We start from the raw sequence: 72,089 nt of genomic DNA, 5'->3' as shown, positions 1-72,089 counted from the left end.
AGAAGAATCATACCTCAGGATCCTAAAAGCCATATACAAAAGACCCAGTACTGGTAATCATCCTCAGTGGGGAAGAACTAAGAGCTTTCCCCCTACGGTCATGAACACGACAAGGACATCCAGTCTTGCCAGTGTTATTCAACAGAGTATTGGAAGTCCTAGCCTCAGCAATCAACAAAAATAGAAGGCACCCTATTTGGCAAGGAGGAAGTCAAATTTTCACTCTTCACAGATGACATGATACTCTATATAGAAAACCCAAAAGATTCCACCAAAAAACTGCTAGAACTGATCCATGAATTTAGCAAAGTGGCAGGATATAAAAATCAATGCACAGACTCATATGCATTTCTATACACCAATAATGAAGCAGTAGAAAGAGAGATCAAGGAATTGATCCCATTTACAATTACACCTAAAACCATAAAATACCTAGGAATAAATCTAACCAAAGAGATGAAAAATCTATACACTGAAAACTACTGAAAGAAATTGAAAAGACACAAAAAATGGAAAAATATTCCATGCTCCTGGGATTAGAAGAGTATTATCAAAATGTTGATACTTCCAAAAGCAATCTACATATTCAATGCAATCCCTATCAAAATAACACAAGCATTCTTCACAGAGCTAAAACAAACAATCCTAAAATTTGTATGGAACCAAAAAAGACCCCAAATAGCCAAAGCAACCCTGAAAGAGAAAATCAAAGCTAGAGACATCACAATTCCAAACTTCAAGACATATTACAAAGCTATAATCATTAAGACAGATGGTAATGGCACAAAAACAAACACATAGATCAATGGAACAGAATAGAGAACCCAGAAATGGACCCACAAGTGTATGGCCATCTAATCTTTGATAAAGCAGAAAAGAAAATCCAAAGGAAAAAAGACAGTCTCTTCAGCAAAAAGTGTTGGGAAAACTGGACAGTGACATGCAGAAGGAATCTGGACCACTTTCTTACACAATGCACAAAAATAGCCTCAAAATGGATGAAAGACCTAAACATAAGACAGGAAGCTATCAAAATCCTAGAGAAGAAAGCAGGCAAAAACTTCTTTGACCTCGGCCACAGCAACTTCTTACTCAACATGTCTCCAGAGGGAAGGGAAACAAAAGCAAAAATCAACTACTGGCACCTCATCAAGATAAAAAGCTTCTGTAAGGCGAAGAAACAATCAGCAAAACTAAAAAGCAAACGATAGAATGGGAGAAAATATTTACAGATGACATATCAGAAAAAGGGTTGGTATCCAAAACCTATAAAGAACTTAACAAACTCAACACCCAAAAAACAAATAATTCAGTGAAGAAATGGGCAAAAAACATGAAAAGACACTTCCAAATAAGACATCCAGATAGCTAACAGACACATGAAAAAAATGTTCAGTATTCTAATCATCAGGGAAATACAAAGCAAAACCACAATGAGGGGTGGCCTGGGTAGCTCAGTCGGTTAAGCGTATGACTTCGGTTCAGGTCATGATCTCACAGCTCATGAGTCTGAGCCCCACATCAGGCTCTGAGAAGGCTAGGTGCTGACGGCTCAGAGACTGGAGCCTGCTTTGGATTCTGGGTCTCTGTCTCTCTCTCTGCCCCTCCTCCACTCACAGTCTGTCTCTCTCTCTCCTTCAAAAATAAACAAACATTAAAAAAATTATTTTTAAACCATAATGAGATACCACCTCTCCCCAGACAGAATGGCTAAAATTAAGAACTCGGTCAATGACAGGTGTCGGCGAGGATGCAAAGTAAAAGAACCCTTTTGCACTGCTGGTTGGAATGCAAACTGGTGCAACTACTCTAGAAAACAGTAAGGAGGTTCCTCAAAGATCAAAAACAGAACTACCCTACCACCTAGCAATTGCACCACTAGGTATTTATCCAAAAGATACAGGTGTACTATTTCAAAGGGGCACATGTACCCCAATGTTTATAGTAGCACTATTAACAATAGCCAAAGTATGACTGATGAATGGATGAAAAAGATGTGGTATATATACATAATGGAATATTACTCGAAGATCAAAAAGAATGAAATCTTGCCATCTGCAACAATGTGGATGAGTAGAGGATATTATGCTAAGTGAAATCAGAGAAAGACAAATGTATGACTTCATTCATATGTGGATTTTAAGATACAAACAAATGAACATAAGCAAAGAGAAACAAAAATAACATAAAAACAGGGATGGGGACAAAACAGAAGAGATTCTTAAATATAGAGAACAAACTGAGGGTGGCTGGAGGGATTGTGGGTAGGGTTAAGGGTTCAATGGGGAAGGGGCATCAAGAGGGATACTTGTTGGGATGAGCACTGGATGTTCTACGCAGGGGATGAATCACTGGATTTACTCCTGAAATCATTATTGCACTACATATAGCTAACTAACTTGGATGTAAATCTAATAAACAAGAATACAAATATATTTTTAAAAAGGCAAATGCCTCATCTTCACGGTTGTGACCCCATTTTCTTAGTGCCAGTGGCTTTGCCCACATCTGTTCCATACAGTGCTATTTAGGATATAACTTGCAAAACTGGGAAGTTTATTTGAAATAAGATGTTCCTATGGCTGTTCATCAAGATTACCTCTCCTCCTTCACTTCTTTATTTTTCTCCCTAGCACTTATCATTCAACATGCCATATAGAAAGCTCATTTGTGCATTTGTGACTATACTGACATATAACAATGGCCATGAGGCTCCCTCCCCCTTGATGCAGTATCAACAGTATAGGCTGCACAATCTGGAATGTTATATAAATAATAACGATGACATCATAGATCCAAGGCAAGGGATAGGACATTTACTATGAATGAATCATTATTCTTAGAAGGTCTTATTTGAATTCTTTTCTTCTCTTTTCACCTTGGGGTGAAAGGTGTGGGGCAGTGTATATCATCTTATCTATCTTATTGTTCACATACCTTCTGCTGCTCAATTCACTTTTCTTCCCCTCAGGTAAACTGAACACAACAAAAGCAAAGACCCAGGTTATGTCAGGACAATTCTGAATATCAAGAGCCACACAAGAAAGTGACTCCATATATGTTTTGCGGAAACCAAACTCATAGCCTAATGTCCCTCCCTACTGCCTTCAGTGCGCACATCAAGTCATCTCCGAAAAAGAATGCAGGTTTGAAATGAATAAACAAACAAAAAGCAAAATCAGACCCATAAATACAGAAAACCGATGATTGCCAGAGGGAAGGGGATGGGCAAAATGGGGATGGGCTTCCAATTATAAAATGAATGTCATAGGGAAAAAGGACACAGCATAGGGAGTAAAGTCAATATTGTAACAGTATTGTATGGTGAGCACAGCAATAACATACAGAGTTGAATCACTAAGTTGTACACCTGAAACTCATGTAACATTGTGCGTCAATTACACTCAAAAACTTTTTAATAAAATTTATTGTCAAGTTAACTAACATATATTGTGCTCTTGGTTTTGGGGGTAGATTCCCGTGATTCATCACTTACAACAACACCCAGTGCTCATCCCAACAAGTGCCTCCCTTAATGCCCATCACCCATTTTCCCCTCTTCCCCACCCCACTCCCATCTACCCTCAGTTTGTTCTCTGTATTTAAGAGTCTCTTATGGGTTTGCCTCCCTCTCTGCTTGAAACTGTTTTTTCCCCTTCCCTTCTCCCATGGTCTTCTGTTAAGTTTCTCAAGTTCCACATGTGACACTCAAATTAAAAAAAAAAAAAAAAATTTAATAACACAGGTTTGTTTAGCATGTTCTGCCTTAGATAAGTTAATTAACTACCTCCAAACCAAGCTCTAATATCATGGTGGAGTACAGAAGCCATGAATTTCCTTCCCACATGAGCAGATGGCCCAGTAGCCTGGAGTAAATCCCTAAATTCTCAGTCTCCACTACTCACCTGTATAATGAACATTCTCTAGTAGATTTATAAGCTTCCTTCCAGCTAGAATGTCCTATAATTTTAGTAATTAGATGGAATGACCATTCTCAAATGATATAAAACATGCCTGGAATTCAAAGGTACAAAGGACTGTAACCTAATCCAGAAACAGGTTATTTTTTCCAGGTGGTATCTTGAGGTCCAGTCCACACCTACTTTCAAGAACAAAGTGAATGGCTGATGAGGAAAGTCCTATTTCAAACTATAATTCATTCTATAGATAAAAGGAAGATCTGAGAGCAAACTGTCAGTGCTCCTTCCCGTACAGCCTCAGGAATGAATAATTAACTCACTTCAACCATCATTTGTGGAACTCCAACCATGTGCCATAATGTGCTGGTTGGTATAACCATCATGACAAATAAGAAAACAGCTCTAATAATATTAATCTGATCAGGATAATTGAAAAATTTTCTAAATACTATCCGTGATATGATATGATAAGGGTGATAATTAATAAGGGCTGGCATAAATAGAGTTAGGATCAACTCTATTTCAACACAATGCCTGCATGACCAAGGAAATGGTATCTATGTACTAAAACCATGCAGTGAGAGAAGATAAAATCAACTGCCTCTGAAAAGCTGACGTAGAAACAGGACCCCAGCTTTTGTGCCAAATAAAGATATCAATTTGTCCACTCTTCACACGTATGGTAAAATCAGGCTGGAATGTAAAGGGAAATAAAAGGTAATGATTTTGGAACAAAGCTGCAGGATGCAAGTACTCCATTGGGAATAAAGAGACAAGGAGCAAGTTAGAGGGTTCTGTGCGATGAAGGTCAGTTTCCAGTCCATCCGGCAGAATCAATACAGTGCTTTGGACCAGCAATAGGTCTCATAAGTCATAGATTGACTGGGCCATGTATCAACCTCCACCCTGCATAGCTTTCAACGCCTCTCATTGACAAGCATTGCTGAGTAAAAATCTGTGATCAGAATCTGCAATTGGAGTGGAATACTGCCCACACATAGACTGGCAGAGAAACCAAGCAGATAACCAACAGCAAAAAGTACCATCACTTTCAGGAGACTATGTGTCAATTCTGGAATTGATTTCCAAAGTCAAAATTGAAACTGCCATCAGAGGCTTCCTCTGAAATTCGAGCTCATAAAGGAGGTTTGTTTCAATGAAAACATATGTTCTGCACAAGTCAGAAAGGTCCAGAGAATCATATTAATGTCCAACCTTCTCTTTGATATGGTTTTCTCCTGGGAAAATACTTGACAGAATAGAATAAGAAACAGAGAAAGGGAATAATAAACACCAGGGAACATTATTCATTCCTCCAGGCACTCCTCCTAGAACTTATATTCCACCAAGAGGAGACAGAAAATAAACAAAAAAATAAGCATGTCATATATAGTACATGAGAGAGTGATAATGCATAATGGAGAAAAACAGAGCAGTCAAGGCAGGGAGGTAATCTGGGGGGAGACAGGGCCGCATGAGACAAACTCATATTGCAATCAGCTATAAAGTATGACATTAAAGCACAATTTTCTGATGCCACCACTCCAAATAACACCATCACTGCTCACTGTCCAGACAAATGGAAGACAATCACATGGTTTCACCAGACTCCAGTTTATAATTTGAACTCTGAGCTGGCAACCAAAAACTATACAAAGCAGGCATTTCCTAGTCCCTTGTCTCAACCTAGCAATTTATTTGATGGGCCAGAAAGAGAAAACTGACTATAACAGCAAAGATTTACATAGCATATTCCTTGATCATCCAGACACATTCTAAGAGATTACATATGTTGACTAATTTAGTGGCTCATGCCACTCCAGTAAGGCTTATTTATTACCAACCCATTTTTCAGATGAGAAGAGTGAGACAGTGAGGTTCACCTGAAGAGTGGATTTGGAGTTTGAAACCAGATGTTCCAGTTCCAGAGGCTGTGGTCTTAACTACCACCGTTCAGAGACATGTGCCTGCAGCTAACAGTCTTCCTGATATCTCCATTTGAACAGCAAATGGGCAACATGAAAGTAATGTGCTCAAAATAAAACTCTGGATCCTTAATACATCTTCCCTCCCCCCCCCCACCCTTGCACCTCAGCACACCTGCTCCTCACCCAGGCTTCCAGAACCACCTTTATAAATAGAGCACCATTCACACATCTGCTCAGGCCCCAAAGTTAAGCTTTGATTTATCTGTTTCTCTCTACAACCTTCATCTGATCTGTCTGAAAATCCGGCATAATATTTCTCAAATCCAGCAACCGCCAATCACTTCCAGTCCACTGTCAGGTCTCCCCATAAGACAGAACAGCCTTTTAACTAGTCTCTCTGCTTCCCTCTTGCTGCCAAAAGTCAATTCTCCCTCCTTGAAGTATTAGTGATCTTTTGAAAAGCATATCAGATCATATCACGTCTTTGTGCAAATCAATCTGATGACTTCTATATTAGTCTGGGTTCTCCAGAGAAACAGAACCAAGAGGGTGGAGAGACAGACCAAAACTTAGAGAAAGATTTGTTTATTTCAAAAAATTGGCTGATGCAGTTTTAGAGGCTGGCAGGTCCAAATTCTACAGAGTGAGTGAACAAGCTAGAAATTCCAGCTAAAGGTAATGTTGTAGTCTTGAGTCCAAAGGCTGAAAGCCCAGGCAGAGTTTGTTTCAGTCTGAAGGAAGAATTCCTTCCTCTTTAGAGGACTTCAATCTTTTCTCTTAAGGCCTTCAACTGATTAAATAAGGCCCACCTACATTAGACTCTGCTTTACTCAGAGTCTACTGATATAAATGCTAATCACATCTAAAAACATAAAATAATACCTCCACAGCAACATCTATGTTGGTGTTTGATCAAACAATTGGGGGAACTGTAGACTAGCGAAGTTGACACAATTTACAATCACAGCTTCAAGATTTCAGAAAAAATCTACAGCCTACAGGTCCCTTCCTACCCTTTTTTTTCTTTTTCAAATTTTTATTTAAACTCCAGTTAGTTAACATACAGTGCAATATTGGTTTCAGGAGTAGAATTCAGTGATTCATCACTTGCATAAAACACTCAGTGCTCATCATAACAAGTGCCTTGCTTAATGCCCATCACTCATCTAGCCCATCCCCCACCCACCTCCCTCCATCATCCCTGTTTGTTCTTTAAGAGTCTCTTAAGCTTTGTTTCCCTCTCTCTCTTCCCCCTCATGTTCATCTGTTTTGTTTCTTAAAATCCACATTTGAGTGAAATCATATAGTATTTGTCTTTCTCTGACTAAATTATTTAGCTGGCATAATACACTCCAGTTCTATCCATGTTGTAGCAAATGGAAAGATTTCATTCCTTTTGATGCGTAATATTCCTGTGTGTGTGTGTGTGTGTGTGTGTGTATACACATCTTCTTTAGTCATTCATCTGTTGATGGATATTTGGGCTCTTCCCATAGTTTTTGTATCCCCTGGGTCAATACCTACTAGTGTCAATAGCTGGATCATAGGGTAGTTCTATTTTTTACTTTTTTCTTTTTTCCTCCCAGTTTTATTTTTTATTTTTTAAATAGAATTTATTGTCAAGTTAGCTAACATACAATGTATACAGTTACTCTTGATTTCAGGGGTAGATTCCCATGATTCATTGTTTACATACAATACCCAGCACTCATCCCAACAAGCCCTCCTCCCTGCATCCCCCCAATTAACCCTCAGTTTGTCTCTCTACCCTTCTGCTCTCACCTTCTCCATTCTTTGAATCACCTGGCCTTCTTGTTCTGGATATGTGACATGTTCCTTCCTATCTGGAAAAAATGCTGTGCTTTTTCCTTTTTTCTGTTCTTTGCACCTGGAATTCTCTTCCCCCAGAACTCCACGGGTCTCCAGCCTTCACTTAATCTAGGTCTCTGCTCTAATGCCACCTCCTCAGGAGGCCTTTGCTGGCCACCATCTCTCAAGCAGACCACAACCTCTTATTACTCTCTCAGCCTTCTCTATCTGCCCTCATAGTACTTATCAGTGTCTGAAAGCATATTGTATGCTTGTTCATTGTCCCCCTTTGCCCCACCAGGATGTTTTATTTAAACATTTAAACCTCTAGTTTTACTCATTGTAGAGCTGAATAGTTTCTGCACCAACATGAATTGTTAGTGCCCACTTAACGAAGCTGAATGAAGGACAGTATAAAAGTATATTTTTTAATCCTTTGACAAAAAGAAACTGTGAAAATATTAAGAAACATTAAAACTACTTTTCAAATATTTATGATGTAAAGGAAACTATAAATGGTATTTCTTTTCAGCTGTAATTTATATTCCATGCAACATTCTTTTTTGTTGTGGTAGTTGTTTTGTGTTTTCATAATAAGGTTCTTGCCAATCTGTGTATGTGATTTTCTTTTTAATTTGAGGTCACTACTCTAAATGTTCTTTCCCTCCTAGAAAATTGCACTTGGATCAACCCACTTAATCAAAGCACACTAAAGTGGATCACCAGAACTTATTTACCTTGTATGACTATAACTTTAGAGCCTATAGTTAACCATACAGTATTGTATACTTAAAAATGTGTCAATAGGGTAGCTCTCATGCTTAAGTGTTCTTACCATAAATAATATTAAAGCATGGGAACACAAGAATGCTTTTGGAGGTGATGGATATTCTTATTACCTTATTTATGGTGACAGTTATCATAGGTTGTATGCAAATGTCCCAACTCATCAAAATGTTTACCCAAAATACATGCAACTCAATAAAGCCGAAAAAGAAATTAGTAAGCTCCATTCTTCCACAGAACCTTGATCTTCATGCCAGCTATACTGCAGCTCCACCCATGTATACCCACCCCTCTCTTTGAGTATTATGAATTGTTATAGCCTTTTGCTTATCTTAAAAACAGCATTCAAGCCAAAACTGGTGTTTAGATAAAAGGATGTGAAAATCAGTGGAGTCAACACTGAAAACTTATTTATATAGTGACTAATAGTTAAGGTTTTTTGCTTTTAGGGAAATTGCTCATCATCTCATTATATGGTGATCCAAGAGGATTTTGAATGTTCTTGGTTCCAAGTTTGCAAATTAGAGAACAACAAAAAATTAACGCTATCGGATTCTGCAGTGAGTCAAAGAAATATCTTCAGGAATTTGAAGGAAACTCCTGCAAATTTACTGTTTGACTCTTCTGTGTTTGGCAGAGAAGGCCATTACTAGGCATTTTATATGCCATCTGTCCTTTTCCCTTACAATAAAAAGCAATCCATAGAGTTTCATGTCTATACATGGTCACAAGAATGTCCCTTTATGGAATCAAAATTCCATCCCAGGATGTTCTGACTCCAAGTCTGTGTTCTTTTCAGTGACCTGGTCACACAGGGGCAGAAAACCCGAGACTGCAGGCACTTAATACAGTTCCATAGGGATACTGAACACCTAGTCACAATATGCTCCCCCGGACTCTTAAGAACATTTTTAGAAGAATTTCCCCTACCAGTCTATATTACAAGAATCTCTAGCATCCCAGCACAGCCCTTAGATTCTATGTCTGTAACGTGAGTAAGGAATCAGATAGTGAAGTCTGAGAAGCCCAGTAATTCCCCTCATCCTCTGCTACCAGGGCTGTGGCCACAGGACAGAGACCCCCACCCCCAGGGCTAAGGCTTGGAGGCTCAACACACACTGAAGAGCCCTCTTGTTGCAGAAAGGAGAGCTCTGATCTCCAGCAAGTCACTCTTCCAAAAAACACTCAAACGTCTGTGAATGCTAGGAATGAAAAATTACACAAATGAATAAAGAAATGGTAGTTCTAGAAAGAATCCTAAAATCATGTGTATTTCATGTGCCAGACTCTCTGAGCCTTTCTTTAATTATAAAATGACAAGATTGGGATTCTATAAAATCCATTCCAGTTCTAAGAGTCTGTAAGCTAAAAATCAATTAAAATCTTGTTTTTCCTCTCAAATTTCACTTCACCTTATTCATTTTTTCCCTCAATTAAATAGAATAATATTCTACCGAATATATGCTCTTCCCCTACCTGTAACAAACACACCTTGTCTTTCCATTTTGAGTCTCCTCTTTGTACCTCACAGCGGTTGCCACTTCAAGTGCCCGCTCTATTTTGTGCTGAGTTTTTATTTCCTTCACTTTCCTCTCCTTGAATAGCAGGTGCCAGAATAACAAGGCAGTGTGAAATTTACAGAAACAATGTGTTTATACAGTTGGCTACCTTATCTAAAACGTAATGCTATTGGACTCTAAATCAGTTATCTTGCCATATGCTGCAAGTTACAAAGAATACTGTACAAGGCCAGTACCTATCATATTTTGCAAAAAGGTATGGGGTCCCAAAATTACTTTTGTTAAATGCAAAAATTTCTATGAATCCTTCTGGTATACATTTATGGAAAGTAAAACACTTTTAAGCTGAAATTATTCCCTGTTTATGTTACAGGGAATTATATTATCTCATATTTAATAAGGTCCCAGTTAAAAACTAGTCACAGAATTAAAAACCCTTTCACTTAATCATATTCAAATATTTGAATCCTATCAGAATTCATGGTAGATCTGGACCATAAAATGTAACTTTTTTGAAAAAATAGTTGAGTTATTTCAAAATGACCGTGTTTCCTCATGACATTTATTTCGTGATTATTTGAGAATCCTCCCTTGGATTAATTTATTTTATTTTACTTGAAGTTGAACAGGAATGCCTGGGTGGCTTGGTTAGTAAACGTCCCACTCTTGGTTTTGGCTCAGGTTATGATCTCATGGTTCATGGGATCAGGCTCTGCAATGACAGCATGGAGCCTGCTTGGGATTCTCTCTCTCCCTCTCTCTCTGCCCCTACCTTGCTGTGAGCACATGCGTGTGTTCTCTCTCTCTCTCTCAAAATAAATAAGCATTAAAAAATAAAGTTGAAAAGGGAAATGTTTTGTTTTAAACCACATTATCTGACCATATAGAAACCTCCCACTTGATTCAAATGAAAGATATGTTTGAACTTCTCGTGTATTTTGGGATTATTAACCGTTGCTTGCTACCCATCCAGGATCAATACTAGAAATGCTATTATAGTAACTCTATTTTCCTGTTTTCCTACATCTGACATTTCTACCTCTCTCATCCCTTGAGAAACCACTACCCCACCCAAAACAGGGTTTGGTTTTGTATCATTCCAGTGAGGGCATAAAAGAAATAATGATTCCCTGGGTTCAATTTCAACCAATGCTCTTACAGTGTAGATGGATTTATTTTAAATATAATTCCTGCATCAAGGGCTTCTTATCAGCAATGATAACTTCTAACAAATCAAGGTCTCTGCTAGAATTTAGTCTTAGGCAGCACTCACAAAATCTGCATAATGCATCAAATTCAGTACGTTTATATTTACAATCATTCTACATTAGGCACCAGAGATAGAGTTAGAAAGACACTTTTTTTTTTTTTTTTTTTTTTTTTTTAGAAAGACACATTTCTTGCCCAAGTTTCTTATAATTTAAGGAGCCCATGAAGCCCTCTCTGTTTCAAAATATTTCCCCAGCTGGCCTGACCATAGGGTCAGAGATTCCCACATACTTCCTTCTTGTAGAGTGAGGCACTGAAAGTAATGGTGAGGATACCATTATGCAATCTCATTAACACTTGATAAAACTCTTACAGAGCAGAGCCCAGGAGAGTCAATCCACTGACAGCCTCAGTATTCTCTGACCCAGTTATCCCCAGCTCTGCTGATAATCAGAACCACCAAAGAGATTTTTATTAATTCAGCAGGCTAGGTGTGGAGCCCAGAAATCCATCTTTTTCAGCCAGATTTGGAAACTAAAACCTCAAGTTTATTCTCTTTGCTTTTTCTCATTTCCCTTCCTCTCCTCTCTTTCTCCTTCCCCTTCTCATTCTCATGCTCCTCGGCCTCCTTTTCCTCCTCCTCCTTTTCCTCCTCCTCCTTCTCTTCCTTCTTCAAATAAATAAATAACAGAAATAAAGTATGGTAAAAGTAGTGTTCTCCTAAACTATGTTATAGGTGCAGATTCTGAACAAGATGGCCAAGGCTATTCTGTACCTATACACTTTAACATCCATTACCACCTTGGTTAGTAGGAATGTCCAGATTAAATGTGTAAAATGTCCAAGAAAAATTTGGTAATTTATTTTATAAAGATACTAAGCAAAAGCCTTGATTTTTTTACATAAATCCCTTATCATAGGCAGAGAGAAGGAGCCTTGGGGTACTTTAGGTAGTCCTATACCCAGGAAATTTGAGACATTTTTGATACTCACCACACTTACATTCTAACAAACAGTTATGGCCCCTTCAATATCTTCTCTGTTATTTCAGACATACTTCAATTATACATGTGTATTCCTGAAAAGTCTAAAGAGAATTCTCAAGTTGTTTTTTTTTTAATTTCCACATAATTCTTTCAGCAATTGCTTGGTTTTTAGTACAATTTCTTAAGCTACCTTTTATAAGTATTTATGACCTTTCACCCCAATTTCAAGGTTTAACACTTGAATATATATTCAAGTGAAGGTGTTTTGGATTTTGTTTTGTTCTGTCTCCCCAGAAAGCAATATATGCAGGTAATTATTTTAGGAAATGTTCTACTGTCGTTTATTTTATTGCTTCCTTATTTTGGCTTTGTCATATTGCTCCCATATCTTTAAGTCTAACTGCTAATTATCTTACCCTCAAATTTCTTAGGATTAATTTAAAACAGAGTAGATACCTCATTCACTTCAATTTCATGTGCTTTATTTTGCATAGCAAATATTTTATTCCACTGATAAGTGTTATATACACTATAAATCAACTTGCCATTACAAACTAGTTATGCATATCTACTATCTTAACAAGATTATATGTTGTTTTTCTCTTTTATGAAAATGTGTCTTCATCTCTCTCAAATCTGTCAAACCATGTTGTTTTCACTTATTCTTAAACACTGGTTTTTTTTCAGTCATTAACACTTTATAGGAATTTTGACACAAAAAGTTCTCTCTCCTAATCTAAAACTATTCTTAACATCTGATTAATGGTAACTTATTGGAGCACCTGAGTGGCTCAGTCAGTTGGGCCTCTGACTTCAACTCAGGTCATGATCTCACAGCTCTTGAGTTTGAGCCCCACGTCAGGCTCTGTGCTACCAGCTCGGAGCCTGGGGTCTCCTTCAGATTCTCTGTCTCCCTCACTCTGCCCCTCCCCTGCTTGCGCTCTCTCTCTCTCTCTCTCTCTCTAATAAATAAACATTTTAAAAAAATTAAATGGTAATTTAATCAAATTGTGGGGATTTTTTTCCCTCTAATTTCTCTCAAATATTTTTTCTTCCAATTGCCAGAACTATTTTGTCCAATTATTTTGAGGTTAATAACACCAAAATAAGCATAGCATTAGGTTCATATCCATTTTTATAAATGTCCTATTAAGTAGAATATAAATATAATATCAACAAAAGTGTACTGGTAGACTGACAAAAAAATAAATTTGAAACAAGAAAACCTACAAAAATTTAAAAAACCAAAAGGTGAGGGCTGATGAATTTTCACAAGTGAACTCCATGGAGCCATCACTCAGATCTAGAACATGACCAGCATTTAAGCAGTCCCCTCTCTCCTAGGCCCTATACGCCCTTCTGAGTTACCGCCCTAAGTTAAACACTTCCCTGAACTCATAAACCATGGATCAGTTTGCCTATTTTTTTATTTTATTTAAGATATATTATCACCTAGCTTCTTTACCTCAGTATTGTTTGTTAGATTTATTCCTGTTGTCACCTATTTGCAATACTCCATTCACTCTTGTTACAGCAGGATACTTTACAGGTATTTGTTTACTTATTCAACTCTTGATTGACATTTGACTGGTTTCCTACTTGAGGATATTACAAAGAGTCCTGCTACAAGCACTCCAGTAGATGTCTTTTGGTGAATATACATAGGCCTTTCAGTTTCTATACCTAACAATGAAATTACTAGGTTAAAAGGCTGTGTATATACCTACCTTGGCAGATAGCATCAAACGGTCTTCCAAAGTGGTTATACCCATTTACACTCTTATCCACAGTGCATAAAAATCCCAGTTGTGGGGCACCTGGGTAGTTGGAAAAGCATATGACTCTTGATCTCAGGGTTGTCAGTTGGAGCCCCATGTTGGGTGTGGACATTACTAATAAATAAACTTAAAAAAATAAAAGAATTCCAGTTGCTTTGTATCCTCAACCACACTAGAAACTGTTAGTATTTTTCATTTGGGATATTCTGGTGGATATATAAAGATTTACTTTTCTTTTTTCTTTAAAAATCTTATAAGAAAGCTTACTGATGATGTTAGGGGATAAAATATTTGATTTTCCAACACAAAGTGAAAATACATTTTAGTAGATAATTGTACTACACACGTCACATAAACAGCAAATACTGAGAGATAATAAACATTGAAATATCTATGCCTATCCTTCAGGAGAGTTTAACAAATATCTTATTATGCCATCACTTCCAAAACTCCCATGTCGTTACACTCTTAACTGGCTTTCCCACTGAATGAAAGCATTTTATTAAATTCAAAATATATTGTGTGAATATTTTACTTTGTTGAACCATGCTGCATGTATGATTCAGTGAGGTATATAAATGCAATCTGCTTATCCTTTAAAAGGCAAATAAACATGCTAAACTAAATGTCTTCTAAGTCCAGTTCCAGGATAAGACAAAGGTGATAGGTAGAAAAGTATAATATGGTCATTTCATCACACTGAGAATTGAGCCTAAATTGCCTCCCATTAGAAGAGGGTAGAGGACTATTATTAGGATATAATTTTTCAAAAGAAGACACAAATTATCATATGTTCCAACAAATCACTCTGTATGTAAATGGGTTAACCCCAGATTTAAAACCAATATTTATATGCCTGACAGTTCCCAAACTAATAAGGGAAAGAGGCCTAGATATCAACACCCAGCATGGAAAGTGGCACAGGTGAAATGTAGAATTGGTGGCATTAAAGTTTATCAGCTTCCAACTATTCTCCATTTTTTCTAAAGGACTGAACAAGTTCAGATACTTGGAAATCTGTTTCAGGCAATGCATCTATGTTACTAATAAGTATGAAGACGCAGCCATGGTAAGAGGGGAAATTTACCACCCAAGCTGTGTTTGGTATCTGCAAACTGCTCAGATACACAAAAGCCAGGAAGTACAACTTCAAACATAGATACTTCTCCTGTCTCTCAGCCACTGCCTTAAAGGCAGGAACTGCATTTTGTGCCTCCCTCACAACAAATGCTTTCTCTAGTCATCCAGCAGTTCACACAGCAAAGAGAGCACACAGGCTAACTGTTAGGTTATTATGCTCTTCTCTCTAACCCCATCCTACACATCCCTTTGTGTCTCCCATTCATGTCTCCCAGAGAGCAGAGTAATTGGCACATTTCCCGTCAATCCCTCCTGTAAACCTTTGGTCCCAGGCTCCTTCCTTCCCTCACCCTAGCACATTACACACTTAGAAGAAAGTAGGCAGGATACAAGCTCACCAATATCCAAATAAGAAAAACTCTTCTCTAGCCTATGATCTCAACTTCAGTACACAATCAGGTCCTCCATAAACAGTGGCAATTCCCTGTCCTTTTGCCACACATTTCCCCTGAACCTGACGTTGATTCAGTGAAGACATGTTTTCCACTTAAGAGGGCCATGTGCAGAGGCTGAAAAAGAAAAATGTTTTCCCAAGCGAGGTACCATGGTCATGCTTTGATCAAGCATGAAAAATACCTTAAAACTCTTTTGTACAGCTTATGGCTGTACAACAGCTTTATAGCTGGACTATGGGTCTTTAATCTTCTAAGGGATTCACTCCTGAAAATCAGGTGAGTTCAATGGAAGTAGTACCGGAGTGCCTGCTGAAAGCAGGGCCCAATGCTAGGTGCTTGAATACACTTTCCTTGGGGACCTTTTGAAGTTAGGAGGAATCCAAACCACATAGAAGTATATGCCACAGCAGTGATGGAATTACACATGAGCTACACACGGAAAGGGGGCACTTATCCTTGCCTAGAGGCATCAGGAAAGAGATGCTGAAGAAGGGGACTTGGATGTGGTAGCAGACCCACAATGTCACCCATCTCACTGGTGATAACACTTAAAGATTTATAGCCTCACTACCTTGCTCACCAAACCTCAGTGCACCTCTGGATTAATAAAACCAAATTCTTCTGAGGGCAGTTCAGTTAGCATTCCACATAGTTCTCCTGATCTCCTCTTTAAGCAAACACTAGTTTCCATCCCTTCTGTTTATTCATTCTTCTGTGCCACCACCTAAAATATATTCCTTTCTACTTGCTGCTTATTCAAACCCTCTATTTTTTTTTTTTTTATCACAGTCCAGCTATGGACTTACTTCCTCCAACAAGTATATGTCTACATACAAATACTCCCTTCCCTATGATTTCCTTCTCTATTGCACTGTCATCAGTGTGTTCAGCTGTTATCTTGAAACAGTCTCTGTTGTTTAAAAATACCTTGTCTCCCTACAGGGATTAAATTCCAAACAACAATAAATGTAGGGTTCTAGCAGATGATTCAAAAAGCAGAAGGTTATCACAGCAGCACCTACTCTCCCCAGCCGTCAACTCTGGGGCTCAGCTGTTCTCTGGACAGTGAGCAACTATAGTCTCGATTTCGGTGAGAACAGGTTTCCCCTGTCCCCAGAATCTCTGCTGAGAAGCCCTCCAGCATGGAGCTGTAAAGCATTTAAGAAAGGAACATCAGGAAGACCACAGGTGCTCCAAATGCAGGGAGGGTAGTTTCTGGAGGGACTCGTCGAGAACTGAGGTGTGTTAGTTTCCTAGGTTAGTGGCAATAAATCACTTCAAACTTGGTCAGTTAACACAAACCTGTTCTCTAACAGTCCTAGAGCCCCGCAGTCCAAAATCAAGATGCCAGCAGGACCTCACTGCCTCAGAGGCTCGACTGATAATCCATTCCATTTCTTTTTCCTAGCTTCTTATGGCTGCCCACAACGTTGTTCCTTGACTGGAGACATCCCTGTCTCCAAAGTCATGCTGCATCCCCCGCTTTTCTCTTTGAATCTCCCTTATGTGTCTCTTAAAAGAAGCTTACTGCATTTAGGGCCCACCTGGACAATCCAGGCTGATGTCTTTATCCCGTGATCCTTACCTTAATTACATCTGCAAAGACTTTTTCCCAATAAGATTACATCCACAGTTTCTGGGTATTAAGATTTGGACATATCTTTCTGCAGGTCACCATTCAACCCATTGAGAGTGTCATGATAACCTAATTACCTGAATTTTTCCACTAACCACGGTGGTTTACAAAGCGTACTCATCATTTAGCTTAAGTATTACAAATAATTAAGTCTACCTCCTGCTCCTGAGTTATTGAAATGTGTTCAAGGAGCACCACTAGGTGCTTTGAGGTGAGGCGGAAGAATGAACTAAGTCTTTTTTAAAGGTTATTATAATCTAGCAAGAAAAACAAGCATGTGCACAAGTGCAGAGAAACTGAATGGAGATGAGAATACAATATTTTGCAAGGAAGAGTATGGACAGAGTAAAGACTGCTTGTTTCTCTTCCCTTTCATTCTTTCTCAGCACCACTCTGATCAGCAAGTGCTCAAACATTATGGGTATCACAATTGCCCCATTAACTGATGTTTTGGTTCATTTCTTTCATAGACCTTGAAGGCAAATGGACACCCCTTGCTAAATGTGATCTTAGGGAGCTCTCATGAGCTCTCATTTGTAATCTCATATTACAAATATAGATTACATTTAAAATATGGTAACTGCCCAATAAACTCTCAAAGGAAAGCACAATATGTAAGAACTATAGTATCATCTTAAATTTTTTTTAACAGTGTGAAAGTCTATGGGCAACATATATAAAAGCTATACACACACAAAAAAATCTAAGCTTTCTAGAACTCCAGCTGCCTCTACTCATTAGAGGATACACATAAAACATTACCCCTAATAATTTTAATAATTTTAATTTCTACTTTGTGGGAGCCATCAGATTTCGATTTCTTTGTCTTTATCCATGATTCTGGTCTTTACCCATACAGAAGTAACACCAAATCACTTTCATAGACGGTCTTAACTTCTACTGCCAGCTCAGGGTCAGCAGTCAGGGCTAGGATAGAAAGGAGGACTGATTAATAGAGCTTTAAAGGTGGCTGAGATGTCTTAAAACAAAGAAATGCCCAAAATGGTTCTACATCTTTCTAGTTCAAAAATCACTTAAATCACTACTTCTAGCCCAATTATATGGGACTATACTTTCTCTAGGACAAAGGCTTGCTTCCTTTAGTGTTTTGGCAATCAAGGATATAACTGATACGTTATGGACAAGCAGTTACAGAAAGGAAATCAGGAAATGGAGATAGAGACAGTATCCTCACAGGATGAGGCAGGCTCAATGCGTCTCTATCTGGTCATTATATTTAAGGAAGGAGTCACAAAGAAGAACGCACTGAAATGCACCAATAAACATGCTGGGCTGTTAAAAAGGAGGGAGCTTTGGGGCACCTGAGTAGGTCAGACAGTTAAGCATCCAACTCTTGATTTCAGCTCAGGTCATGATCTCATGGTTTCTAAGACTGAGGCCCGCACTGGGCTCCGTGTTGATAGCTCAGAGCCTGCTTGAGATTCTCTTTCTCTCTCTCTATCCCTCTATGCTCATGCACACATGCTCACTCACGCTCATGCACGCACACTCTCTCTCTCAAAAATAAAGAAAATAAGCTTTAAAAAAAGGAGAGAGCTTTGTCTAAACATGGGTACAGAATTTTCAATGAAGGGTGCTAACCCTCAAAGCATTCATCTTTGTAACCCCCAAAGCTTAGCACAAGTTACATCAGAAAGTCTTTTTATCAAATTGACATTGTAAAGCAAATTAAAAAAAAAAAAGGGAAGCTTATTTTGCCACGTTTCTTGAGCACATTTCTTTGCTCCACTGATCTACACAAAGATGTAATTAAGGATTCAGAAATCAAAAACATTAATTATAGTAACATACAAACCTATCTTTGGTGGGTAAGTCATTACAGAAATAAAGAATGTGGTATTTAAAAAAAAAAAAAGGCTTTTAATCAAAGCTGAAACAAGAGTATTCCTTTCCATTCCATGCCTTCCCTCCCTGACACCATATTTACAGAGAGCAGTCTCTAAAAGGAAAAAACAACCTGAAGTGGTAGAATTTTTTATGGATTGTTCTCACTCTAAATAGAGTTTAGATTTAATTTAATTTAATTTAAATAAATTAAATGTACCATCTTGTCAATTACTCAAACTATCATCACAGATTGCAAAGCAGTTCACATGTCTACTGGATTTGGGTTATTGGCTCAAAGCTGATTACCTAACAACTTTTCTGTACAAGTAGGGCCCAGGAGCTAAAGATCTAGAGAACCCACCCTTCAGAAGAGACCAGCAGCTTGGCCTTGGGGAGCACGTTGGGTTTCCTCATCAACCCCGCCCAGAGCAAAGCTTTGGATGGCAGCTCACTGTCGGCTACAAAGCAGTAATTTGGAAGGCACGTAATCCAAAATGAATTTGTATCCACCTATATTTTTTTAATCAGTTTACTATTTTCCAGTTAAATTCTTCTAAAGGATAAATCTCATGGAGCAAATGCTGTCTTTTGTGGAAAAATCCATAATAGAGCATGTTCAAGTTTACAAAGTTATTTTCAGATACCAATCCACATATACAATTTTTCCAAACAATATTTATCTACCTCCCTGTCCTCTGAACCAAAGCGAGGGACACTCCACAAAGATTTGAAAGGTGAAAAACAGCCAGCTAATGATTCCCTTGAAGCCAATGACGGGCAAAGTGAGGGTTTCAGCAAAAGGCAGATGTGACAATTTGCCAAGCCTTTCAAAACGTCCTCCTAAATATCACCAAGTTCAGGGATGTGGGCAAATGGATTCATTGGTAGAGATATCCTGAAATTCCTGAACTTACAACAGACATTCTCTCCCTTATCCCTTCCTCTAATTTTGAAAGCCTCTAATCCCTTGCACTCATTCCCTTCCAGTATGAAATACCTAAACTAATTTCCTTTCTCCTGATCAACTCCTGACTAATCCAATAAGGAATACAAATTATTCTCAGATTGATTACTTTGATGTTTAAAAAGCAAAAGTTAATTTTATTTAGTTCAAACAAATGGTTTAACTTAATATTAATATTTCCACCGCATCAGAGGAAAATATTTCTACTTAGTCATTTCCAACTACCCTTCACCCTCTGCCACAACCTGGCTTCATTTATCATCTGGTCAGTTGATTCACCAGCATTCATTTGACCACTGAGCACTGCCCTTTATTGAATGTTGACAATGAACTCATAAATCATTAATAAATCTCCAATTTATAGTTAAAAACACCGAAGTTTAGAGATGTTGCATGACTTGCCCTTGGTCCCACATTCATGAATTAGAAGAATTTGAAGAAATCAAACTAGACACCATCTTATGCCTGAACTCTTTCTGCCACAGTAACTGACTTTTTCACCATAATTGATAAGTAATGTTAAGAGAGTGGTCAATATGAACATTCTTGGCGATCAATGTAAGGTAACCATAAACTGTTTTGTGACAGCATCTGCTTTCTCAAATCTCTCCCTTGCTGCCAGATATGGTGGAAATTTTCCCAGCTAGTTCATGGTGGTAGATGTGTGGCTTCTAAGATGTCGTGAGAACCTACTGTCACATGGGTCCAGTGGAAGGGGTTCTCAAGAGTCAGAAGAGCTCTAACAAAAGGTTTGACTAAAACAGATGAAATTAATAAAATGACAATAACAACAACAATCGCAAAAACATTATTCCCCAAATGTCACTAGATGATATCTAGCTACACTGTCCTATTCTTCTATGAAACACACATATTGACATATTTCTCCCAAGAACCATCACTTCCTTCAACTGTCTTAACTTAATTATAGAAATTCTGAAGCTCTAACAGAAAAGATTTGCTTTTTGCTGGGAACAATGCAACAGCAGAATCTTCTCTTTGCCAGTCAGCCTCCTCAAAATATGCCCACTGGACTTCACAGTGAGAGGTTTGGCTTCACCTGGGGGCAGGAACTGCACCACCAGCAACTTTCCCTGCCAATCCTTCTACATGACAAAGCACATATGAATGCAAATAAGCTAATCCTTCTTTGGAAGAGTAAACTGCACCTGGCAGTCAGCTTATAGGAGCACCAGACAGAGAAGATGTGATTGTGAGGTACCTGGGGAATTGCTACAAAACAGGCTGGGAAAATCCCCACCTGGGATGCCTGAGATAAAACCTAATCACCTGCTGGGATAATTGGGCTCTGAATAAGATACATGCTAATAATAGCAGCAAGTCATAGGTTATTAACCTGCCTAAAGGTTAGGAATATTTGCCTATTGATTATAGAATTCCTGAGAATAGCTAAGCCAACAAACCTCAAATAAGTAAACCAAATGAAATTCTACAAAAAGCAACTGTGCATCCCAGTAAGTGACAAAGAAGATATCCAGGGATAGGTCATCCTCTCAAATAATAGCACATAGAGAATTTTCTTAGAGAACAACATGCATCTCTACAAAAGGTGGGAAACCCCACCACCACCTCCACCAAAACATCAAAAAAAAAAAAAAAAAGTTGGTACAGAATATAATTAGGAACAGGAAAATATTCTTTAAAATTTTCGTAAATATATGGTCTCATTTTCTAAAACATGCCCATTTAATTTCTCTCTACACTCTGGATTTCCTAATGACAAGAGATGGTTTTAAAATATGTCCGCTTTATCATTAGTACTGCTCCTATTGAAAGATGGGAGTTTATCCTCCCTCCTTAAATATCAGGGACTTGCTCGTAACCAATGGGATGCAGAAGTGATGCTGCAGGCCCTCCAAAGCTAGGCAGCTTCCATCTGGTTCTCTTGGGACACTCATTCTAGGGAATTCATCTAATCAATGGCTACCCTGAGATCACCATGCTAGAGAAGAAGAGTCAAGAAAGAAACTCTTACGCATAGCCCCAGCTACAGTCCCTATGAGACCTAGCCATCAGCTTCAGCTCCAAGTCATGTGAGTGAACCATCTTGGACGTCCTGCCTGTCAAGCGTTTAGACAACTATAGTAATAGCCAACATGTGATCACAACTGCACAACAGACCCAATCAAGAGCTGCCTAGTCAAACCATTTCCAAATTCCTGAGCCACGAAAACAGGAGCAAATGAAATGATTGTTTTTTCACACCATTAAGTCTTAGAGTAATTTATTATGCAAATCATTGTTGACCATTCCTCAAATTTCCAACAAATCACAGTCAGCTTTTTAATGCCTTTCAATTTATAAAGTACAATCATATCATCTCATTTAATTTTTATAAATATCATGTGAAATATGTACAATTATCATGAGTTGCAGAGATTTAAACAAATGCTTATTATCACAATCAGGACTCAGAACCACATAATTTTATTCCCAGGGCACTTAACACTGTACTGACTCTCAAATGTGGTGAAATATTTTAAGTGGCTAAAAATCGTATCTATTCAAAAGTGCTCAGTGACAATGAAACAATGAACAGCATTGGTCCTATGCTTGATATTTCCAGAAAGACTGTCTCTTCATACATTTACATGTTCTTATAAAATTTTTAAAACAATAATAAAGCAATTCCTGGAGAATCTAGATGGCAGCCAATTCTTATATTCCTTTGAAAGTAACATAGTGATTTCTTGTGATTTTACCTTCAACATTATAAGGAGCAGACCAGGTTTCAAGAGGTGAAATAAAACTGAATTTTAAACAGGCATTCAGAGACTGATATTTCATACTAACTCCCTAGTTTTCACATCTCAAACATACATTGGGAATTAACCAATTGGGGTCCTAAAAATTTAGAATTTGCTTAATCCTAAAAGAGTTTGCCAAATCTTGCATGTCGTCTCGGTATTTGGAGTTCCCCTGTATTAAATTTTTACAATGGCTAAATCAACAAAACACATTTACTTTTTCCTATTAAGGGCACTGAGGTGATGCAAAGAGGTATAAAATGTGCTTCCAGCCTTACAAAAGCTTACAGTCTGGTTAGGGTTATTCAGAGATAAATTTGTATGATGTGGTAGAAAGTATACTGAATTAGGAACATATTTCCCTACATACCTAAAAAGGGCACTATAAAGATTAAGAAAGGAAATGCTTTGGAAGTCACAAAACACTAATATAAAATAAATGTGTAGGGCCACCTGGGTGGCTCAGTTGGTTAAGATAATCTGACTGATTTCAGCTCAGGTCATGATCTCACAGTTCCTGAGTTCAAGCCTCACACCAGGCTCCATGCAGCCTGCTTGAGATTCTCTCTCTCTCTCCTTCTCTCTGTCCCTTCCCTGCTCATGCTCTCATCTCTCTCTCAAATAAAACTTAAAAATTTTTTTATTATATGTCTAAGTTAAAACAGAAAGGTTTCATTCAAAATGGTGGCTAGATCCCTGCTCTGTTTTTAGAAAGTTGTTAAATTGTATCTAACTGGCTGATTCCACAGTAAAGGTGCTTAAACTATACCTCACTAGCTTAATTCAAAATATATAGCCCATTGCAGACTACTAACTCCTTCTGATTACATACAACATATGTGAAGAAACAAAAATGTTTTCTAGGAGTTGTAATCAAGATGGACATCAGCAAGACTCCAGGAATTCCCCATCAAGTATGGATCACCAAAAGTCAAGTCAAGCTGAGGTTTACTAGCATAATAAATTATGATGCGTTTTAATTAAATTGAAAACAAAAACAAAAAATATTATAAATATAAACCATTTCTATAAATTTCTTGGAGCAACGTATCTAGAGTATATGAGAACAAATCTTTACATAATCCATGAATGTGATGAAGTCTTCATTTTCCTGAAGTTTTGGTTTGTTTTTGTTTTCTGTCACCACATGACATGACATGTTCCAGAGAAATAAACCAGAAAACCGGGTACAGTTCTTTTGTACCAGGGACCTAAGCGAATGCTATCAGGAAAATATCACTAAGAAATATGGGAGTCTCTTGAACCATTAAGAATACAGACCGGAAGATACCGGTTTCTGTTCACTTAATATTTAAAAATAAACCAGTGGACACAACTGCCTTGCTTAAAAGCATTCAGACCCCAGCACGATGGGACGCTGACTTATAAATCAAGACACCAATATCTTCAACGAACTACCACCACGTTGGTCTATAATCTTTTGGCCCACTCTTGGCCTCAGTTTCCTCTCTTGTTAAAAGCAACAATGGCAGTGGAATATAGAACGTTCGAGAAAATCTTACTGAGAAGTTCAAGTTCAAGATGGTGACGTACGAGGATCCTAAGCTCAGCCACGTCTGGGAACATACCACATCTACTGCTACCTATGAACAACTTCCTCCGGAAAAAATCCCCCAGAGCTGGCTGAAGGCCTCCTGTGCCGCAGGCGAAGGCGAGAAGGGCCACCCAGGGGCGCAGCAGCGCCCCGGAGCGGCTGGGACACAATCTCCCCGCAGACTCTCCCCCCACCTCACCCCGCCCCTGGGCCTTTAAGCACCGACGAACCCAAAACCGGAGGCTCTCCCTGAACAGTGAAGAGTTTGAACCCCGGCTCAGGCACTCCCAGCTTTGAAAACCTGCCCCTGAGGGACAAGCCCCCCAAAACCTCTAGTTTTGGAAACCAACGCGGTGGGCGTCCAGCAGATCGACCCACAGACCACAGATCCGAGCAGTTCTCACAGGCCGCGCTCAGACTCACCGGGGTCCCACGCGGAGGCGGCGAACCGGCGGCCCAGACCCTGTGCGCGAGCGGCTGCTTCGACCCGAGGGGCAGGCATCTGGTTTGACTCGAGTTTGGAAGCCCTCTGAAGTTCTCTCGGGGGGGAGAGTGGCAGGCGCCACCTTCGCCTTTTCCTCCACAGCGCCAGGGGCTCCAGGAGGGGAAATTTTAAAAGCTGCGGGCGCGGGTCTCAGGTCAGGCGCCTGATTTTACGTCAAGTGCCTGGGTCTACGTCAGGAGCCGCGGTTTACGCCAGATGCCTGGGTTTACGTCAGATACCTGAGTTTACGTCAGGTGCCCGGTTTACGACAGATGCCTGAGTTTACGTCAGGTACCGGGTGTACAGGTGCTTGGGTCTTATGTCCGATCCCCTCTTTTTAGGCAGATGTCCAGTCTGACACCCGAGCCTCGGTTTTACTTCGGAGGCTCTGGTTTTATGTCTGAGGCCCCCGTTTTTGTGGCTGCCACCAGGGAACACTTCTTTCACCTGACTTTGGTGGACAACAGGGCTTAAGCTTGCGGTCTCGCAGTCACATACGTTTGCACACTTTCAAATTATTGTATGAGGGTCTGGCTTTCATTCAACTTGTATCCAGGTGCCCACTGAGATTCTCCCCCGCCCCACCATCTTGGGGACACTGAGGGGTCTTCCCTCAACTGCTGGCAGCCACTAAAAATAAAATAGGCCGCTTGGACAATCACAAAGGTTTGAAAGACAACCAAGAACTAGAACAGGATTGAATAAGTTTCATCTCCTGAAGGAGACACTCTTTTTTTATCTAAATGTGTCGGGAGTCCACGACACAGGGAGTCAAGCAGAATGAAGAAACAGGAATATTCTACAAAGAACAGGATAAAACCTCAGGGAAAAACCCGAATGAAATGGAAATAAATAATTTCCGGTAAAGAAAATCTTACTGAGCACTGATCAGTGGAATGAAGAAATGGAGGTGGCTAACATGGTAAAGAGAAATAACAAGGAAAAATAAATCAACAAGAAAAATATCAGATACTGAAAAGTACTATAAGTAGTACTAAAGTACTACTTGTAATAGTGCATTAAAATAGCAGTAGTAAAATACAGCTGATGTGCAGGGTTTCTCAACCTTAGCACTTCACATTTTGGATTGGACAATTCTCTGTTGTTGGGGCTTCCTGGTGCATGGGGGAATATCTCCGAGCATCCCTGGCCTCTACCCACTAGATGCCAGTATGCCTCCTCCAATGTGATAACAAAAAATGTCTCAGGACATTGCCAAATGTCCCAGCGTGGAAAGAGAAAAATCACCCCCCCACACACACACACCCGTTGAGAACCACTGCAAAACTCACTAGATGATACCTTTCAGCTCTAAATTTTTATCATCATACTGACACCAGAATATAACACTGAACCTGCCCCATCCTCCCTTTTCAACCAACCTTTGTAATTATAGATGCCATCCTCTTCTGTACCCAATTGTAAAACTTGCTGAGCTGTTTGCCTCAATAACATTCCAAACCTGTATTGTAGGAATTGAAAACACTGTCAGACCCTGTAAAATAGATGACAGGGTGTCCTGAACTATTGACATAGTTAAGAAACTCGATGAATAGTGCTTCTAAGCTATTATCCTGAGACCGACAGGAATGCTGTAGACTTTCTCCAAATGAAAGCACTCATCTTCACAGTTATAAAAGACAACCCATTACCATGGCAGGAAATCAAAACTGCAATAAATTTCAAAAGAGAAGAATGATGAGGAGGAGGCATAAAGGACTGGAAGAAAAATCCCAAGTGAGAACATGCTCGTCGCATCAAAAGGGAGGAAGGCTCGATCAGACTTTGACAGCTCTAGTACAGGGAGTGGTCTGACGCTGCTGGTGAACAAAAAGACACAAGAAAACCAGTTTTCTTGACTTTGTCAAGAAGTCTCGGCAGTAGTGTTTAGACAAGCCCTTCTCTCCATCATCCAAATCATTTTCAAATTAAGTTGAAACCATGACAAAGAAAATCTTTATATTTGATTCTGGCTACAGAGAAACACCATTTGGAAGCTGTTAAATAGCTCATGAAATTAACATTCACACCTGAATAAAAGTCCCCCCATCTTCCTTTATTTGTGCTAAAATTTTAGGGCATATCCCAGAGGAGATTTTTGAGCAAGAAACTCCAGGAAATATTTTAATGAGCATAAGGAGAAATAATTGAGCAATTAGATATTTATAGCAAATAGAAATTGGTTTTCATGAGTTACTTTTTCTGCATAATGTTCTTATAGATTCATAAGCTCACCTTTAATAGGGAATTAATACGACTGGTTATCATCCAAAGTTGATTGTGGTTATCTGTTTACTAATCAACTATATTAATAAATTTAAAGAAACAAAACATCTGAAATCAAAGAAAATGTTAGAATAATTGTTTTTTGTTGCTTTTCTTAAGAATTTATTACATTTAACTGGTACAGCCCCTCTGGAAAACAGTGTGGAGGTTCCTCAGGAAACTAACAATAGAACTCCCCTATGACCCAGCAATAGCACTGCTAGGAATTTACCCAAGGGATACAGAAATGCTGAGGCATAGGAGCACATGTACCCCAATGTTCACAGCAGCACTCTCAATAGCCAAAACATGGAAAGAGCCTAAGTGTCCATCAACGGACGAAGGATCAAGAAGATGTGGTTTATCTATACCATGGAATACTACATGGCAATGAGAAACAATGAATTCTGGCCATGTGTAGCAACATGGATGGACCTTGAGGGTGTTATGCTGAGCGAAATAAGTCAGGCAGAGAAGGACAAATATCATATGTTTGCACGCATAGGAGGATTAGGAGGAACTTAATGGAGGACAATGGGGGAGAAGAAGGGGGGAAATAGTGGGGGAAAGGGGGAGAGGCAAACCGTGAGAGACTCTTGAATGCTGACAAAAACTGAGGACTGATGGATGGGGGGGAGGGGGATGGGCATGGAGGAGGGCACTTGTAGGGATGAGCACTGGGTGTTATGTGGAAACCAACTTGACAATAAACTATTTGTAAAAAAATAATAATAAAATAAAATAAAAAAGAATTTATTACATTTAAGATTTCCCTTAAATAAGGGGCGCCTGGGTGGCTTAGTCGGTTAAGCGTCCGACTTTCTCTTAGGTCATGATCTCGCGGTTCGTGGGTTCGAGCCCCGCATCGGGCTCTGTGCTGACTGCCAGCTCAGAGCCTGGAGCCTGTTTCAGAGTCTGTGACTCCCTCTCTCTCTGACCCTCCCCTGCTCACGCTGTCTCTGTCCTAGAAATAAATAAAAATATTAAAAAAAAAAAAAGATTTCCCTTAAATAAGAAGGATAGGTTGGAGAGGGCACAGGAGTCAGATGCCTTAAAACGCCTCCTCTACTAGGGTGCCTGGGTGGCTCAGTCAGTTAATCATCCAACTCTTGATATCGGTAGTGAGATGGAGCCCCATGTCAGGCTCTGGGATGGCAGCATGGAGCCTGCTTGGAAATCTCTCTCTCTCTCTCTCTCTCTCTCTCTCACCTAAATATTATTTCTCACCAAAATAAATACACACTTAAAAAAAAAAAAACTCCTCTACTATTCATCAGCTACATGATGCTGTTAATTCACTCAACATTTCTAAGAATCAAGCTTCTCATATATGGATTGGGTATATCAATGATATGCTATTCACAGGTGGCTGTGAAGATGAAAAGAAATGACATGTGGGGTGCCTGGGTAGCTCATTCAATTAAGCATCTGGCTTTGGCTCAGTTCATGATCTCACGATTTGTGAGTTCTAGCCCCAAGTTGGGCTCTGTGCTGGCAGCTCAGAACCTGGGGCCTGCTTCAGTTTATATGTCTCCCTCATTCTCTGCCCCTCCCCCACTCATGCTCACTTGCTCGCTTGCTCGCTCTCAAAAATAAACATTAATAAAAAAAATTTTAATGACATGTAAGAAAACATTTTGCAAACTATTAAGTTCTATCAAATGCTGTTTTGTTATTATTGAATTAACATAAAATGTGACTACGATATGGTTTACAGAAAGCTTTCAAGCATGCAGATGAGCCAAAAGGGGCTTAAGGTTCACCTGAGTTTGATTAAATTTTAGACATACTTCTTCCTAACTCTGAGCATTGACCTCCCTTTCCTCAGAGGGTTTTCTTTAGAAAACCCCCTAATTTCTTTCTCTGTCCCTTTGACATGTAAATCTTTTTAAAGGGCTCTTGCCCATTTTTAAATCCAGAAATATCTTCATCTAAGAGCTGAGAGCCATCTTTTTGAAATGTTAGCATCAGGGGACAGCTCCCATTTTCCATGAGAAGGAACTTCCATGGGCACTTTGCTCCAGAGAAAACTACCTTCTCTCATGCAGATAAGGAAGATTTTCCTTTTCCTTTGGGTTAGGTCAATTAGCAAACACAAACAACCTATGATTCCTCCACACCCCAACAATTAAAAGCTCTCCCAGCCTTGTCTGAGCAGAGTTGAGTTCACACTTTAATTCTGGCCTCTCTCCCCTACCTAAACAGCCTTGAATAAAGTCCTTGCCTGCTAAACTTTGTCCTGTACAATTCTTGCTTTGACACGTATCTGCAAAAGAATGAAAATATTCTGGGATGCATTTGCCACAAAATTTAACAACCTCTGACCCTACTTGTGACTCACCTGGTCACATTTCACACTGGTCTCTAATACATTATAACCTCCTGGAGCTCCTGGGTGGCTCAGTGGGTTAAGCATTCAACTTTGGCTCAGGTCATGATCTTGTGGTCTGTGAGTGGGAGGCCCACTTCAGGCTCTGTGCTGAAAGCTCAGAACCTGGAGCCTCCTTTGGATTCTGCGTCTGCCTCTCCCCCTGCCCCTCCCCCTCTCTCACACTCTCACTCTCACACACAAAAATAAATATTAAAAAAAAAAAAAAAAGATTAACCTCCTGGAGCAGAGGGACTAATCTAAGAACTGACCACATCTAACAATGGCCTCTCTACATAAGCATGTGTTTATATATGTGAATCAACATGCAGCATTGATGTTTCAGTATCTGAATCTAATTTCAGGGTTTAACTTACTTGAAAATGGAGCACTGGAAATGTTTCTACAAGCAGCATTAGGGTGATGCTGCAAAGCACCTTGCCAAATAAATGCATTTCTTTTTTTTCTTTTAACCACTTTATTGAAGTCTGATTGACATACCAGAAGCTGTACGTATGTAATGCATACAAAGTGAGTTTGGAGATAAGTATACACCCATGAAATCACTTCCAAATCTTTCCCTGCACCCTCTTTATTTATTATTTTGTGTGTGTGATAAGAACACTTAATATAAGATCTATCCTCATAGCAAATTTTTAAGTATACAATACAGTATTGTTCACTATAAGCACGGTAGATCTTTAGATATTATTCATCTTCTATAATTGAAACTAATTGTCTTAGACTAATATTTCCCTATGTCCCTTCCCCCCCGTCCCTGGCAACCACCTTTCCACTTGCTGCCTCTAAGATCTACACTCTTCATGTAAGTGGTATAATGTAGTATTTATCCTTCTGTGCCTGGCTTCATTTCACCGTTATGTGAATCCTTTGGGTTCATCCATGTTGTTACAAATGACAGGATTTCCTTCCTTTTTTAAGACTAAATAATATTTCATTTTATATGTATTCCACTTTTTCATTCATCTGTTGATGGACATTTAGGTTGCTTCCCTGACTTAGCTATTGTGAATAATGTTAAAATGAACACAGTAGTGCAGATATCTATTCAACATAGTGATTTAATTTCTTTGGATATACACCCAGAGTGGAATTGCTGGATCATATGGTCATTCTATTTTAATGTTTTGAGAAACCACATCCTGTTTCCCACAGTGGCTGCCCTAGTTTATAGTCCCACCAACAGCACACAAAGGTTCCCTTTTCTCCACATCCTCCCTAATTTTTACCTTCTGCTTTTTCATGGTTTTTAATCACAGGTGTGAGGTGATAGCCCATGGTGGTTTTGGTTTGCATTTCCCTGTTGAGTGATGTTGAGCCCCTTTTCATACACCTGTGGCTGTTTGTATGCTTTCTTTCAAAATAAAAATACATCTCAATACAACTCTATAAAATGATGACTTTGGGAGATGTATTATAGAGAGGTAAATGTACAAATTTCCAGAGATAGCCATTTCAAACATTTGTCAATATTAAATATAATTTGAACATAGTTAATTTACCCCCAAAATGTCTTTACTGAAAGACGCAGAAGGAATAGACGTAGCGCAGAAACAAGACAAATGAGAGGAGCACCATGTCTTAGGGGAAAAAGCTAAGGAATCTAAAACTCCTCTCTTAAAATCCTTCAATAATTTCCAATTACTTCAAGCATAAATTAAATCACCTCACCATACCTTTGGCAAAACCTTCGGCAAAAACTGGACCAGACCAAATTGCTCCGCTTACTGGCTTTGCATTTTTTCCTATATCCCTGATCCTCATTGTCTTCTGGTAAACAGAGAGGAACTGCCTGAAATCATCTAAGAACCTAAAATAGCCAAATCTCTTAATACCACTACCTAAAACCTTTGTTTATGTAACAGGGTTTGCAAATGGGTAATATAATCTTTGTATCACATCCAAACCCAAAAGCCCCATGAAATCTCCTTCCATCCCAATCTGATCAGTACTCTATATTTTCCAAAGCAAGTACATGTCTATTATCATCATCACCAGCAGTGAGTTACATATTATTATTACTAAGTTCAATTTATTTGTGAGAAACTTGATGCTAATGGAATTTAATTTTTAAACCATTATGAGATATAATTAAATATGAAACCTGCACATATTTAAGATATGCAATTAGATGCTGAGAGTTTAAAGGTCTTATTTGTGTATCAGGATAGGACTTAAGAAAGACCTTACACCCATTTCTCTGTGGGATGATCAGATTCCCAGGGGTAACAGAAGCAGTCTTTGATTCTGTACACCCTGCATGTTCCCAGAAGGACTTTAGGACCAGAGTGCACCCACAGTGATAAAAGATGCACATGTCATCCCCAAGACAACTGAGAGGGTTAATTTAAGGTTTGAACTGGATTCCCCAGAGCACAGAGTGAGAATGACTGGTGCGTCTCTAAAATAGTCTCAGGAACACAAAAGACAGAGGGGCAGAATGGCTTCTTCTTGGACCCAGGTTGAGCTTCTTGAAAAACCTGCCTGGGAGAGCCTCTCCACAGACAGGCTGTGTTAATGGCTGACAAGCATTATTCCAGGAATTTTAAGGCCATGAAAATTGATCTCCAAAAGGCAGAATGCTGCTGAGTCTCCAACTTGGTATAGCCATCGCCATGCAGTTAAATCTTTGATTCTTCACTTACATTAACGGAATCTGCATCCTCTGCCAGTGTCTGTTGATATCTCACTGCCAATCACTTTCTTCCTTGTGAAAAATATGCAGAGAATCACAAAAACTCATAAGTGGTAGATTTGGTGGTTCAGAAATTCCAATTGCATATCCAATACTCTTCTACTGTCTGCTTAATATTTAAAGGAATCCTATAATGCAAACCTTATAAATCACAGAACTTATCCCAAGGTTTATAATCAGAAAAGAATAAATAATGTAAAGCTGTTGGGGGAGTTCTGTCTCTGATTAGGATGTGGAATGGTGCACAAGACCATCATTCCCATGGTAACAACAAGAAAAAAAAAAAACACTTCTATAAAGCTATCAAAGAGCAGTGGATGGATGCAAAAAAGCCTTAATGAGCTAAATTCCAGAGAGAGACAAGCAAGGAGTTGCCAATGCTTCCACACTAGCGGCAAATTCCAATCTGACTACAGATACGGGAAAGAGCACACTCATCATAGATGGAAGAGGGAGGTGTGAGGAGACCAGCCACACTTTAGCAACAGTGAGGCCAGCAAAAGAAGGTGAAATCTGTAATAGCTCAAAGAGTAAAATCATTGTTCAGGCCCAACGTATTTCCCCCTCTTCCATCCCCTAGAAGTCGTTCTCTGAGAAAGCAGCAGAAATTGTTATGAGGACAGGGCTAAAAGACAGACAAAATTTTGGCCATTTTATGGTGTTAAGATCCCAGGGCCCTGCAAAATTTGAATCCATATGGGAATCATAACCACCTAAGCTAAAAATCAAACCCCTTCAAGTTCAAATCCTGGGAGGATCAAAGAGATTTATTTGTCCCTCAGTTGTAGCAACAGTAGTAAAGAAAGTTGGGGATTGAGCTGAAGGACAAAGTTAAATCCCCTAAATCATATTTGAAATCAGACATAAACTAACTGCAGCTGCAGTCCAGCCCTGGCCCAATTCAGAGCAAGGGGAATCTAAAGAAACAGACCCTGGCTAGGCTGCCTGATTGAAGTAAATTCTTGTACCCTCTGGGGAAAAAAGAAAAGAAGAAAGAAAAAACATCATATTTCACTGTTCTTCAATGACTAGCATAGAATAAAAATTTATAAAATATGTAAAGATGGAGATAAATTGACCCATAATCAATAGAAGGAAATTCAATAAAGGTAGACCTACTAATGACTCTGCTATTGAAATCTACAAAGACTTTAAAACAACTGTTTTAAATGTTTTTTTTTTTAAGGCAAATTGAATCCGTTAAAACATTAAGAAATGGTGGATTTGATGACAGATCTGTAAACTAAAAAATAAATAAAATTCAAACTATCAAATGGAAAAGAAATTATGCTTTTAAAAAAGTAATTGAATTCTGCCAGAGGCCACAATCCGTCTCTGCCTGGACCTCTTCCTGGAGACCTGTCCACGTTGTTGCACGTGGCTTCCATCCCAAGAGACAGAAAGTAAAGGCTGCTAGTTTCTGGTGTCAAGCAGCCACAGAACCTAAATTCAAGAGTGGAGACACAGACCTCACTTCTCAGTGGGAGGAGTGTCACAATTTGGAGACCACTATTAACCTCACCAGAGCAAGAGGCTGGAGAAACAAATTGTGGTGTATTGATAGATACAATGTACTATGTATTTCTACTTAGCAATAAAAGGAAAGGGCCATTAATACACACAGCATGGACATATTTCAAAAACATAATGTTTAGTGAAATAAGCCAGACTCAGAGGAGGAGTAAATACTGAATCACTCTATTTAGATGAAGTTCAAGAACAATAAAAAATAAATCAATAATGACAGAAATCAGGAGAGTGTTTGTCCCTGAAGGAGCAATGGACTGAAATAAGGCAGAGAAACTTTGGAGGTGATGAAATACTCTGTATCTTCATTTTCACGTTACTTTCATAGATTTTTACATGTGTCAAAACTCACTGGACTGTACACTTAGGATTTCTGTACTTTACTATATATAAACTAGAGCAATATAGAACTGATCAAGACACAAATATTACTTTTCTATAGTTTATTGTCAAGTTGGTTTCCATATAACACCCAGTGCTCATCCCAACAAGTACCCTCCTCCATGCCCATCGCTCATTTTCCCCTCTCCCCCACCCCATCAGCCCTCAGTTTGTTCTCAGTATTTAAGAGTCTCCTATGGTTTGCCTCCCTCCCTTTCCTTAACTATTTTTTCCCCTTCCCCTCCCCTATGGTTCTCTGTTATCAAATAAAATATTATTGAAACGCAAGCACTTGCATAGTTCCAGATTGGAGACTAATTTGGACAATGAGCTATAAGAAACAAAATTAGGACCTCTGGAAATATTTTGTTGTGTTTATGGTATTAGGTGAGATAAGATTTGTTGATCTATAAAGACCAAGATAGCTAGCTGAAAAAAGCACATTGCAAAACAATACATGTGGTATGATATAGTACTGTTGAAAGTATCTTACAGAGGATGTTTAAGGCAACGAAAATACTCTGTATGATGCAATCATGGTGGACCCTGTCAGTATACATTTGTCCAACCCATAGAAGACTCACCAAGGGTGAGCCCTCATGTAAACTGCAGACTGTGTGTGATAATAATGTGTCAATGTAGGTTTGTCAATGGTAACAAATGTTCACATTCCCGTGGGGGATGTTGATAGTTGACAGAGTGCATGCATGTGTTGGGAGAGAGGATATATGTGAAATCTCTGTATCTTCCTCTCAGTCCTTCTGTGAACCAAAAACTACTCTAAAAACTAAAATCTCAAATATATATATATATTATTACTTACATAAATTTGTAGGAAAAGTGCAGGTGGATGGATATGCTCTAGGGTGTTACTGCAGGAATCTCTGTGCATTGGGAAATGTATGCTTCTATTTCATATTTTTGCTTGCACGGTATTTTCTAATCTCGTAACAATGCACAAGAACTGTTTCTATGATAAAAGTTTGCATGAATAATTTGCATTTTGTGAAAACGGTGCTGAAAAATCATTTCTCCCCCCAAATATGCCATTTCTACCAAGCGCTAATTCAATTAAATTGTATTATGGGTAGTATCTAATATAAGATTGAATAAAGTGTAACAGTAGGTAACCTACGTTAATCAGTGCGGTCTGTGCCTATGTTTAATCCTTGCCGCCTTACAGGAAAGGAGCCATTACGATCTCCGTTGCCGATAGGGCCCGACACAGTCACCAAATTAGCAAAAGTCAGAGTCTCCACTTGTCATTAGTCCTGACTATGTCAACACTTTTGGAGTGAATGCTACCATTGGGTCATCTCCTTCTGTCTCAAAACACTTTTTAGAGATTGCAGAGGTTCACATGGTGAAACCAGGGACCCAAAGAAGTAGCTTGCCCGAGGTCACCAGACAGCCAGTGGTATAGCGGTAATATGAAAGCTGGTGTGTCTGCCATTGATCAGCAAACACAACACTGAATCCCTCGTGCTACCAGCAGGATGCAGCAATTTCACGTGAACCCCTAACAGACGCTATCACCCCATGCTACTACTGCACAATTTATATAATACCGAGATAAAAGAAGTGATATTAATGTAGAGTTTCTTGAAGGAAATGAGCCCATCCATTTCTTTTAAATGTAGAATTAAAGTCTGATCACCAGAACACTGCAGGTTTAGAACATACCGCGTTAGCCTCGGTGCTTGCTGAAGGATGAGTCAAGGAAACATTCCATGTATCCCACAAATGTGTTTGCAATAGTGAAGTCCCTTGCCTCTCACTGTCCTACTGATAAGGTGAAGCTCCCAATTAGAATTTAGCCTTTAAAACTGGGTACTGGAGGGGCGCCTGGGTGGCTCAGTCAGTTAAGCGTCTCACTTCAGATCAGGTCCTGAGCTCACGATTAGTGAGTTTGAGCCCCGCATTGGGCTCTGTGCTGACAGCTCAGAGCCTAGAGGCTGCTTCAGATTCTGCTTCTCCCTCTCTCTCTGCCTCTCCCCTGCTCGTGCTCTGTCTTTCTCTCTCTCTCACACAAGAATAAATAAAACATTAAATTTTTTTAAATAAAATTAGGTACTGGATGAAACTTTACATTTCTAGAGAAATTCCCTTAGCATGTATTTTATTTTTTACCTTTAAAACACTTAAATAGTGCTTTCTTTGTGCCAGTCACTGTTCTAAATGCTTCACTAGTACTGGCATATTTGATTCAATCCCCATCACACGCCTACATAAAGAAGTTACTTCTATCATCTATATTTGACTTATGAGGAAACTGAATCACAGAGTAATTACTTAATTTGCCTAAGGTCATACATTTAATAAGAATCTTTTTTTTTTTTTACTTACAATATTCTCTTTGCAAACAAATATGTTTTGTTTTGTTTTTTTCTTACTGGACTTGCTAGGAGGTCTCTAACAGCTCTGGAAGATACTTTCACCTGTAAACATGCATTTTGTTTTCCTCTGTTGTTCTGATATCACATTATGTTTTGCATTCTCTTTGTTCCTAGATGGATACAGGAATAGGGGCAGAACTAAAGACTGAAATCTAGGTAAAATTACAATTATGTCTATAATTCCTATACGCCAGAATAAGTCCTTTGTAACACTAAATCAAGAGAAAAGAATTTGATTAAAGGTTTAATGGCAGTTTAAACTAAACCAGATTTTTAAACAAATATATGACTGAAGTTAATTTAAGAGACTGAATACGTTTAAAAAAAATGGGAGAAGAATGGCAGTGTCTTTTTTAAAATCTGCTGAGCAATTTTAAAGGGGTTAGAAAAAAAGGCAAGAGTATATACAGGAACCTGTCATTGTGCTGCTCAGAGCTTCTCAAAGTGATTTTTCTCCTATGGAGTCCAGAAAAGCAATCAATTTAACAAGGCCCAGGAAAGCATTCAGGAGCCCAGGTATATAAACCACCTGCTAGACGGCAGTGATACTAAGAAATACCTGTTCTTGCCTCAGGTTGCAGATGAGATCCTTCAGCAGTAACAGATTTTCATTTGTAATCATTCACAGCCAATTCCAATTTAGTACTGAGGTGAGAGTTTAGCTTTGCAGCTGAACCGAAGCTGCCTCACACAACAAAGTATTTTTCAATTTTGTTTCTATAATATTCCTTTGTTAGGAAGGGTTGAGAACTGCTCGTGGGCAAGAGATGGATTTCTGTGAAAATAAACACCTGTGTATTTGGATGCTATTTCTTTATAAAGATGCTTATTCATGGATCATTCTTCTGGAAATCACGAGAAAGTTACTGCCAACATGATCACATCAACATAGTTGTTGAGAAGCCAGGTGAACACCTCCTTGGCCAAAAGAATCACATTTACACGGCAAGGGTGCATCTGCAGGCAGGAAGGTGGTGGGACTCTGTGTCCAGAGACACATGTATGTTGTCGTTTGCATAGGCTACCATAATCAAAACTAGTGACTGGGTGGATTAAACAGCAGACATTTATTGTCTCACAATCCTGAGGGCTGGAAGTCCAAGATCTAGGTATTGATGGCTTCTTCTAAGGCCTTTCTTCTTGGCTTGAAGCTGGCCACCTCCCCCTGTGTCTTTACAGAGCCTTCCCTCCATGCACGCCTATTTCCTAATTTCCTCTTCTTATAAGGACTCCAGACTATTCTTATAAGGACCTACCCAATTGACCTCGTTTTTTTTTAATTTTTTAATGTTTTATTTATTTCTGAGAGAGAGAGACAGCATGAGCAGGGAAGAGTCAGAGAGAGAGGGAGATAAAGAATCCAAAACAGGCTCCAGGCTCTGAGCTAGCTGTCAGCACAGAGCCTGATGTGGGGCCCGAACCCACAAACCATGAGATCATGACCTGAGCCGAAGTCGGACACTTAACCAACTGAGCCACCCAGGCGCCCCCCTAATGACCTCGTTTTAACTTAATCACCTCTTTAAGGACCCTATCTCCAAATACAATCATATTCTGAGGTTTTGGGGGTTAGGACTTAGCACATGAATCTGAGGGGACGTAATTCAGCTCAGAGCATTGTATCCAGGCCCTCATGCCTTCTCCCGTCTGTCTACCATGTTCTGAGAAAATTGGATATTTTGGGACCAAGACATCAATCGCAGCAGCCCCGTGTCTCAGAAGCCACATCAATGACTTCAAAAGCTGATGATTTTCTGCCTAAAGCCATTTGAACAGACTTAAGGAGAGAAGGATTTCAACTATAAAATAAATGAGGATCTCAGTTTTTTTAAACTCTGGTGTGACATAGATGTGAATTGAGAATATACCCCAGACTAGAATCAGAATAATAGAAATAAAAGCGACATATTAATTTCTGAGACTCCGCCTAGGCATTTAGCAGAGCCAAAAGGGAGAAGGAGTTGAGAAGTGAAAATAGGAGCCAGGACTCCCCAAGAAAACTTAAAATGCTGTGAGAATACACCATAACGTGAGCCTTCCATGACAACACCCTCATCAAATCAGAGAATCAAGAGGAAATTGGGAAGGGCAGATTATGTGTACATCGGTGGAGCCTTCCTTATAATCAAAGAAGATGCTGTGGGGGCGCTGACACTGTCTATGAATGAGTCAGAAGGCAGCTCATTAGCCTCCCTGTACTCGCTGTGGGCTCTGAACATGTCAGGTTTTCCCACTGTTTGCAAAGTTTGATCCAAAATAGCTCAACCTCCTGAAACGTGAGCCATGGTTGCATTTCACTAAAGCCAGGCCTTGCTGGGGATACCCAGCATGTTAGAGCTAGAGAAGACAATACGCTCATTAAATCCAGAGTCCTTCAGATGGCCCTTGCAGAGCTGACAGATGGCTCAGAACAGGGGTTGTAGTCCAAAGGTTCGGGGTACACACGCACTGCATTGCCAGTTATTACTGTTACTTATTGAGCCTCGTGGTTGCTAAAATGTATTTATAGTTTGAATCCCCGATAGCATATGCAGCTTTTTATGACTTTCCTGACCCCAGAAGAACAGTGGTAAAGATGCTTCTTAGGACACACACACCTGTAGAAATGCGCATGTAATCCAGTTGCCTCATTTCCCACATTAAGAAACAGACAAATGACTGATGCCACTTTTCCAGGGGCAATGCCAAGACTTAAGACATACGTAGCCTAATACCCAGAGTCCTTTCCTGTATGCCATTGAACTTCCTAATGAATACTGGTCTCTGGATTCAGAGGGAGGGACTGCGCAGATATTCAGAAAAACTGAATCTTCAAGTTTGGATGTAATCATTGACATAACATAAATTTAATCCTTGTAAAATATGCGCCAAATACCACATAAAATTTTGGGTCTGGCTTATAATGGGGACATTCAAATAAAGAAAAGCTATCTTTTAAATTGAACAAGTTTAAATTCTCACATTGAACAAAACACATCCACAGATTAACACAGCCTAGTTACTACGTATTATTATAGATAACTGTTCATAGAAGTGTGAGCAAAGGAAACACAAAATTCTCAGCCATGATATCTATCACCTTGTTTTCTGACTACTTAGGAAAAGTGCTATTTTAACTTCATTTTTTTTGTCCCCTAAGAATAGAATCACCAAGTAAAATACAAGATGTCCACTTAAATTTGAATATTAGATAAACAACAAATCGATTTTTAAAATAAGTAGCTCTCAGATATCACATGAGATATACTGACACTGCGTTTTTGTTTTTAAATCTGGCAATTCTGCCTACACCCAGTGAAAAGGCCTTGGGATAAGTAATAGAAGAAAAGTTCAATAAAAAGTGACAGTAAGGAAAAGCCAGGGAAGGGGTGGTCATCATTCAAGAATGGAAACTCAATTCTGAAGTGTAAACTCAAGTATAGGAGATGAGAAGCTAAGGAATAATTTTATCGCTTAAATTACATTTCCTACATTCTCGACCAGAGCCTCAATGAAAACTACCAAATGTAAGCCCATTTTTTAAAAGGTAAGTTTGCATCAGTATCATAGCAGAGAAAAATAGTTTAGGAACTATTTCAGGCATAATCCACTTGTGGGTTAGTTTCTTTTTGTCTAATTCAAACGGTTTTATATATGTCTATTCCAGACTCCAGGCCAGGGTATCTGTGCCGAGCTACGCACGTGTTAGTATTCCATAAACATTGTCAAGCCAGTGAATGGACAAAGCCAGTTCCCATTCATGTTTACATTGGCACCTCTCGCTAAAATCAGAGAAAGAAAATTAAAATGTTTTCACGTCCCAGCCAGGTAATGTAAGAAGCGGCCATATGGAAGACACTAAGGAAGGGTTGAGTGTGTGTCTAACTGTACAAGGCTTGCCTCTAGCCTGTCTGCAAATGCTGGTTAAGATGAACCATACAAAGAGGAGAAAAAATATGGAGCTGAACAACACAATTCATAAAGATTTACCAAGTGTACTAAATATCCCAAATTGAAAAAGATCTTGTTATCGAAGAAAGTACGTTACTGCAGAAATTGTGTACATCTCAGAACGTAAAATGGAAGGCTTGGCTTGAAAACTCAGCCAGTTTCCAAGGAAAGCCCCAGTAAAAGGGTTTCCTTGCACCCATGATGAAGCCACCACCCTGAACCAAGAAAGCTTGATGCACATAAACTGATAGCAAGTGCACTATCACACCTTTCTTCCAACACTGACATTTCGGTTCACAATATCTTTTTATATCCCTGTCATTCTCTGTAACCTCAAAACTTAATTCTCTGTGTACTGAGACAAATTTCTCCCGATGTGGAAACATATTGTTACTATATACATTTTTTTCCTAATTGTTACTGATTCTATTAACAACAGTTAATATGCAACATATTTCCAAATATGCAGACCACAGATTAAAAATCTTGCTTCCATGTATTTAACTTAACCTTATCATTTTTCCCATTTTAACAAAAGATGCTTTTCTTCTAACACATTACTTCTTCACCTGTGTCTTGAATATTCTCCTCTTAATTAATATTGGCCACCAACCCCTTCATAAAAGTAATACTCCCTATTTTTCTTCTTAAAAATTCTAAAATACCATCCTTGTCAACATCCAATATTGTAGCAGTTAATATGATGTTAACCAAATGTGACTGTAGGACATGCAAATTTTATTTGCTCAATATTTGGCACTAGACAGCACCAGAAATTTGCATGCATATTTTTTAATGTTTATTTATTTTTGAGAGAGAGAGAGAGACAGTAAGCCAAAGCACAAGTGGGGAAGGGGCAGAGAGAGAGGGAGACACAGAATCTGAAGCAGGCTCCAGGCTGTAAGCTGTTCAGCACAGAGCCCAATGTGGGGCTTGAACTCACAAACCATGAGCTCATGACCTGAGCCAAAGTTGGACACTTAATGGACTGAGCCACCCAGGTGCCCCAGAATTTGCATTCATATTATTACAGCTTTTCCTGTTTCTGTGTGGCCATATATTCATGGATTTTTTGATGGACATATCATGTTCTAGTTAACTGTGATCATTACTTTTCATGTGCAACTTATCATTACCAGGTTATTAGCATAATTCCAAACTGTGTTCCTATTTTCTTTTCAATACCACAATATTTTAAAAATCCCATTAACATTATGAAAACAAAAATACTATCAAGGTTATGCTGTTTCTTTCCACCCCAAGGTTTAGAACAAATTCCCTTTGAAGGAGCCCTGATTTCTATCACTGAAGAATAATATAGGGGTCCTTGGGGTCGGTCATGTCCATGAGACTGTCTCACTCAGACAATGTCTGGATTGATGGTGACAATACAGGTATCTTGACCTTTCTTGGTGACTGAGACTTTTTACACATGGGATCAGGTTTGTCCTCCCGCTTTAATTCCAACCATCCTAACTCTCACCTGTTCTAAAAATCACCTTCTGGGAGCACTTGGGTGGTTCAGTCAGTTGAGCATCCAACTCTTGACTTCAGCTCAGGTCATGATCCCAGGACAATGGGATTGAGCCCCATATTGGACTCTGTACTGAGTGTGGAGCCTGTTTAAGATTCTCTCTCTCTCTCTCTCTCTCTCTCTCTCTCTGCCCTTTTCCCCTGTTCTCACTCTCTCTCCCTCTCTCTCTAAAATAAAAATTAAATTAAATTTAAAAAAAGATTACCTTCTGAGGCACCTGGCTGGCTCAGTTAGAGGAGCATGAGACTCTTGACCTCCAGGTGGTGAGTTCAAGCCCCATGTTGGTTGTGGAGATTACTTAAGTAAATAAAACTTCTAAAAAATCACCTTCTAGGAGCACCTGTGTGGCTTAATCAGTTAAGTGTCCAACTTCAGTTCAGGTCATGATCTTGCAGTTCATGAGTTCAAACCCCCCCCCTCCCCCGTAGGGCTCTGTACTGAAAGCTCAGAGCCTGGAGACTGCTTCAGATTTTGTGTCTCCCTCCCTCTCTGCCCCTTCCCCACTCGTTTTCTCTCTCTCTCGAAAATAAACATTTAAAAATCAATCAATCAGTCAATCACCATGTTGACCAAAGTGTTGGAAACTATAATTTCTTATTGTTGCTTTTATAAATGCCATGTGTTTTCTTTTTTGTCCTTCAAAATGTGTGGCTTTTGCGCCAGGTTTGGGTGGCTCTTGTCTGTATTTACATGCATGAGCATCAAAACGTTAAAAGGAAATACATTTTATTCTTGCCCCAAAGGAAGCATTGAGAATTTGAGGGTATATGAGACTGTTTTTATTTTAATAAAATAAATTTCCCTACTGATCTTATCAGGATATTCAAATTTTATTTTACTTTTCCTCTTATCATGAGCACTAAGTATATGCAGATTAATATCAATCACAGATTCTGTATATACTTAGTGCTCATAGTAAGAGGGAAAATAAAGCTAAATTTGAACATCCAGATAAGATCAGTAAGGAAATTTATTTTATTAAAATTAAAACTATATTTAAGAAAAATACTCATAGAAAATGCACATTAACAAAATCTCTGTACTTATTCATACACAGTTAGACATGTTTGGTATGATTATTTGCTTTGTGGAAGTAAAGTATATTGAAATGGTAGAAACAGACATGGCCCTGTCTACATCATGGAGTTGTGGACATGCAACAGAGGAAAAGAACAGGTGGTCTGGCAATACTGAGACCGAAAAAAGAGGGAGGAGATGGGCTGAAGTTTAGAGTGTATTTGTGTAGAGGATAGTGAATGGAATCAGATGATGGGGAATATTTCGGCTCCAGGAGGAAGAGAATGTGTTTGGCCAAAGAACCTGAGTATGTCTCAGATGTGGTGACCACTATAAATAAGTCAGGGTATATTAAAGTAGGTTGTCTCGCACAGTTCCCATTGGCCAGCACTGTTACATGTAACAGTTGGGGGTGGGGGAGAGGGTGGGATATGAACTCTGAGTAGGAGTGGAACTCGCTCTCCAGAAAGTTTTTCCACATCGGCTTGGGTTGTTAGGCAGGCAGCAGCACAAACCACTCTCCCTGCCCCTTACCCCCACCATTGAAGGGTGGCCAACTTTGAAAGCGGTCAAATGAGTTGGACAGGGATGAACAACAGGCTGAAGGTATTGCTGGGGTGACTGGGTAGCTCAGTCAGTTAAGCGGCTGACTTGATTTTGGCTCAGGTCACATGGTTCCTGAGATGGAGCCCCATATATGGCTCTATGCAGACAGAGTCCTTGCTCTCTGCCCCTCTCCCACTCACACAAACAGGCTCTCTCTCTCAAAATAAATAAACATTTTGAAAAAAAGTACATCATTTAAATAAATTGAAAACAAGTAGCAATCCTCATTCTAGAAATAGGCACCTGAAATATTTGTCTAAACTCTTTTATTATATATCTTCTATACTGAGGAATTAAATATGAAACTTGTAGTTATCATATCATTTATGATGGAACTTTGTGCCCCCCCCAAAAAAATACTGCCCGATAAGAAAGCAACAAATTCCAAATACTTGCAGCACCACAATAAGAATTAACTGTATGCATAAGTCCAAAGCCAAGTTTCAGTGTACCTTGGCTAGCTAGGTACATCAAGTTACATCAAGTATCAGACCTTCTTTGAGAATGTGGCATGGTAATTCACACTTTGCTGACTCAACTCCCTTATTACCTTCCTCTTTTGTTTTTGATTTTGCTTTCATTTTATTACATCAGGGACTATATAGTCATTTTCCATGGAATTTAGAACCACCTAAACCAGGCATTGTCATAGGATTTATATTTAATCTGGATTGTCTTTTTTTAAAAATTTGATGTGTAACATTGTGTAAGTTTAAGGTGTACAGCTCATTGCTTTGATACTTTAATTGAAATGGAAAAACAAAGACCCAGTGCGAGCTAAATGAGGGTAGTGATGTCCTCAACCAATCTTTTCGGTGTATGCCTTTGTCGATTTTAGTCTTCCCAGAAGGAGAAGCCAAGTCAGGATTAGGCAGAAGGGACAAGCCTGTGATGGATAAAGAGGGAGGGAGCAGAAAAAGGTAGGGACTGCCTTCAGACTGTGCTGCAGAATGACCCTTGCAAAGGAAAAGAGAGGAGAAAGGGATGGGGAGGAAAAGCCTTAATCTACACCACCGTCTTTAAGAAAAAATTTTTTTAGTTTATTTGTTTTTGAGAGAGAGAGAATGAGCATGAACAGGGGAGGGGCAGAGAGGAAACAGCAGATCCGAAGCAGGCTCTGCACTGACAGTAGAGAGCCTGAAGCAGGACTCAAACTCATAAACCGTGAGATCACGACCTGAGCCGAAGTCAGACACTTATCAGTGGAGCCACCCAAGTGCCTCTGCACCATGGTTTTGAGAAATTTTCAACCAGGAGAATGGAGCATCACGTGAGTAAAAGGTACTCATTAAAGGACTTTTGTGTAGGGGCACCTGCATGACTCAGTTGGTTGAGCATCCTACTTCAGGTCAAGATCTCATGGTTCATGAGTTCAAGCCCCCTCCCCTCATTGGGGCTCTGTGCCAACAGCTCTGAGCCTGGAGCCTGCTTCGAATTCTGTGTTTCCCTCTTTCTGCCTCTCCCCATCCCCATACACTCTGTCTCTTTCTCTCTCTCAAAATTAAATAAACATTAAAAAAAATTAATCATCTTGTGTTAAGCCTATACACGTAGCCTATACCTTGCTCGGTCTGGACGAAAAGCAGCCCAGGAGAAGCACAATCTCAGCATGAATGCAGTGGAGAAAACAAACTGGTGGCAGCTGGTGCTGTCAATCAACTATACTCTCAGCAGCAGGTTCTCTTTTTTTATTGTTTTATTGAAGTATAATTGACATATAATATTATATTAGTTTCAGGTGTACAGCATAGTGATTGACATTTGTATATACTGCAAAATGATCACCACACTAAGTCTAGTTACCATCTGTCACCATCCGAAGTTACAAAATTTTTATCTTGTGAGGTGAACTTTTAAGATTTTCTTATCAACTTTCAAATTTGCAATACAATATTATTGACTATAGTTATCATGCTGCACGTTACATCCCCATGGCTTGTTTATTTTATAACTGGAAGTTTATATGTCTTGATCCCCTTCACCCATTTCACCCATCCTCCCCTCTGACAACCACCAATCTATTCTCTGGTTCTCTGAGTTCACATCTCTGAGTTTCCACATCTAAGGGAGATCAAGCAAGATTTGTCTCTCTGTGTCTGTCTTATGCACTTAGCATAATGTCCTCCAGTTTCATCCATGTGATTGCAAATGGTCAGGACTTCTTTTTGTAGCTGAGTAACGTGTGTGTGTGTGTGTGTGTGTGTGTGTGTGTGTGTGTGTCACATTTTCTTAATCCATTATCCACTGATGGACCTTTAGCAGGTTTCCATATCTTGGCTGTTATGAGCATCATAATGAATATGAGAGTGCAGATATCCCTTCAAGATACTGATTTCATTTCATTGCCTTTGGATATATATCCAGAAGTGGGATTGCTGGATCATATGATGGTTCTATATGCAGTTTTTTGAAGACCCTTTTTACCGCTTTCCATAGTGGCTGTACCAATTTACATTCCCACCAATAGTGCACAAAGATTTCCTTTTCTCCCAACCTTAACCAATGTTCGTTATCTCTTGACTTTTGATAACAGGCATCCTGTGAGGTGATATCTCACAGCTGTGAGGTGATATCTCACCGTGGTCTTTCTTTGCATTCCCCTGATCATTAATGATGTTGAGCACCTTTCACATACCTGTGTGTCATTCATATACCTGGTTGTCATGTCTTCTTTGGAAAAATGTCTATTCAGTCTTCTGCCAATTTCCTAACCAGGTTATTTTGATTTTTGACTTGTTTGAGTTCCTCCTATATTTCGAATATTAACACCTTAGCAGATAGATGGTTTGCAAATATTTTCCCCCATTCTATAGGTTACCTTTTCATGTTATCGATCATTTCCTTTGCTGTGCAAAAGCCTTTTAGTTTGATGCAGTCCCACTTGGTAATTTTTTCTTTTGTTGCTTGTAGTTCTGATGTCATATCCAAAAAAACATTGCCAAGACCAGTGTCAACGGGCTTTTTCCCTGTTTTCATCTAGGGGCTTTATACTTTTATGTCTGCCATTTGAGTCTTTAATCCATTTTGAGTTCATTATTTTGACTAATGTAAGATGGAGGAGGGAGGTCCAGTTTCATTCTTTTGCATATGCGTATCCAATTTCCCCAGCACCATTTACTGAAGACACTATCCTTTCTCCATTGAGTCTTCTCAGCTCACTTGTCAAATATGAGCTGGCTGTGTATGCATGGGTTTATTTCTGTGCTCTCAATTCTGTATCATTGTCTACACCATCAGCATGAGCCAGCATGACTCCTGCAGGGGCCTTAGCCAGATGTTGCCGATAGCAGGATCAAGACCAAAGAGAAATACAGCCATATCTCCAGAGGGAAGGAGCTGTTGCAGAGTCTGTAGCTGGAACCTCAGTTGGCGATTTGAAATCCTGAGCACGGCACTGCCTTCTCAAAACAACCCTCTTTGGTCTTGATCACTGCTGGCATTCTGCAGTCTCCTACCAGGATCCCAAAGCTCCCACAGAGGCACCTGTGTCCAAGATGGCTGCCAAATTATTGTCCCTGGGCAGGCACACAGAGAGGGACCTCCTATCCTGCCATCTTGTTGAAATCACTCCCTGCAAAATATTATTTGTTACATATTTGATTTCCCCTTTTAAAATTATTTGGTGTGTGTGTGTGTGTGTGTGTGTGTGTGTGTGTGTGTACCTTGCTGCCTGATTTAATGTCTTTCCAGATTCTGCCCAAAAGAAATCCCTCCAGGACATGTTTAGAAGAGATTCTATCAAAATTAAAACAAGCATTCTTCATTAGTGAAACCGAGAACATGTTCCTTAACTATTCTACAACTTCTAAAACAACTAAAGCTTGCATATGCCAGAAAACAGAAACCCCTACAGACTAGCATCATCTAAAGCAAATCTTAAAAGATGAGGGTAGGGCAACACATGGGTAATGAACCATGCAGCGCTCGCTCGGAGAGGCACCCAGTTTGAAAAGAGCATTGTCAGGCTGATGGAAGCATTTGTCTCAGTAAATATTCTTCTTTATCCCTAAAGCACTCAACCATGAGAAGGTGAGCACAGACAGCAGTCTAACAGTCTCTAATGAATACTTGTAACACACAAGCCAAACAATTCTTGATCTATCTGCCCTCTGTGAAAAATAGCAAGAGAAGAGAGGGGGTTAAAAATGAGGAAGAGGTTTCCACTTCCAACTATAATGGACCAGCCTGGAGCAAAATGAACCTCTCAGCAAGAAAATCTTTAAAAGATTAATGAAATAGAGAAAACATCAGTTCAGGGGGGCCTGGGTGACTCAGTGATTGGGCATCTGACTTCAGCTCAGGTCATGATCTTGCTGTTCGTGGCTTCGAGCCTCGCATCAGGCTCTGTGCTAACTGCTCTGACCCTGCTGCAGCCAGCTTTGGATTCTGTGTCTTCCTCTCCCTGTGCCCCTCTCCCACTCTCTCTCTCTCTCTCTCTCTCTCTTAAAAATAAATAAGCATTAAATAAAAGAAAAGAAAAGAAAACATAAGGTCAAAGATATTAGAGAGCTATCAAGGCAGCCAAGACTCAAAGAGTCAAGTTGCTGGAAAGACAAAATGCCCAGCAAAGTGAACTCGGCTTTCTGGGCCCCCTTCCCTTTAGGCACTGATGATTCCTATGATACACAGGGCAAAAGGATTTTCAGAAATCCAAAATAAAGAGGGAATATGCCCTAACTTATTTAATGAGGCCGACCCAAGTTTCCTATTAAATCTGAAAAGGACGTTGCAAGAAAAGTGAATTACAGATTAATATCTATTCATAAACATAGTCGTAAAGTTGATTTCAATATAATTCATAAATACATAAAAAAGATAATACATCAAAATCCATTTGAATTTATTCCAGAAATGCACCATTGATCCCACATTAGGAAAACCAAACAACAAAGACAACCAAACTATTCACCATTCTAGAAAAAGAAAAGGAAAGAAAAATTAATAATATAAGATCTTCTCAGTAGGTGCCAGAAAAGTGCTTGAGAAAATTCATTATAAAAACATTAGCAAAGTAGACATAGAAGAATCTGACATTAGGTTGATACTGAGGGTCTACCAAAATAACTACAGCAAACACCACACTTAATGGTGAAATATGGAAGCCTTACCTCCTAAGGCCAGGAACATTGCAAAACACACTCTATCATCACTCCTATCCAACATCGCATTTTAGGTCTTTGGCTATGCACGTATGTAAGTAAAAGAACTCCCAAAGCATAAAGAATGCAAAAGTAAATATACCTGTGATTAGTAACAGGCAACACAGTTATTCATGTGCCATATCCAAAAATATTCCACAGGAAAACTACTAAAACGGATCTAGTAGGAGCACCTGAGTGGCTCAGGTTTAAGTGCCTGACTTCAGCTCAGGGCATGATCTCGCAGCTCATGAGTTTGAGCCTCATGTCCGGCTCTGTGCGGACAGCTCAGAGCTCGTAGCCTGCTTCAAATTCTGTGTCTCCCTCTCTCTGCCCCTCCCCGGCTCTCCTTCTGTCTCTCTGTCTCTCTCTCTCTCAAAAATAAGTAAACATAAATAGATAGATAGATAGATAGATAGATAGATAGATAGATAATAAAATGAATCTAGCAAAGTTGCTCAGTAAAGTCAGGATGAAAAAGTTTCATCATCATCTACGAGAAAGAAGTAGAAAATGAGTTTTTTAAATGATCCTTATAAAAGCATAAAGGATATTTAGGGGTGACTCTAACAATATGTACAATACTTAGTCACAGAAAACTAAAGACAATATTGAGGGAAAATATAAAAGATCTAAACAAACAGAGGACATGTGTCTATGAAATGAGAGACACAATATTTTTCATTATAGTTTATTGTCAAGTTGGTTTCCATATAACACCCAGTGCTCATCCCAACAAGTGCCCTCCTCAATGCTCATCACCCCCCTTCCCCTCTCCCCCACCCCCATCAGCCCTCAGTTTGTTCTCAGGATTTAAGAGTCTCTTATGGTTTTCTTCCCTCCCTCTCCCTAACTATTTGCAAGACACAATATTGTAGAGATAACTCCTAAACTGATATATGCATTCAATACAATCCAAATGAAAAGCCCAGCTGTATTTTTATATTGTGGAAACTGAAAAACTGATACTAAAATGTATATGTAAATTTAAAAGGCCACAAATACATGACAATTTTCAAAATAAATAAATTTAAAGAATTCACAGTGCTAAGTATTAAGGCTTATTATAAAGCTACAGTAATTAAGACAGTGTGGCAGAACACAAGGACAGAAAAATATTCTGGTTAAACAGAACAGAGTTCAAAAGCATAGCTACATAAATATGTGCATGTGCGTTTTTTTTTTAATATTTTTATTTATTTCTAGGAGAGAGAGAGAGCGTGAGCAGGGGAGGGTCAGAGAGAGAGGGAGTCACAGACTGAAACAGGCTCCGGGCTCTGAGCTGGCAGTCAGCACAGAGCCCGACGGGGGGCTCGAACCCACGAACCGCGAGACCATGACCGAAGCGAAAGTCGGACGCTCAACCGACTAAGCCACCCAGGCGCCCCTGCATGTGTGTTTTTAAAAAGGGGACACTCCAGTGAAGTACAAAAAGAATGGTCCTTCCAGTAAAATTTCAATGTGGAAAAAAATCAACCCTTCCTCATACAATACACAAAAGCATTCTAGAGGTTTTGAAGATGTAAATAGTAAAGGCAAAATAATAAAATTTTCATAATAAAACAAAGGAGAAAATATTCATGTTGCCTTTGTTAGGGCAACAAAGAGAATGAGAGAAGACAGTCCCAAAAAAAAATACCACAAATTACTGTCAGCTATATATGTGAGTGTGTGTATATAGACTCCACAAAAAAGAAATATAACACTATAGAAAAAAATGAACATACATTTTAAACCACCCCCCCAAAGAGACATCAAAGTGGCAAATAAACCAACAAAGAGGTTAAAACCTCATCAGTTCATCAAGAACATACAAATAAAAATTACAACCACAAAAATACACCAATGAACATAGACTAGAAGGGCTAAAAATAAACAATATAAAAAATACTGACATTCCTGAAGTGTTAGCAAGAATGTAAACAATTGCAAATATCACGCACTGCTGGTGGGAGTGTTAATTGGCATAACTACACTGAAAAACCCTTTGACACTATTAATAAATTAAAACTATTCTGTGTGTACTGTCAGACTAAACAAATGAGTAAATATATAGATATGTGAGTCATGTTTCTCCCTAGAGAAGAAGTGAGAAACAAACAATGAATGAGTGAAGTCAAAAAATAATCTTGAATGATTGGACTGGAATTAGAAGTAAGAGAAATAGGGGCCCCTGGGTGGCTTGTCGGTTAAGCGTCCGACTTTCGCTTAGGTCATGATCTCGTGGTTCGTGGGTTCGGGCCCCGCGTCGGGCTCTGTGCTGACTGCCAGCTCAGAGCCTGGAGCCTGTTTCAGGGTCTGTCACTCGCTCTCTCTCTGACCCTCCCCTGCTCACGCTGTCTCTCTCTCTCTCCTAGAAATAAATAAAACATTTAAAAAATTAAAAAAAAAAGAAGTAAGAGAAATATATTATTTCAGTAGTTTCTCTTAATGGGCTCATGGCCACTGACACCCCAGGAGAACTAGATCCCAGGCCTGGGTTTCTAAATGCCACCCCCCTCTCAAAGGAAATAGGATTTTCTGGGGAGATTGTGGGGTAGCGACCAGACGAGACTGGAACATTTCCAAGCAAGCATCACGAATGGGTGCTAAATTTAAATCAGGGAAAAGGTTTGAAGGAAAGAAGATACAGCCCTTGAGTGTCTTCCCATACCTTTTAGCAAATTACAAAATAAAATTAAATTCATAATGGTGAAGATAGACAACAACCAAACTAAGTAATCAAAATTCACAAAAAAAAAAGGCGAAACATCAACGGAGTCATATGCATGCCCCCAGACTTAATGAAAAGGACACATCACTGCATATAGCCAAAATTCATAACCGTGATTCATTAATGGGGAAACATCAGAGAAACCCAAACTGAGGTACATTCTATAAAATATCTGCGCTGTATTTTTTCATAGAAGACCATGGAAGACTAAGGAACTCTTCTTGATTCAAGGAGTCTGAAGACATGAGAACAAGATGCAGTGTGGGTCCTGAACTAGATCCCTTACTGTAAAAATACAGTTAAGGAGGATGTTATTGGAGCAATTGATGTACTTGGGATATGACATATAGAATAAGCAACAGTATTCTTTGATATTAAATTCCCTGAATTTAATAACTCTACTGTTGTTATGCAAATAAATATCCTTGTCATATTATCATGTGATATAATAATATATAATTGTGTAATTGTATTAATAATAATATTAATACAGAAGTATTAAGGGGCAAAGGGCCTGGTGCATGCAACCTACTTCCAACTAGTTCCAAAAATATAATGTATATAATGATTTGACAATACAGATAAATGGTAGGAAGATATCTATCATAGATAACAGAAAAAAAAGTTACGAAATATCTTTCAGGGCACCTGGGTGGCTCAGTCAGTTAAATGTCCAACTTCGGCTCAGGTCATGATCTCGCAATTCATGAGTTCAAGCCCCACATCAGGCTCACTGCTGTCAGCACGGAGCCCACTTCAGATCCTCTGTCCCCCTCTCTCTCTGCCCCTCCACCACTTGCTTGTGCTCGCTCTCTCTTTCTCTCTCTCTCTCTCTTTCTCTGTCTCAAAAATAAATAGTTAAAAAAATAAATATCTTTCATTTCAACTAGTCTTTTCTCTGATAGTTTACTTCTTCCTTTATCTAATTTTAAGTATGTTGTTTGTTTTTCTGACTTTCTTTAATGCCTTTTATTAAATTCTCATACAAATCTATTCTCCCTTGGCACCATTTAATTTATTAGCTATTTCTGACATAACCCAATCTCTTACTTCAATTTCTTTCCTGAATGCAGTCAACCTGGTGACATTTCTTCCTGGGTTTTGTCCATTTTTGTTCTTAGTTCTTTTTTTCTTAATGTTTATTTATTTTTGAGAGAGTGAGAGAGCACAAGCAAGGGAGGGACAGAGAAAGAGACACTCACACAGAATCCAAAGCAGGCTCCAGGCTCTAAGCTGACAGCAAAGATCCTGACCCGGGCTGGAACCCACCAACTGTGAGATCATGACCCGAGCCAAAGTCGGACACTTAACTGACTGAGCCACCCAGGTGCCCTGTTCCTAGTTCTTCAATATCTGATTTTAGGGGTTTTCCTTTTAAATTCTCTGTATGTTATTTTGGGATGTTCTGAACAGCTTTATTCTGCTTTAGTGGGAATTTTTATCCACTAAAATGTATTGATTCGTAATTTCTATTTTCATCTCTCATTTGTTTTGAATGAAGTTGGTTTCATTTTCCCTTTGGAGAGGCATTTTATGTGAAAAGCTCCTACAGGAGTCCCTCCACCATCAGTGGAATGAGTGATACTTTCTCTACTGATTGATATATCTTTGGTGGTCGTCACTGGGAAACAGTTGGTGTATCTTTTGAGCTTGGGTAAATATCCCCATTTACTCATATATCTCACTTATCTGTAGTACACGGTAAGGAAGTCAAGATACTATTCCTAACCATAGTAATTTTTAAAATATGCATTAAAGAATTGACATGAAAAGAATGCAAGATAAAATATAGACCTTACAATACTAGAAAATACAGGGGTGCCTGGGTGGCTCAATCGGTGAAGCATCCGACTTTAGCACAGGTCACAATCTCCTGGTCTGTGAGTTCAAGCCCTATGTTGGGCTTAAGGTTCAGGTCATGATCTCACAGTTGGTGAGTTCAAGCCCCACATCAGGCTCTCTGCTTTCAATGCAGAGCTTGCTTCAGATCCTCTGTCTCCCTCTCTCTCTCTACTCCTCCTCCAGCCTCTCTGTGTCTCTCAAAAGAAATAAACATTAAAAAATTTTTAATAAAATAATCACAAAAGTGGTAGAGATTAAAGTTTATGTAAGAGGAGTTCAGAGAGTGACAGGTCTTAACATGCCAAACTTCAAATATATAGTAAACGGAAGATCTAGCTAAAGGGAAGATGGTATTGAGAATAATCACCTTTGATCACATGAAATTTGTTTCCTTAGCTTTTCCAGTTTTTAGACTGCCAAACGTTGTTTTAAAAAGCTCATCTCTCTAAGGTACCCAAATGCAAAGATACCAGATACAATAGAGGTCATTTTTAATCTCCAGTCCTTCCCGTTTTCAACAAATGCTTAACAATAACTGAAGGTTTGTAACATTAATCAGTTAACACGATTCACAGCCTATGATAATTCGCATTTTCGCTGTATAGTTGCTTAGACAAATCAAAATGTCCTTCATTAGTTGGGCTCCCATTTACATAATTTTTCCTTCCCATGGGATGTTGGCAGTGTGAACAATTATCACAAGAATAAAAGACTATTTATTCTCTTACTAGAAATCAAAGGCTGCTTAAATTTCAAAAGGCTTTAATTTACATGAAGAACTCAATATTATACACGATTTTCATGTGAAAATATCTCAATTTAGTAGAAAGTGAAGCACAAAGCCTGGTACCTGGAAAGGGTGCCCAGTAATTGTAAAGAAGTAATGTGTTAAGAAAGTAACCACTTCCAGGGCGCCTGGGTAGCTCAGTCGGTTAAGCATCCAACTTCAGCTTAGGTCATGATCTCACGGTTCGTGGGTTCGTGGGTTCGTGGGTTCGAGCCCTACATCGGGCTCTGTGCTGACAGCTAGCTCAGAGTCTGGAGCCTGCTTCCGATTCTGTAGCTCCCTCTCTCTCTGACCCTCCCCTGCTCACACACACACACTCTCTCTCTCTCTCTCTCAGAAATAAAACATTTTTTAAAAAATTTTTTAAAAGAAAGAAACCACTTCCCTGCTCAAAAGTCTCTAATGGCCTCTCATCTCTAATGGCCTCTTTGAAACCCAAGTCCTTACAAGGTTCCACACGATCTGGCCCTCTCCCTCGGTCTCATTTCTCAGTATGACCACTTCATTTGTGTAATCTGTGGTACTCACAGTGAACTCCCTGTTGTTTCCAGAATATTCCAGGTGCACTTAGGATGTTGACGTTTTTCTTCCCACACGCTGGATTTTTTTCACCCAGACACCTGCAGAGTTGTTTTTGTTTTCCCCTCTTCTATTAAGTCTTTGTTCAGCTTTTCAGTGAAAACTTCCTTCACGGCTCTCTCTGTAGCTTCAACCTTGCATGCACGCATACGTCCTTGCTTTATTTTTCTCTTTTACCCTTATCATCACTTAATGCATTCTAATATTTTTTCATCCTGTATTATTTGTACCCCATCACCAGATCACTCGAATATAAACTGGAATATAAACTCCAAGAAAGCTATAATTTCAGCCTGTGTTATTCGCTCAGATCCCAAGACTGTGCTCAACACATAATTGCTAAGTGAGTGACAGAGTAAGTAAAAGAATAAATGAATGAATGAGCTGAGGCTGGAGACTTAGAGACAGGCCAGACAATCCAGTGCTCTAAAGTCAGGGTATGGGAGGGGCGCCTGGGTGGCTTAGTTGGTTGAGCGTCCGACTTTCACTTAGGTCATGATCTCGCGGTTCGTGGGTTCGAGCCCCGCGTTGGGCTCTGTGCTGACTGCCAGCTCAGAGCCTGGAGCCTGTTTCAGAGTCTGTGACTCCCTCTCTCTCTGACTCTCCCCTGCTCATGCTGTCTCTCTCTCTCTCTCTCTCTCTCCCTCTCTCTCTCTCTCTCTCTCCTAGAAATAAATAAAACATTATAAAAATAATAATAAAGTCAGGGTATGGGATTACAATCTTGTCCTAATGCAATGGCAAGTCATCAAAGATTTTAAGTGGGGAATGTTAATGGTCTAATTCACATTATAAATTTGTAATGTATAACAAGAGTGATAATTGAGAAGGCAGTAAACCAGAGTTGTCTGTGGCTCCAGTGAAGGCGATTGTTGTGAAGCTAGAACAAGGTGGGATATGAGTGCCTGGGTGGCTCAGTTGGTTGAGCGTCTGACTTCAGCTCAGGTCATGATCTCACAGTCCGTGGGTTTGAGACCCACATCAGGCTCTGTGCTGACTGCCAGCTCAGAGCCTGGAGCCTGCTTCAGATTCTGTGTCTCCCTCTCTCTCTGACTCTCCCCTACTCATGCTGTCTCTCTCGCTCTCTCTCAGAAATAAATAAAACATTAAAAATTAAAAAAAAAAAAAAAGATGGGATATGGTTGAACTTGTGTGGTGTCATGAATGCTAGCTGGAGAGATTGCATGAAGGATGATGAAATCATTACAGATGTTCCCTGGGAGTTTAGAGGGAGTACAGACTAAAGTATAGAGGGTATAGAGGGAGTATAGACTGGGAGTTTAGAGGGAGTATAGACTAAAGAAGTCTCGTGCATTGAATGGCATGGGGGTCCCTGCTAACTTCAGCAGAGAGGGACAAACAGTAAGGCTGCTCATAGAAGACAGCATCTCAGGAAACCAACCTGACAATACATGGGAAATCAATAATGTGGATAACTTGGCTTTGACAAGAGATGGCAATGGTTTTTAAATCAAAGATATACTGATCTCATGTGGAAGGTGGGGGAAAACAGCTGGCAAACCAAACCCTGTTCCCTTCCTATGCCATCTTACAAACAACCCTCAGTCCAATTCCATTCTTAATTCTCAACGAAATGCCCTTGAGAAATAGGAAGTAGGTTAACCTTCCCTAAGTAACTCATTCTACTGTTTAACCCTAGCTTTAGTAACTAATGCCCTTAAATCCTAGGTAAATCCTCTATACCACAGGCTATTTTAGGACCATAATCTCTTCACACTGCGTGATCAAACCAAATATCTCTTCAAATACAGTCAAGTTTTGTTCTGCCTTTTCAGTACATTGAATGTAAAAGTTGAAATAAGAGTCTGAAAGGGTAATTGTATATGATTATATTTCTTTATCACTAACTTTGAAAGTCCACATAAGCCATAATTTGCTATGTCTTTGCAAATGTTATATTGTATTGTTTATAATCTCCTAATTGTTGTGTTGCTCAAATATTCTTTCTGTAAATTTTCTGAACCTGACAGCTTACCTAATTGAAAGTTAGCCTCAGGTATACTTTCTTATAACGTCCAACCATTTCCTTGAGTTTTGATGTTACTTAAGAGTTTTTCAGAAAATGAAATAAGAAAATCTGCAATAAGCAGTGTCAGAAGTGCTCTGAGATCACTGACCAGTCTACTCTTGTATTTTACTTCCCTCATCCATATTTTATACAGCATTTGTTACTTCCAGATTTTGCCATGTTACAAAGCTCAACACAAATTAATTTGTCTCCCAATTAGAAGGCTCAATTTTGTAAAAGGAATGTATTTTTCAATACCCATAACACTTAGATTGTTAGAATCAAATAAGAATAACACATGTCTTCTATCCTATTCATTCATGTGCCTGGCACATATTAGGTACCTAATGAATATGTACTGAGTGAATAAATGCGTGAATGAGAGCATTTCACATTTTGGCAGAACGTGCGGTGGTCTAAGTATTGTGATATTGAAGGGGAATGGAAACTACTCTTGTGCATTTGGAGGTGTATCATATGTTGATGTCACTGTTATCCAATGGAAATTTCTAAGATGATGGAAATGTTATTCATTGTATTGTTCAGTATGGTTTCCATTGGCCATATGCAGCTACCGAGCATTTGAAACATGGTTTATGCATGTGAGGAACTGAATTTTCACTATTTTTTTATTGTAACTAATTTAAATTTAAATAGCCACATATGGCTACAATAGAAGACGGTGCAGCTTTACATGAACCTGTACACGTTTGGTCCAGATAAAGTGTTCCTGTCCCTTTAAAAACTAAAAGCATTTCCTGACATGCCCCCTACAGTGCTAAAAATAAACTAATTCAAACACCAGTTTTGGATGTTTATACCAGTTTTAAACGTCAGTGTCAAAGAATCAAGTTAGCAGAGAAACACAGCCTGTGATGGTACACACCCACACACCTCCACCTCAGTGGTTCATAATGGGCTTCCGGGTTTACCATATACACGAGATAATGTCTCTGCAATCCCTAGAGCTGAATTTTAATCGTCCCAGGGTACCCATCTCCTAGTGTGCCTGGCACAGAGTAGGCATTTTATTTTATTTTATTTTATTTTATTTTATTTTATCTTAACATTCATTTATTATTGAGAGACAGAGCATGAGCATGGGAGAAGCAGAGAGAGAGGGAGACAGAATCTGAAACAGGCTCCAGGCTCTGAGCTGTCAGCACAGAGCCCGACGCAGGGCTTGAACTCACAAACCGAGAGATCATCCCCACCTGAGCTGAAGTGGGATGCCCAACCAACTGAGCCACCCAGACGCCCCCAGAGTAGGCATTTTAGTATCCAGTGAATGCATACACAAAAATGCATAGATGCTACTTTTTTCATTTAGGTACAAGTACGTGCGTGTAGCATGACAGTCAAATATCACACATACATAGACTAATCCATAACTATGGTGACCACATATGCGGGTTTACCCCGGGCAATAGAAGTTTAAATGTCCCCATCTGGGTTGTTAGCCTCTTTGATTCTCAAAAGTATCACTGTTTGGACCCTATCAAACCCCCCACTGCTCATCAACAATCCCGAGCTGTGTTTTTTTGAATTGCAACATTTTGGAATAATCAATGTATTATGATGATTATTATGAAGGTGATTAAATTATCTGATCATTTTTAAATGTATGTTACATGTATTTATTAACCACAGTATGTTCTTATTAAGTAAAAATGATAATAATATTGAAATACCAAAGCTACTTGGTTTCTGTAAAAATTAAATATCGTGGCTTAAGTCATAATTAAAAAGGAATTATGTACAAAATTAAGACAGGATGATGAAATTAAACCCTTGCTGCTGCCCCCCACGTCACCCGAGCTAGTTGAGAACCCACTTCAAAACTAGGAACCGTGTGCTCACTCTCGAGGATGCCCCTACACGTGGCCACGCCCAAGTTACGGCGGATCAGACCCAAATTAGAACTCCTGCGTTGAACATTGTTCAAGCTAATTTGAAATGTAATTGCATAATCACATCAATATAGTCAAAGAAATGTGGTTTTTACAGACAAGGTATAATCATTTTCTAATTGCCAATTAAGAACTCTCCACGGTTTATTAGAAAATAAAAGCTTAGAATAGCTTGGTGAATTACAGTATGTGAATTAACCCAGCTGCCCTCTGGAACTCCTGAGGTGACAGAAATACAAATGACTCACTGTGAAACCCTAGCTCTAATTTGTATCCTGAAACCCAAATTCGTGCCCCCATGCTTGACATCTTCTCATCCTCACTGTGAGCTTATGTAACCCAAGTTCTAGGGGAGACGGGTATCGATTCCAGTGATCCGAGCAGTTGATTTTAACTCCCAATGAAAGACCAAGCTTTGCGAATACCAGTTATTCAAACATGGCCCATTTGTACAATGAGGTTTACAGCCCAGCTTAAGAATTCTTTAGTAGCCCGTTTAAATAGTCACCTATATTAATTAATATAGTACATGGGCACGGGATGAGCAGTCAGAAGACCTGGGTTCTAGCCCAGATCTCATTGAACCCCAGGTTCCTTATGTACTAAATCAGAATTACCCCCGCCCCAACTGTAAGGTTGGAAGGGCAAACTAATGAAATAGAGTACGTGCAAGTACTCTATCTAGGTACACGTAGTTAAATATTTTAAGGAATCCTTTGAGTAGAATTGTCTTATAATGAAAGAAGTCCCTTCTCTAGGAATCAGAAAGCTCAGTAGATTGATAAATATCCACCAAAAACATGGGGGATCTCTGTTTCCTTAGGCCTAAAAAGCTCTGTTAGAGAACTATCTCTGCCTTCAGAGTTTCCAAACCAGCCCTCTAACCTGCCACTTCTAAGACTTTCAAAATCTGTCCTAAAGAATATTGCTGGGGGGTGCCTGGGTGGCTCAGTCAGTTAAGCATCAAACTCTTGATTTTGGCTTAGGTCGTGATCTCGCGGTTCATGAGTTCAAGTCCTGCACATTATTGCGGAGCCTGCTTGGGATTCTCTCTCTCCCCCTCTTTCTGCCCCTCCCTTGCTCATGCTCAAAATAAATAAACTTTTTAAAAATTAAAATAAAAAGAATATTGCTGGAAAGACCAGCTTCATGTTCTCTCCCATATTGGATTTCACTCCCTATACACCTCAAGAGTGCAAGACATTTCACTCTACCTGTAAAAATATTTTGACCAAGATCCCTAGCTTCCATTACACATCAAAACCAGCTCAAAATTCCCATGAAAAAAATTCCCTCTACTGATATTGTTACATTGGCCCTACATGACCAAGAAAAGTTTTGCTGGTTACTCTTTTCCCCCAAGATAGCATTTCTGCCTGTACAAGTTCCCGGTTCACACCCAGAATCAGGAAATGCCTCTCTACCACATTAAAGGGGAAAAAAGGCAGAGATCACTACCTCACCTCTGATATGTTCTCTCCTCCTATAAATTGTGCTTCATATAAACCCTGTGCCTTCACAGCTGCTTGATACCTTCAAAATATTTTTATTGGGATTTTTTTCCTTCTTTCTTTCTTTCTTTTTTCTTTTCTTTTTTTTTTTTTTTTTTCCAATAGTCGTACTTGCCTGCTGTGTCCTATTACATCACTCCTGGAAGTGGAAGTGTGTCAACCTCTTTTTGCACATATTATTTAAGTTTAAAATGAAACCTTGGTTTTATTTAAACTTGGGAATCCAATTTTCTAATAAATGGCATGTTTAACCTTGAATCCTGATTGATGGTTTTTCAGAAAATGCTATTATTTCAGCATATTCTCTATTCCAGAGAATTGATATCAGAAGTGTTTGATTTTGATTTTGTTCTTATACCATAGAGAATGGTCACTCACAGAACCACCTAAAAGGTTCTTTTTGATATTGTCTTAGAGAAGATATTAATCATAGAGTTATCTTAAGATTATGATACTTATTCCACAGAAATGAAAATAAAGTTGAACGTATTATTAATGCATTGCTAAATATTGTGTGGCAATTCCCTCCATGTATCTAATAAAGAATAAGCACAGAGAGGTAAAGTAAATTGCTAAGAAGCACAGCATTACTGGATAGAAATGTTAAAAAATTAAATTAACCCAGATTTCAAAGATTGTCCCTCTTAGATGTCTGGTTCCTACCTCTCTTTGACTCAGTAAATGTCCGCCCTTCTTCCATTATTAATGGCTCGTCCTTCTAGTGCGGATAAGTCAAGTGTTTTGGTCCTTCCCCTTCAAACTGTTCATTCCAAAGCTCCACGTACGATCAGCAAAAGGAAAGGGTAAGACAGAAGTGTGGGCCTGAACTCCGTAACAAGTCAGTCTTCTACCTGGTTATACCCTGAAACAGCAAGAACACTATTCAAGGTGCTAATGTATTTGCCACCAATTGAGAATAATTAAAAACTTACCAATTCATAAAGAGTTACTTATGAAAAGAATCCCTCCTCTTTAATGTTGGGATTATATTTGAAAAATCCGTAAACGAGTCACTGTCAGATGCCTCAGGGGCAGGGACACAAAAGGCACCTCAAACAGCTCCAGTCACAGAGGTAACCAAGGGCACCACTTGAACAGCCTCAAGTGTTGTGCTCAGTACAACTATTTATTTAATGAGATAAAATAAATTTCAGGTCATGATAAAAAATAATACTCTTCACTTTGAATTATCTAGGAAACTGCTTATGGAAATAGCACAAAAGGAAACCAGATAACACAGGTTTTAATTCCAGCTTTTTCAATAGCTAACTGTGTGAATGTTAGCAAGTCTGGATTTTTTTTAAGTCTGTATTTACTTGTCGGTAGAGTAGGAATAGCTTACGCATTCCTTATTTACCATATGAGGTGCAAATGAGCGCAAACCTGAAACAATTTGTAACCTACATATTGCTACACACAAGTAACATGTGAACATAAGAGAAATTAGTTATTTTCAACGCTGGACCTGTGCAAGACAAAGTCACTTTCACTTCATAGTTCCGCATCCACTACAAATATTCAAGTAGGAATAAAATCAAATGGGATACAGAGATTTTTAATGGGGTTGGTCACTGTTTTCGTGGCAGAGTAGAGCAAGTTCCTTTGACCAACACCTAGATTTAAATATTTCACTAATGGCAAAATAACTCATTCTCAGGCAATGCTAGATCAACTATGTTTGAATATGTTCACGTCAAAAGTGATATGGGGGGCGCCTGGGTGGTTCAGTCAGTTAAGCATCCAACTTCAGCTTCATTCATGATCTCACAGCTCGTGGGTTCAAGCCCTGGATTGGGCTCTCTTTTGTCAGCATGGAGCCTGCTTCAGATTCTGTGTCTCCCTCTCTCTCTGCTCTTCACTCGCTCGTGCTCTGTCTCTCTCTCTCTTTCTCTCTCTCTCAAAGATTTAAAAAAAAATTAATTTTTTTTAAAAAAAGAGTTATATGGGGGCACCTGGGTGACTCAGTCAGTTAAGCATCGGACTCCAGCTCAGGTCATGATCTCACGGTTCTGAGTTCAAGCCCCACATCGGGCTCTCTGCTGTCAGCATGGAACCTGCTTCAGACCCTCTGTCCCCCTCTCTGTCTACCCTTCCTCCACTCTCTCTCCCTCTCAAAATAAATAAATAAACTTAAAAAATAAGAAGGATATGGCTGCTTTAAGGTGTCTACCTAAAGTACTTATAGAAACCAAAGGTAGTCTTTGTTGGAGAAACAAAAACTAAAAAAGACAGCAATATTGAGAAGATAAAAGAGGTGAGGTATTTGGCAGCTAAAACTAGAGACTGTTTCAATGCAAGGTTGTGAACAGTAAAGTAGAACAATAGAGGTGAGGCCTTGGAAAAAACATTGCATCAGTAACAGACCAGGGGTTTAGGCAAGAGACCGATGTGGTTTTACTTTTAGCTCCTGCTAATAACTAGCATCAATTACTTTAGGACAGAGTTCAAATCATAAATACCCAGGCCATTCTTCCCTCTAAGAGGATTATTGATGTTTCCCTGAAAACCTTGCCTGTTCATATCACGCTAGCTAGTCTGTCCTTAGAGTCTCAGGCCCAGAAATGAAGTAAAACAGTTTCTACAGAAAAATTATTTTGACACTATGCAAGAAGATAAAAAATAAATTCATATGGCTTTGCACTGATTTATGTACTGAGATAAGTTCTACGACTCTACCCTACTCCTCTTCTTTAAGACTTAGAAACTAGAATGGACCATCTGGTTTTGCTTTGGGGGTGCTGTGTGTAACTTTCTAGTGGGAGAACTTACCTGCTGGTTTTCATCTTTCTGATACAGCTCTCACTGCCCTGGGGGTCTGTGAAGATGCCAGGCTGAGCCGTGACGTGGACTACAGTCACCCTGGAGTGAAGTCCCAAACATGCAGCAGGCTTTATATGAGTGAAAGATCAATTCTTGCTCTTTTAGGCCCTTGGAATTTGATTGGTTCTCAAGGGCCCCCTGCTAAAAACCCTAAAATAAAAAATCTTAGTGTATCACTAGCTTAGAGAAGGAGCAGTAAGGAAAATTATACTGTAAGCTGGAACGACAGCAAGCCATGTAGTACAGTATTTGGTAAACAATCATATAGTAGTTCTATACCATGTACCTTATCGGATGGCAGTTCTATGGGAAGGAATCAGAAAACAGAATGTTAATAGCATGAGTTGGTTATTATTGGATGCATTTGACAAAGTGTTTCAAGAGAGATGAGCTGAGAAAAGAATTTCCATTTGTAAGCAGGAATGAAAAGGAATAGGGAGAGTCTAAAAATTCTAGGATTTGCAAAGTCAGAAGAGACAACAGCATCTCTTCCCCAGCTGGTGAAGGATTACAGGGTTTTCCCCCCAGTCCTGTCTGACTAAATGCATTTTCTCCCACACTGGTTTAACAGCCATGTTTCCCATGGTGCATCATTCCCTCAAAATACTTCCTTCATTTGGCGCCCACGTCATCCCACTTTCTGTGTCTCCTTCTTTCTCATTGATCAATCATTTAAATTTCCTTTATGATTCTTCCCCATCCCCTTGACCTCTGAATACCATAGGGCTGCTGGGCTTTGTCCAAGGACATCTTCTATATTTATATGTACACTCAGTCCTTGGAGCTCTCATAACTTTCCAGGACCACACGTATACTGACTATTCCTAACTTCTGCCCCAAATTCTAGCTGTCTCCTTGACATGTCTGCTAGGATTGCAAATACCCATCTCAGACTTTCTGTGTCCAAAATAGAATGCATATCCCTCCAAACAAACATCTAATCTTCCAAACCTGATGTTCCAGCAAGCTTCTCATTTTAACAAATGGGAATCCCATCCCTCTAGGTACAATGCTGTCAACTTGCCCTGAGTGACCCTGCAACAACAAGCAGCAACCCCTTTGGTCTTTGATTTTTTTTTTTTAATAAACTCAATATGGAGGCTGGTATCAATAACATGTAAAAGTACCTCATTTTCCTTCCAGGACTAAAGAATAAGATATCTATTTTTATATTCCAGCACTGGCTTCAGAATTCGATACAAAGATAGATATTTGCACCCTTAAGCAAATATCACTCTTGGAATCTCCTTAACTATGTCACAGGACCTGCATTTGGCTGAACAAATCAGCTACTAATGACCCTGCTCTTTCTACCGTGTGTTCTCCTGACACTGGGAAAATTATTCTTCCTACTATTTTAAGATTCCCTGCACTCGTGTTTTAAGATGTTTTTGCAAATTCCCCTGTACTAGTTTTAAGATTAGATTTCTATTTCAGGATTCATATTGCAGTTTAAGGAAAACTACATCCTCTTACAAATCATGTGTCAACAGCCTGAATACCATCATGGCTGAATGTAACCAACTTAGAAAAGTGAGTATACACTCCTAGAACCTAGTAAAACAGCTACCAGCTTCCCGGATACGCTCTGATAGACAGGTACTTAACATTACTTGGAAGGTCTCAGTCTGAAATCTTATCTCTTTTGCTAATGGACTCCCTCCCAATAAAACAGGAAACAATTCAGGACTAACAGAGACATGCTAGTCACCTCTTCTCTTGCTACTCATAATGGATTTTCTTCCATGTGCCCAGCTCAGTATATGTTTTAGTTTAATGTACTTGGATATCAGTAATGCATCACTCAAGTGCATTTTTCATCAGCTAGGACACTACCTGCAGATGTCCAGGCTTCGTTTAGAGTGAGCCACCCAAGCAGACCAAGCCAGAGTCCATCCAGTTATGTCAGCCATCCTGCATATAAATCCCTCTTTATACACTGTTTGCCATGAACACTGCTGTGCTGGAATCAGTGACCTAGAAATGCACATCCATTGCAAGCAAGTTGAAGTAAACAAACCTCACTTGCACCCTGTCGCTGTGGTGGTATGTGCCCAATATACTCAGTGCCTAAGAAGAAAATATAGTGTGAATATCCATTTGTCCCAATTCGGGGCTCCATTAGGGTAATTATAAATCAGGGCCCCTGGTGTGAATGGAATACATGATGCTCAAAATGATGCTCATTTTGGGGAACCATTATATTCATTTGTAACCACCCCATCCACATAAAGAAAACGTCCTTCCTTTCATTAGTCTGGGAAAACGAACCATCAAACTCTCTCTCAGTTGAAACTAGTGGAAACATTTTACTCTAATACAGGGTCTTGGCGTTTCCACCTCTAAAGCTCAAACATTTTCCTGACATGCTCATTCATGCACTGCTGACATCCACACCCTCCCGTATCCTTTTGTCATAGGAGGGTCCTGGCAGCTAACCTTTTAAACAATCCATAGAGAGCTGAGCAAGTTCACAGAAGCAAACCTACACAGCTGGTAAACAGGAATGGAGAAGCTCATTTCCTGCAAGCCAGCGCAATCCATTTAGTGCTGTATTTCCTTTTCACTATCCTCAATCATTTATTTTACGTATGAAACACAAACTAGTTTGTTGCATTTCTCTGGCCACTGGAAGGAAGTTAACATACAAGTCACTACGTTCTGCCTTACCTGCCACCAGATCTGTAGTGATTGATTCCGGGAGAATCAATTCTGGGTATTTTACTAGGCGTCCTGGGAGGAATTATCACCCATTGTCTTTCTCCATGTGTTTGCCTTAGTTGTATTACAGGCAAGCTGATTCCCAAAGCAAAATGTTTCAGTAATAAGTAGGCTCTTCTCATGGACCTAGTAGTGTTAATTCCAAACACGCCACAGCATGTTAAAGACATTAAACCATTGGCTTTTTAATTATGATTTAATCATATACATTTGGAAATGTTGCCCAGATTAATTCTAGTTTCTTAAAGATATTCCATCATTTTATTCCTCTATTGTCTTCTTTAATAAAGAGCATTGATTAGGGATTACATAAATATTGAAAAATAAAAGAAGGCATGAGTGAGTAAATCAGCAAATTGTCTCTCTTTGTTGACTTCTAGAATGTTCTATTCCTTGTTTTCTTCAGGAATACTTTGCTTTACTCACTGGTTGTATGTGAATGTGACTGTGTGCACATACACATATATATGTAAATTATTTCATATTTTTACCTCTTACTCTAAATTGATTCTAATCTGTAAGACTGCCAGCATCTTATCCTAAATGACACCTTGCCATCCTTCTTATCCTCATCCCCAGTTCTAGCTGACCCCTTCTCCAGTCTCTGCCCAGCTGCTTCACAGTTTCCAAAAGCAAAGGACACCCCATCCTCGACAACTGGAGATTCAAGCAAAGTATGACACGAACTTAGTAGATAAGGGGAATAAGAACGTTGACGAGAAGAAAGGATGGCTATAAAACCATTTATAATATGTAGCCATCACTATACTAATACTTTTCCATTGTATAGCCTTCTTGACCCCAAATTATTTTTGTAGATATCAATTAATTAAAATTCACAGTTCTCAGTCCTACCGCATGATTTACTTTATCCTACCCATCTTGACAATTGTCACAGGAACCAAATACTGGAGTTTCACTAGCCATATTTCTGAAGTAATCTAAGCCATGTCTCGATTTCCCATTTCCAGAGTTTTTTCCCTATTAATAAAGAGTGGAGAGAGGGGACACACTTCCATTTTGCATGTATCGAAACAGGATTCAGAGTCATTTAAAGCAATCAGAAAGGACAAAGTGCTCTGTCAACCTGGTATGAAAATCTTAAAACATTTTTATTCTTAAACAAACAGGAAAGTCTCTTTTTCTTAAGATGTAAAGAAAGGAACATAAAGTGAATTTTTGATTCTACTATACATATAATTGTCCCATAAGAACAATTATACATAAACTTCCAGTGTCTTGCCCTCCCACCATGCAATAACCTTGTTTAATTAAAGTTGCTGTCTCTGATTTTTTTAAACACTCTTTTTTTTAGAAATAGAAACATGAACCCAACAAATAAATAGCCACATTTGGATGATTCGAATGTGTTTGGAATGTTGAGACTCTATTTACATTTTAATAAGATATTTCCTCAGTGCAGGTCTTAGATAAATCTCCATAGAGATGAGGCTAGGACACAGAATTAAGAAGAAAGAGGCGCCCTTGACAATTTGGAGAAAAGGAAAGATAAGCAGAGTGGTGTTTAATAGAAACAGATGTGGATGTAATCCCTTTAGGAAGAAAAAATCTGTACAAATATAACATAAGAGGAGGAGGAATGGCTTTAGACACATATAAAGGAAAAACCTGGGGAGCTTTGAGAACTCAAGCTAAGAATGAGTTCATGACTCAGACTCTCTTCTAATTCACAGCCCAACAACTGGTGTGTTATGTGGATAACTTGAAGAAAGCCTCGGTGTTAAGTGCAATATGTTATTTATAAGGAAGATTAACAGGAGTTTCTGAAAGTAGGAATGGAGGGCTGAAAAAGGGACCTGTCAGCCTCAATACGAATAAATCATATCTATATAATCACAGATGTACATGCTGGTCGGCACACCTCTAATGTAAGACCAGCGAGACCTGTCTTCTATCCCAGCAGGAAGGATTTGCACTAACGTTAAGGAAAACCTATTGGCTAAAGGTTGAGCATGAAAACCTATTAACGGAAGTCAGAGAATTCTATTAACTCCATTGTAAAAAAATGACCATCTATTTATTTCTGCAAGGCTTCATCTAACTTGCAGGAGTATAAAACTGACCTAGGGTTCCAGTCCCACCAGCAGCTGAAAGATGGTTAATGGTTAAGTGATGAGGAGAATGTGGGGGGAAAGCTGAGGAGATGAATGAACAGGTGTCCTGGTACACAATGAGCCAGAACAGCACCGTCGTCCTTCAATGGGATTCTCTCTACCTCTGAGAAAATATTCCTTCCTTGTCCTCTCTGTCTTCCTCGGTTTTAAGGAATTGAGACTGTGTGAGTCCTCCATCTTGCCCTTTAAAGAAAAACAGATAAGCAGAGAAGCTGTCAAGGAAAACCTTCACCTGGGGAGGATTGAAAGGCACAGGTATGCAAATCTTCCCTCCTGAAGGTAAAGACACATACAACCTAACGACTCCTCTACTGTTTGACCCTTTTAGCCCTACGTCTCAGGCGAGAACTTGGACTCTAAATATATCTCCCAAAGCCAAACCACGTCACTGATAGTTAGGACAAAAAATTGTGAACAGCATCTCAGCGAATCAAGTAATCAAAGTGATCCTACTAATCCAAGGCTGTGATCGCTTTAAATAACTCTCCTGAAGGTTAAGTAAAATTTCTCCATCAATAAATTTATCCTACATGGCTGTGGCTAGAATGTAGTGTAAAAGCAATATCCCTCAGCCAAGTGCAGTTGCAAGGAAGAGAGGCAGAGCTACACAACGTGGGATACATCTTCCACCTGACTCTACCAGCAAGCCACGCTTTCTGCCTCTGAATCCAGGATGGTGAGAAAAGATTATCTGGAGGCGAAAGACAACCACAGGGCCAAGCGAACTAAAATGTTCCCTGACCTAACAAGGAAAGGGTCAGCATTTTGTGATGCACGTTAGAGATGAGCAAAGACTTTAGTAAACAATGTTTTTAAACAATTCATCAAGTTAACTTCAAGTGTACACAGATTCAGAGTAAATTCTCTATGTGTGATAAGTGTTACCATGATTACTATTAGAGAAGCCAGAAACCCTGAAGTCATGTCAACAATATCATAAAATTTTGCATGTAAAACTTCACTCATGCTTTTAAAAATATACGGTGGATGTTATCTGTTATAAAGTGAGGTATGGCAATCTGAGGCGGACCAAACTAGGCAAAGAGCATCTTTTCTGGAATCTGTATTAACAGAGATTATGTCTCTCACATGATTTTTTTCCTAAGTATTCCGAGTTGCTTTGAACAGATCCTCATATTTCCACAGTAGTTTGTTTAATTAATGGTATTGTGTATCTGCTGTGCCTCACACTCTTCTAATTATCATGAGCAGCTGTAGGGGAAGCAAACAGCATTTAAGAGTCTGCCCACAAGAGCCTAGATGAGAGCAACACACACACACACACACACACACACACACACACACACACACACACACACACACACACACACACACACACACCAGCTATGTGCAAGTCCCTACGGTAGTGCTGATGTATTGTCATTAGTTTTGCCTAGAGGGGCAGGCACGTGGGAAGGTTTCCTTAAGGAAGGTACCTCGTAAAACCGAAGGCAGGGTGTTGTGATCGGAAGGAAAGAGATCGGAGGTGATGCCTGTGACTTCTGTGACTGGAAGCAGAAGCCGCTGCCCTGGGGAAGCAGTTAACACAAGCTCACTCAGCTCTGCCCAGAGGCCTGATGCTGCCATTCTCTGATCAACAGAAAGCTCAGCGCTGGGAGCGGAGGTTCCCTGGAGCAGAGGATGGCCTGGAACCAGGGGCCCGTCCGCCCAAGGGGGTTCTTATCTCACAAGATGAGACGTCACAGCATCATCGCTACCACGTGAAGAGATTCTCTTTCATGTTCACACAGTCCAAGGAAATCTCAAAATGTAACGCTTGGCTCCACACGTGCGATATAGGCACCTTCGATTAGCCTATTTGAGAAACCATCGTTTCCATTTGCACCTCTTTTCCACTCCTTCCTTTCCGTTTCCAATAACAATCCCGTTCTGAAACTCACCCCAGAGCAAGGGCGGTGCCCGGCAGACGTGCCTGACTCATATTTTCCGCAGAGTTTGTGGGAAAGTGGCCAAAATGATGGAAGCTTATTAAACATCTCTTTGGTCTTTAGAAATCACCAGGTTAGGGAGCCTCGTGGCTTGCCAGCTGAGCCTCCCATTCTTGATTTCGGCTCAGGTCAGGATCTCATGGCTCCTGGGATAGTCCCACCTCAGGTTCTGTGCTAACAGCATGGAGCCTGCTTAGGATTTTCTCTCTCCCTCTCTCCCTGCCTCTCCCCTGCTCACGCTGTCTCTGTTTCTCTCAAAATAAGTAAAACTTTTGGGGCGCCTGGGTGGTTCAGTCGGTTAAGCATCCGACTTCGGCTCAGGTCATGATCTCGCGGTTCGTGGGTTCGAGCCCCGCATCAGGTTCTGTGCGGGCAACTCAGAGCCTGGAGCCTATTTCAGATTCTGTGTCCCCCTCACTCTCTGCTCCTCCTCTGCCCATGCTCTGTCTCTCTCTGTTTCAAAAATAAATAAAAACTAAAAAAAAAAGTAAAACTTTAAAAAAAATTTCAATTTAGTAGTTACGAGTACAGGCTTCCTATCAACATGGATTTTCTCTTCCTAGAAAGATACTTAAGTCAGGATTCCTAAATCATATTCATCTTTCCTCAGAAACTAGTTGATTTTGACAAGCTGATCAGGTGGGAAAGGGCCTTTAACATGGCCTGGCTCCTTCCTGTCCCGTCACCTCCCTTCCCCAGCTCAGGGGAGAGCTGAGCGAGCTCCATGTTGCCAAGCCAGTCTGAAAAGGCTTTTGAATCTTATTAAGATTCAATAGTTAATTGAAATCTTAATTAATTAGGTTACTCCGAAGGACACTTGGACGACCTGGACAGACTGGGTCCAACCAGGGCAGGACAAACAACAGCAGGACACGCTGCGAAGGCCAATCACAGAAGGAGCTGGGTGGACACTGTTCACACTCGCAAGATTTCCTGACATTGGCGACAACATAGGTAGAAACTGGGGGCATTATGCTAAGCGAGATAAGTCAGACAGAGAAAAATAAACACTGTATGATCTCACTTGTAGAATCTAAAAAAAGCAGAACTCATAAAATCAGGGAGTAGAATGACAGCTGGCAGAGGATGTGGGGTGGGGACACTGGAGGGGATGTTCAGGGTACAGACATGCAAATAGTGGATCAGTATGTCCCGAGATCTAATACACAGCATAGAGATTATGGTCAACAATATTCCATTATAAATTTCCAAGTTGCTAAGAGAGTAGATCTTAATTATTCTCACCACAGAAAGGAAATAATAACTATGTGAGGTGATAAATTGCAACTTATAAATGTATCAAACCAACACGTTGTATGACATGTTACATGTCAATTATATCTCAATTTTTTACATACATACATACATACATACATAAAAGAGACACCAAACCAAAGGAGTAAGAAAAAAAGTCAAACACACATAAGTCTCTCATACCACAGACTGAACTCTCCTAAAAGTGTCACATTTGGGGAGAGTATCATCTTTTAAGAATGTGTAAGAACTCAGATATCCAGACTATTTCTGGAACTTCCTCAGCTTTGCTATTTTTCAACAAATACCCTTAGCAGACCTTACGCAGCCTGAACGGCCAGAAAGAGTACCCCTTTTCTATGTTGACTCTCTTCCCATCACCTCTGTCCTTCTATTTGAATTCAGTTAAGTATGTGTTTACTCCTTCTCTTGTTGTATTTTATCTTGTTTTTATGAGTACTTTCTCTGTGCTTCATTCAATTAAACTAAATGTATGTTAAAATGCACCCCTAATAAAAGCAGAATCAGAATTGTTTTAGCTTCTGTTTACATCACCGTCAGTAAGCAATCATCATGATTTTGTGCATCAATGTTGCTCATTTTTTGGCACCTTTCATTGCTTTGTATGGATCCAATTTTCCATGTGCTGTCACTTCTATTACACTTGAAGAACTTCCTTTAACATTGCTTACAGTGCAGGTCTGCTGGTGACAAATCCTATACATATTTATTTGTCTGAAAAAGCCTTTATTTTGCCTTCACTTTTGAATGATCTTTTTGATGCCTTTAACATTCTAAGTTATAGGGCATTTTTCTTTTCTTTTAGGACTTCAGAGATGGAATTTCACCATCCTCTGATTTGCATAGTTATTGAGGAGACGCCTGAAATTATTCTTATCTTTATTGCCCAATAGGTAATGTATCTTTTATCTCCAATTGGTTTTAAGGCTTTTTTTAATGTTCATTTATTTTTGAGAGTCAAAGAGACAGAGTGAGTGAGAATAGGGAAGGGACAGAGAGAGACAGACAAAGACAGACAGAATCTGAAGCAGGCTCAAGGCTCTGAGCTGTCAGCACAGAGCCTAATGGCGGGGCTTGAACTCACAAACCGTGAGATCATGACCTGAGCTGAAGTCAGATGCTCAACCGACTGAGCCACCCAGGTGCCCCAAGACTTTTTTTAATCAATGGTTTTCAAAAATTTTATTATGATGTGACTCCATCTGTTGTCTTTT

The 72,089-nt window shown here is 39.4% G+C and overlaps 2 long non-coding RNA genes across 2 annotated transcripts; both read right to left on the bottom strand.

The window, feature by feature from the left end:
* Nucleotides 1–17,875: 17,875 nt before the first annotated feature.
* LOC120248215 lies at nt 17,876–24,880 on the bottom strand. Its single transcript, XR_005532524.1, has 2 exons — nt 24,666–24,880; nt 17,876–18,034 (listed from the first exon to the last, which is right to left on the bottom strand). It is a non-coding gene; the product is annotated as an uncharacterized LOC120248215 (long non-coding RNA).
* Nucleotides 24,881–26,114: 1,234 nt separating this feature from the next.
* Nucleotides 26,115–62,847, bottom strand: LOC120248216. The gene is made up of 3 exons (XR_005532525.1): nt 62,745–62,847; nt 60,639–60,837; nt 26,115–26,188 (listed from the first exon to the last, which is right to left on the bottom strand). It is a non-coding gene; the product is annotated as an uncharacterized LOC120248216 (long non-coding RNA).
* Nucleotides 62,848–72,089: the final 9,242 nt, after the last annotated feature.

Source organism: Hyaena hyaena, unplaced genomic scaffold (genome assembly GCF_003009895.1).
Source record: "Hyaena hyaena isolate Hyena2069 unplaced genomic scaffold, ASM300989v1 scaffold_584, whole genome shotgun sequence".
In the NCBI taxonomy this organism is placed as follows: domain Eukaryota; kingdom Metazoa; phylum Chordata; class Mammalia; order Carnivora; family Hyaenidae; genus Hyaena; species Hyaena hyaena.
The sequence above is the reverse complement of the archived record's forward strand: the minus strand, read 5'-3'. Positions and strand labels throughout refer to the sequence as shown.